The sequence below is a fragment of the Coregonus lavaretus genome (assembly GCF_964263955.1).
Source record: "Coregonus lavaretus genome assembly, chromosome: 14".
Lineage (NCBI taxonomy): Eukaryota > Metazoa > Chordata > Actinopteri > Salmoniformes > Salmonidae > Coregonus > Coregonus lavaretus.
In genome coordinates, this window is record NC_140001.1 from 44,480,326 (window position 1) to 44,552,414 (window position 72,089).

At 44.9% G+C, this 72,089-nt stretch overlaps 2 protein-coding genes across 2 annotated transcripts; both read right to left on the reverse strand.

The window, feature by feature from the left end:
* Positions 1 to 2,368: 2,368 nt before the first annotated feature.
* On the reverse strand, positions 2,369 to 43,120 carry LOC311141147 (uncharacterized protein; the record flags this gene model as incomplete). Its single annotated transcript, XM_084176400.1, has 9 exons — positions 2,369 to 2,699; positions 3,124 to 3,280; positions 18,420 to 18,480; positions 22,222 to 22,377; positions 25,513 to 25,711; positions 32,410 to 33,854; positions 39,811 to 40,300; positions 40,598 to 40,979; positions 43,081 to 43,120. The coding sequence occupies 9 exons, from the start codon at positions 43,118 to 43,120 to the stop codon at positions 2,369 to 2,371; spliced, it is 3,261 nt and encodes a 1,086-aa protein (XP_084032526.1).
* Positions 43,121 to 56,521: 13,401 nt separating this feature from the next.
* LOC311141768 (interleukin-1 beta) lies at positions 56,522 to 58,949 on the reverse strand. Its single transcript, XM_084177212.1, has 6 exons — positions 58,903 to 58,949; positions 58,576 to 58,624; positions 58,201 to 58,402; positions 57,641 to 57,820; positions 57,213 to 57,349; positions 56,522 to 56,776 (listed from the first exon to the last, which is right to left on the reverse strand). Exons 2-6 carry the CDS (start codon positions 58,606 to 58,608, stop codon positions 56,546 to 56,548), a joined length of 783 nt encoding a protein of 260 aa, XP_084033338.1. The 5' UTR covers positions 58,609 to 58,624; positions 58,903 to 58,949; the 3' UTR covers positions 56,522 to 56,545.
* Positions 58,950 to 72,089: the final 13,140 nt, after the last annotated feature.

Consider the following 72,089-nt stretch of genomic DNA (forward strand, 5'->3'; position numbering starts at 1 on the left):
GAACTCTTTGGCCTGAATGCCAAGCGTCACATCTGGAGGAAACCTGGCACCATCTCTATGGTGAAGCATGGTGGTGGCAGCATCATGCTGTGGGGATGTTTTTCAGCGGCAGGGACTGGGAGACTAGTCAGCATCGAGGGAAAGATGAACGGAGCAAAGTACAGAGAGATCTTTAATGAAAACCTGCCCCAGAGCTCTGAGGACCTCAGACTGGGCGAAGGTTCACCTTCCAACAGGACAACGACCCTAAGCACACAACCAAGACAACGCAGGAGTGGCTTCGGGACAAGTCTCTCAATGTCCATGAGTGACCCAGCCAGAGCCCGGACTTGAACCCGATCACACATCTCTGGAGAGACCTGAAAATAGTTGTGCAGCGACGCTCCCCATCCAACCTGACAGAGCTTGAGAGGATCCAAATACAGGTGTGCCAAGCTTGTAGCATCATACCCAAGAAGACTCAAGGCTGTAATCACTGCCAAAGGTGCTTCAAAAAAGTACTGAGTAAAGGGTCTGAATACTAATGTAAATATAATATTTCAGTTTATTTTTTGTATAAATTTGCAAAAAAATTCAAAAACCTGTTTTTGCTTTGTCATTATGGGGTATTGTGTATAGATTGATGAGGGGAAAAATCCATTTAATCCATTTTAGAATAAGACTAACATAACAAAATGTGAAAAAGTCAAGTCAAGGGGTCTGAATACTTTCCGAATGCACTGTGTGTGTGTGTGTATATATATATATATATATATATATATACATATACATATACATATATATATATATATATATATATATATATATATATATATATATATATATATATATACACACATACACATGCAATTATAACAACACATAGGTTGTAATATGACTTTTTTTTCTGGCTTCCCCAGTGATTTTACCCATCCACTGCTACTGATGAATACGACCCTGCAGTGTTTTAGTCCTAGAGACCAATCTCTGTCTCAAAACCACATATTGTGTGTCTTGGTCGTGTACATTTTTACTCGGCCTTGACTCGGTCTCGGACAATGAGGACTCCTCATTTCTTCTGGAGACCAGTGGAGTAAAAACCTTAATTATCAGCTCCCATTCAATCAGTCGTAAAACCGCTTTGCTTGGCCAAATATCCACACTCCTTTCATGACACAATATCTTATTGAAACCTGGCCTTCCTACTTTACTCGTAACATTAGGGTCCTTTACTTTCCTTGGAAAATATCCTCAACATTTTGTCTTTATCTATTATAGACCCATTTGGGTTAGGGATCATTGTAGTGGCTCTTTATTTGCCCTCTACATGCATTTTTTCCACCATTCTGAATGTCTAAAGCAGCTCCCGAGTGGCGCAGCGGTCTAAGGCACTGCATCTCGGTGCTTGAGGTGTCACTACAGACCCCCTGGTTCGATTCCAGGCTGTATCACAACCGGCCGTGATTGGGAGTCCCATAGGGCGGCGCACAATTGGCCCAGCGTTGTCCGGGTTTGGCCAGTGTAGGCCGTCATTGTAAATAAGAATTTGTTCTTAACTGACTTGCCTAGTTAAATAAAGGTAAAATGTATTTATAAAAAAAAAAAAAAAAAATCTTAAAGTATGTTAAAAAAATAATTTGTAACTCAGTCATGGCATAATAAATTAGCTTTAAAACGGCAAAGATTTCTCTCCACCCAATGGCAAAATGGGTAGAATTGCAGAAATGTGCTTTAAAATGTCGATTTTTTTTATCTCTGTCCCATGGCAAAATGAGTAGAATTGCATGAAATTCGTTATAAATTTTTAACATTTTCTCAGCCCCATGGCAAAATGTCTAGACTTGTAAAAACATTTGCTGTAAAACTGGAGCATTTTCTCTCCTCATTTGCAAAATTTGTAGAATTGCAGGAAATTAAGTTTAAAACTTCAATTTCTCTCAGCAGTCAAGAGGGGGCCCCCAAACCAAATCTCGCTTAGGACCCCCAAAAGGGGGCATGTTTTCAAGAGCTTGGGTCCCAGGAAAACAATGAATTTCTCATTTGGGTCCAAGCCTGAAAACGTTTACGAACCCCTGGTCTTCTGAAATATTGAACATTTTGAACTCTTATTATGGTGGCGATTTGACACAATTACAATCGTGGTCTTGAATTGGACTCGCATTGATCTGGTCTCGGTCTTGAATCAGTCTCGCTTTAGGTGGCCTCAAACACAACACTGTGACCCTGCACTGAAGGCAAACAACTGGACAGTTGAAAGCTACATTCCTAGAGGGTGAATGGGCATCATCCACCACCACCCTTTCACCTATTCCTGTACTATTAGATCAGGATTGATAGGCTAAGAGGAAACCAGGAGAGGAAGCCACATCAGAGTATTAGGATATAGCCCTTAGTCGTCTTCTTCAGCGTAGACCAGCTGGATGTTGACTTTGTCTCTCAGTGCCTCGTTCTCTCTGTACACGTACAGATGGCCATTCGGGGTGGGCCCGGAGCTGCCATCATCCTCTCCGTCTCCCTCCCTCTCTCCTTCCCGCTCCTCCTCCTGGGCCATCAGGTCATTGAAGGAGGCAACACAGATGTCGTGCTCCTGGAGGGAGGCGGGGTAGCGGAGCGCAGACTTCTCGATCCTCACAGAGCGCCTGACGGGGGTGAAGAACCTCAGCTCCTGTCCGTCCACCACGCGGGCCACCGCCAGCTCCCTCTGCTGGCTCCTGAAGCCACTGCGGGTGGGAAAAATCAGAGAGAACAGGTTACAGTACATACAGATGGTGATGATTTGAAATAGCAACTCTGGTCAAAAGTAGTGCACTATATAGGGAATAGGATGCCAACTCGGACAAAGACATCGTGATGGATTTGAATACGGGACATGCACCAACCTGACTACTTGTTGTATGTACTGTATGTAGTGGCTGGGCACAAATATGTGGCATAAAATGAAGCCCTAGTCGGTGTATGTAAACTCCAGGCAGGGCCCAGAAAGGCCAGAGATACAGATACAAGTCTGTGCTTAGGTTAAATTGGCTGTACATCAAAACAAGTTTTAACCTTTAAAATGGCTGACAGGATCATAGAGAGGTCAATCAGGACAACGTCAAACGAGACAGTGAGGCCAGAGGTCATACAGTGAGAGTTCAAACGTACCCTGTAGTGGCGGTGATCTTGTACTTGACCACAGATGATCCTCCTCTGTCACCACGGATCAGGGCTTTGACAGTTGTGGGTGTGGCCGTGGGGTCTGGTGTAGAGTCAGTCTCTTCATCCTTCTTCTCAGCCCCATCTGACGCTACAGGAGACTTACCTGGAAGTAATAGGAATAATAATAATAATAAAGTTGCAGTCAACTCCTGAGAAGTATGCATGCACTCTACTGTAAGTCGCTTTAGATAAAAGTGTCTGCTAAATGGTTCAAGTGCATTGCAGTTTACTAGTCCCAATTCAAATATACTGTAGCCATCCATTGACTTTTTCTGGATATCTGTATGTCCTGACACCCATTGAAAAAGCATTGGCTCCATTCAAAATTCTTGGACAGAAAATCCCAGTGTCCCGACAGCCTTACTGGTAATATGTGTCGCCACTATAATAGGGTTGAATGGCGGGAACATGGTTATCGAGATTTTCAGGCCAAAACCGCTCCCTTTTCGCAGGATAAATAACTGCGAGAAACCAGTAAATTATAATAAATTATTTATATGAACAGCATGGCGTGAAATGGAACTTTTAAATTACATGCAATGTCTAAATCTGGCTTCTCTATGGCCTCTTCATGATGAATCAACGCTTAGGGTGAGGACAGACCCATGTCAGTATGGAGCACAGTTCACAATGCATGTAGACCTATCATCTCATCATGGTTACCTTTTTTTTTGTGACAGGTAGGCCTACATTTGCTGCAGCATAGACTATGCTACAGTAATATAAAGACCGAATGCGCGTCTAATTCACCCAGCTCCATCTGGCTAACTGGGGTCACCTTATTCTTTTTATTGTAAATATTTAAAATATATATATAATTGCAGCTACAGAGTTTTAAAACAGCCTATCACTCGAATATTGTTCCTTTAAAATCAGTGCACTTTCTGTCTTTCTCTCTCCATCAACTCCATTCAAATTGCATCCAAAATAGATAATCCTGTTCTAGATCGATATACAGTATGTATGTGATAGAATAATTATTAATGACTAATTATTACACCCTGAAACTGTGTGAAATGTGTTAGAATGTGAGAGTGTAGGACCAGTAAAGACTATGACATTGAGCTCTATTTAGCAATGGGAGTAAGAGTTACACCAGACAACAAAGGACAAGGAGAACTGTCTACAGACAACTGAGAAACCAAGATAAAGAGGCCTCCCAATTTAGGGAGGAGAGAAACGGTTAGGGTTTTTAAGGAGTATGAGGACAGCGATAACTAAGGAATGCATGTGTGTGTATGTACAGTGGGGAGAACAAGTATTTGATAACCTGCAAAATCGGCAGTGTTTCCGACTTACAAAGCATGTAGAGGTCTGTACTTTTTATCATAGGCACACTTCAACTGTGAGAGACGGAATCTAAAACAAAAATCCAGAAAATAACATTGTATGATTTTTAAGTAATTAATTTGCATTTTATTGCATGACATAAGTATTTGATACATCAGAAAAGCAGAACTTAATATTTGGTACAGAAACCTTTCTTTGCAATTACAAAGATCATACGTTTCCTGTAGGTCTTGACCAGGTTTGCACACACTGCAGCAGGGATTTTGGCCCACTCCTCCATACAGACCTTCTCCAGATCCTTCAGGTTTCGGGGCTGTCGCTGGGCAATACGGACTTTCAGCTCCCTCCAAAGATTTTCTATTGGGTTCAGGTCTGGAGACTGGCTAGGCCACTCCAGGACCTTGAGATGCTTCTTACGGAGCCACTCCTTAGTTGCCCTGGCTGTGTGTTTCGGGTCGTTGTCATGCTGGAAGACCCAGCCACGACCCATCTTCAATGCTCTTACTGAGGGAAGGAGGTTGTTGGCCAAGATCTCGCGATACAAGGCCCCATCCATCCTCCCCTCAATACGGTGCAGTCGTCCTGTCCCCTTTGCAGAAAAGAATCCCCAAAGAATGATGTTTCCACCTCCATGCTTCACGGTTGGGATGGTGTTCTTGGGGTTGTACTCATCCTTCTTCTTCCTCCAAACACGGCGAGTGGAGTTTAGACCAAAAAGCTATATTTTTGTCTCATCAGACCACATGACCTTCTCCCATTCCTCCTCTGGATCATCCAGATGGTCATTGGCAAACTTCAGACGGGCCTGGACATGCGCTGGCTTGAGCAGGGGGACCTTGCGTGCGCTGCAGGATTTTAATCCATGACGGCGTAGTGTGTTACTAATGGTTTTCTTTGAGACTGTGGTCCCAGCTCTCTTCAAGTCATTGACCAGGTCCTGCCGTGTAGTTCTGGGCTGATCCCTCACCTTCCTCATGATCATTGATGCCCCACGAGGTGAGATCTTGCATGGAGCCCCAGACCGAGTGTGATTGACCGTCATCTTGAACTTCTTCCATTTTCTAATAATTGCGCCAACAGTTGTTGCCTTCTCACCAAGCTGCTTGCCTATTGTCCTGTAGCCCATCCCAGCCTTGTGCAGGTCTACAATTTTATCCCTGATGTCCTTACACAGCTCTCTGGTCTTGGCCATTGTGGAGAGGTTGGAGTCTGTTTGATTGAGTGTGTGGACAGGTGTCTTTTATACAGGTAACGAGTTCAAACAGGTGCAGTTAATACAGGTAATGAGTGGAGAACAGGAGGGCTTCTTAAAGAAAAACTAACAGGTCTGTGAGAGCCAGAATTCTTACTGGTTGGTTGGTGATCAAATACTTATGTCATGCAATAAAATGCAAATTAATGACTTAAAAATCATACAATGTGATTTTCTGGATTTTTGTTTTAGATTCTGTCTCTCACAGTTGAAGTGTACCTATGATAAAAATTACAGACCTCTACATGCTTTGTAAGTAGGAAAACCTGCAAAATTGGCAGTGTATCAAATACTTGTTCTCCCCACTGTATGTGTGTGTGTATGCATGCATGTGTGTGTGTGTGTGTGTATGTGTGAATTGATGGTCAGGAGAGCAGTTTTAAAGTGGAAAACTACAGCCCGCCTAAAGAGGGGAGGGATTTTTGTATGACGTGTGAGTATAAAAGATGGATTCTGAAATTGTGATGGCAGAATTCTCAATGAATAAATCTCTGACTATGCAGACCGGGACTCTGTCCGTTTCTTAAATCCAAAAGACGCACAGAGACACTGAAATAGTTTGTTAAATAATTCACGTAACAGCTTGGTCCTTCTGAGCCGGAATCCAATACCTGCCTCTGTCATTCCAGGTAACTCTGAAAACCGTTGACGGGCGAATGATACATTCGTAAATAAAAAGTCCTGCCCTTTGACATTAAGGGTTAAGACAGGCCAGAGGACACCTGATTAATGACAGAGACGGTGACGGAATCCAAACCTACATTGAATCTCGGCTGCAAGGATAAGGTCAGTAGTCTTTATTCATTAATTGGCGCAGTCTGGGATTGCTTAGGGTGGGTCCGTAACGATTCATGGTAATAGGCCATTACCAAAAGAAACTACCCTGCATTCAGAGAACCTGTAGTAGATTATAGAACAGTAAATGTTCAACAAATAATCGGGGATAAAGAAATACAGGGAGGGGTGTGAAGTGAAGAGAGGGTTAATATAATTGAGTAAATTTGGACGGTTAAGATCACTAGGAGAGGGAGAACCCATTTCTGTTGTATGAGACTGACGGAATTGTCAACATTACATTTGAGGGGATAAATTCCTCCGTAACGGTATGAGATAATTCTGGGGGACTAGTCAAGACTACATATACAGGAAGGGGTGATTCCAATTGTTGTGTGAAACTGTTTTGAATAACTTGTTATATAGAAGAGGTGGCTAAGGGATTTTTAACAGTACCAGCCATGGGAGGCAAATCCTCACAAGAGGTCCCAGAATTTACTGGGGACGAGAAATACATGGAAATTGGAGACAAACGAAATGTGTATTATGGACCTAATTGGAAAAAAGAAAAAAAAGAAAATGGCTTTACTGGGCGACGATGTAATTAAACTGGAATCCATGATTAAACAAATGCATGTAAATTGTGGTAATGATCTAAATTAAACAGAAAAGAGAGTAATTAAACTAGAGTCCATGATTAAACAAATGCATGTAAATTGTGGTAATGATCTAAAGAAACAGAAAAGAGAGGAACAGGAGGATTCAGAGCTAAGCTCAGGAGGGAGTCCGTATGAGTCAGGAGATGAGAGAGTAGGAGGGGGCCAGTACCCACTGATAGCCTTACCTAATCTATTGGCAGGGGATGAAGGGGCCCCAGCAACCTTAGATGTTAGAGGGCAGTGGTTAAAAATACTTTGATAGGGTGGAGAATGGCACAGCAACACTGATTGAGGTTTAAAAAGTATGCAGTTTACCAAGAGCAGATTGGGAGAGAAAAAGAGGAGTAAGAGAGACCTTAAGGGAGTGCCAACTCTCGGGGAGATATTGAGGCCAGAAACAAAGGGGCAGTGTCCTGGAAATCAGTCTGTTTTTTTTTTTTTTTTTTTTGTTCAGTTCTGCTGGGAGTATATTTGATGATGGGGATTTGTGTTGAATGAGAGGCTAGAGACTTCATAAAATAATAATTGGAATAATAATTATATATTAACTTGCTCACCCAAACGTAGACATACGTCATGGGTGAGACATAATTCATATAATGTTGTACAAAGCCAATTTAGGGTTTCCATTAAGGAACGTCAATCACTACATTGGATATTAATAATACGGAGATAAATTCAATATATGCTGGTCAACTACGGCATGTGTTTGGTGTTATTTGTAGCCTACTTAGAAAGGACAGTTACCTATATCTGCTGTATTCTAAACAATGACAGATTGGGGGTTTCATAAGAGGTGGCTATAATTTTAGTTGAACAGAGGTAATTAGATTTGAGAAATGTTGAAAAGTAATGTTAGATGGAAAGTCAGCAATAGAGGATAGAGATTGTACAGGGTTTCCTGTGTGAAAAAAAAAGTAATAGAAATTGGGTGATGAGAAATGTTGAATTGCATTGTTTAAGCAAGAATGGCATTAAATTCATGCTTTCTAGTTATGTGTATGCAAATATGTTATTTGTTTTTGGTGGTGTGTGGATAGAATTTACAAATGCCAGGATTTAGTAAACGAAGCAGAGAGATGTAGTGAGAGCAGTGGAAGGGATACCCCACCCTAAGACGGGGGTACACCAGTTCAGAAGAGATATGGAAGGGCTGACCACAAGCTTTAAGCTGAATACAGGGGAACTAGAGAGGGCAGTCAGACAGATAGTGTTAAATGACTGGGCGGCAGTGAGAGGAAACTGGGTTCCCGGAGATGGGAATGCGCCGGTTCTAGAGTGGGCAGCAGGAGGGGCTTATGGAGATAAATTGGCACAACTCTGTGATAATCTGAGAGTATATTGTCACAGACATGCCGACTTCTCCAAAGTCCACGAGTGTAAGCAGGGAGACAGTGAGACTATTAGTCAATACCTAGAGAGACTGAGAGATGTGTTCAATGCAAACAGTGGATTTATTAAACAATAGGTTTATATTTTAATAAATTAATGCAACAGGTTTAAATCATTAGATTAATAGAAAGGGGTTATAGGTTTATATTAGAAGATGTAGTGAACTTAATGAAACGTGGTATTATATAGTGTCTTCCAGGATTGATGGAAGTCTCCTATAGCATTATGTTAAGGGGATGCCTGGGATAAAATATAATGTCTTACTTACACGGAGTATGTGATTGTATTGGCTAATGAATGAAATATGACATTTACAGGGGCGACAGGAACAATAGAAGGGGAAACAGATTTTCCTAAGGTGTTGATCAAATAAACGATAATGGATCATTTGATATGGGATCACAGAGCAGATTTAGGGGTTCAATAATCATTGTGAGATTTAAAGAGGATATGATCTGAATGGTAATCAATTAAACATAATGATTGTATACTCAAGGAATTTTGAGTGGTTTTATGGATTAGTTATGAGGAATTAGATTGATACAAACGATTATTGATGAGTTAGGACTGGGGATATCTGTATCATGTTTTGTGTGTACTTACCATCTTTAGATTACTAATGGTAATTGAAGGTTAACAAAATGAATAATTTCTCTTCCAGGAGAAAGAGATTTGCTTATCTCATTGGAATGTTGCCCAGGGATAGGGGGAGAAGTTTAGTGGAGTTAGGCAGTATTTAGGTCGTAAAAGTGAGCTACCAAATTAAGTGGGGCCTGGCTATTTTTGGTTGCTGTTTTTCAATTGGGGTTTTCAAATAAAAAACAACACACCTAGTATGATGTTTATAAAGGGTTGTTATTTTGAAGGAGCACACACAGTGAATTTTATGGAGTTTTTCGGTTTTTACTGAGTTTATGGTATACATGATTTCTTATGAGAATAAATGTCATGAGGACTTAATGAACACTTGGGATAAGTAACATTTATGAAATATTTAGGATGATGGTAATGTTTAGTATACTATGGGATGGAACAGTTTGTTGAATGATTTCAATGGCCTCTGAACTCTGTTTTGACAGGAGGACTTTAAGATGGTTTATTTTACCAAGTTGAGGGTAATTTATAGTACTGTGAAAAGTGTGAAGAAATTTATAATTTAGTAATAATATATATGATTCGAACCATAAAATAACAGAAGAGAGAGCTTTCCCTGAATGAGGGATACCTGTTGCTAGTCAATTGTACTAATCTTGGATTACTTTTAAGGGATAGAAGTAAGTTGAGGTATTATCAAAATGTTGTCAGCAGGGTCGAAACACTTCTCTGGTTCCAGTCAGCTGTCAAAAGAGGAAGTTTCGATAGACAGAGTCTACCGAATCTACTTATAGAGAGCTACAGTAGGACCCCAATTAAGGAAGTTCACAGATGGGTGAAGCAAGGCACAGTAAATAAGGAAGGAATATGGGTCAAAGACAGTTTACCAATTCTCCGGAAATTACTGTTTAGATATGCTGCAATATTGACACACGGGCTGAGCCATGTGTCAACGGGAGGGATGGATGGTAGAGCAGATTAGACAACATTTTGTTGCATATGGGATGACTAATTATTTTTAAAAAAGAAGAAAAAAAAGAATATATATATATATATATATATATATATATAGTTCAAGATGTGTTATCTGTGCTCAAAATAATCACCAGGGCAGACAAAGGGCACCTCAGGGTGAGTATCCTCCGGCTAAGTACCCCTTCCAGCAATTGGAAATTGATTTTATAGAGTTATCACGGAGTGAAGGGAAGAAATTTAGAGTAACCCCAGAAAAAGATGGGTTATCCCCCTTTGAGAAAGTGTTTGGAAGACCTTACAGAATGCCACAGTTGGCAGGACCAGAACAGGCAGACATAGAACTAGAGAATACACTAGCAGAACACATGAGAAAATTGTTTGTTAACCATACCCATATGTCTAAGAATGTGTCCTACAGGAGAATTAAAGGAGAAGGTGATTCATAGTATTTAACCTGGAGACGGTGTGGATCCAATCGTTGAGGAAAAAGGATTGAAAGCAGTCACGCTGGGAGGGACCATACCAAGTCCTATTGGTAACTGCCTTCGCTATAAGAATAGCTGAGAGAGCCACTTGGGTCCACGTTACCCACTGCAAAAAGGTAGGCCCACATGCCAACACCGTTGAACACACACAGAGTTAAAAAGAGAAGAACTGCACCACTAGGGTTCGGGGGTAAACTCTGTTAATGAAGAAACCCAACCCCGACCTTTCATCACTGTGGGGTGTTTATAGAGGTGTGGGTATGGGGAAGTACCAGGCAGGTGGGTCAGGGACAGGATTGGGTTGGCGGTTTTGGGGATTTTGGGGGACTCTGAGCTGCATCATCATGTTAACCATATTATGGATTAATCCAGGTCAACCTAAACAGGGAAATGATGCACTGATTCGATCTCGTAGAAATACTGAAACCAAGAAAGACTATTGGGGGAATGATTATTTTAATAGTTAAAGTTAGTTTAGGACAAGATGGGGGATTCAAGATACCATTCAACTTCTCCCATGAAGAGATAGGAGGTTTTGGGGGCTTTAGTAAGAAGGGGGCGTGTACAAGAAAGCTAGGTCCTAGAAGGTATGGTAAATAAATTTGCACTGGGGAACGCTCATGTCCTTGGGCAAGGGTATTTAAACATACCTGGGGAACATACTATGAGAATGGAATGGACGCAGTACACCGATGGGGAATTAAACAAACCCATGATAAATGTAAAAACGGAACTGGTGATAACGGTAAAGTCAATTATGCAAGATGACATAGCAAGGAACTATTGGGCCTGTGTTGATGATTTCGGGGCAGATATATGTTTGAGGTTCATTTTTCAGGAGATAAATTAATCTTCCACCTCCGAGACAGATCAGCAGGTAGATCCAATGTTATCACCAGAGGTATCAACAAATAGACTAAAACCCCTTCGAAGGCCCTCAGAAGGAATCCTAAATAGCACTAAACCACCAAGGGTAGAAGATTTCCTCTTGCAGGAAATGAACCAAGGAGAAGTAGAAGGAATTTCAAATGAGAACTTCTGGGTAAGGTGGATGAACTACACAGCTAGGGCATTGGATCAAACTAATTGTTTTGCCTGTTCAACAGGTAGGCCAACCCTTGTAACTGCACCTATGCCTCAGACCATGTTCTCTTGTGTGATAGATTTGGGATCAAACCAAACCTCACCTAATTGTTCTGATATTAAAATAACCACTCTTAAAAAGGATAATACTAAGGCACCACAATTCACCATGAACCCCAGAGATTATCAATGTTATAGACACCAAAGTAATGCGAATCACAGATCAAATTGGAGAAGGGTTTACAACAACGTTTTTCTGGTGGGTTACAATTGATAAAAATGTTGACTGGATTAATTACATCTACAAAGGTTTGTTAATTAGACAAGGGATGCATTGAAGAGAATCTCAGGCCAACTATCCGCCACCTCACTCATGACCTGCAGAATAGTTTGGTTCTCGAAATGCTTTTAGCAGAGAAGGGCGGATTTACAAGATGGTGGGAGGTCATTGTTGTATGTTTATCCCCAACAATACAGCCCCAGATGGTACAGTAACTAGAGCACTGGCAGGTCTCACTGCATTAAGTAAAGAATGGGTTGAGAACTGGGGGGTGAATACATCAATGACTGGTTGGTTTGATAACATGTTTGGTAAATGGAAAACTATTGTTGTAACTATTTTAGGTGCGGCAATCGCGTCTATGGGTATGCTTGTTCTTTGTGGATGTTGTCTTATTCCCTGTGTCCGAGGGTTGGTGAGCAAGGCGTTGGAGAATGCAGTTTCCCAACAGATGGTGAGATACGGCCCAATCCCGGACTCCGACCTAAGGAATGAAGAATATGACCCACCAGGCTTGGTGGAGGACGACGACGATTCAGATCTATAAATCTCTAGTTTAAAAGTTATTGTAATGATATTTTGTGTATTAAAGTCTTGTTTTAAGTATGATGTACTAGTTAACCGATGTTGCAGGCTTTAATGTTTTTATATGCAAATCAGCTTATATGCTTCAATGTGTGTGATTCATTTCTATAACAACATATATTTTGTAGGCATGTGTGTAATATTTCATCAAAGGAAATTGATAGAATAATTATTAATGACTAATTATTACACCCTGAAACTGTGTGAAATGTGTTAGAATGTGTGAGTGTAGGACCAGTAAAGACTATGACATTGAGCTACTATTTAGCAATGGGAGTAAGAGTTAAGACCAGACAACAAGGACAAGGAGAACTGTCTACAGACAACTGAGAAACCAAGATAAAGAGGCCTCCCAATTTACAGTTGACAGTGCATGTCAAAGCAAAAACCAAGCCATGAGGTCGAAGGAATTGTCCGTAGAGCTCCGAGACAGGATTATGTCGAGGCACAGATCTGGGGAAGGTCCCCAAGAACACAGTGGCCTCCATCATTCTTAAATGGAAGAAGTTTGGAACCACCAATACTCTTCCTAGAGCTGGCCCCCCGGCCAAACTGAGCAATCAGGGGAGAAGGGCCTTGGTCATGGAGGTGACCAAGAACCCGATGGTCACTCTGGCAGAGCTCTAGAGTTCCTCTGTGGAGATGGGAGAACCTTCCAGAAGGACAGCCATCTCTGCAGCACTCCACCAATCAGGCCTTTATGGTAGAGTGGCCAGACAGAAGCCACTCCTCAGTAAAACTTCGCTTGGAGTTTGCAAAAGGCACCTAAAGACTCTCAGACCATGAGAAACAAGATTCTCTGGTCTGATGAAACCAAGATTGAACTCTTTGGCCTGAATGCCAAGCGTCCCGTCTGGAAGAAACCTGGCACCATCCTTACGGTGAAGCATGGTGGTGGCAGCATTATGCTGTGGGGATGTTTTTCAGCGGCAGGGACTGGGAGACTAGTCGGGATCGAGGCAAAGATGAACGGAGCAAGACAACGCAGGAGTGGCTTCGGGACAAGTCTCTGAATGATCTTGAGTGGCCCAGCCAGAGCCCGGACTTGAACCCGATCGAACATCTCTGGAGAGACCTGAAAATAACTGTGCAGCAACGCTCCCCATCCAACCTGACAGAGCTTGAGAGGATCTGCAGAGAAGAATGGGAGACACTCCCCAAATACAGGTGTGCCAAGCTTGCTGCGTCATACCCAAGACGACTCGAGGCCGTAATCGCTGCCAAAGGTGCTTCAACAAAGTACTGAGTAAAGGGTCTGAATACTTATGTAAATGTAATATTTCATTTTTTGAGCAAAAATGTCTAAAAACCTGTTTTTACTTTGTAATTATGGGGTATTGTGTGTAGATTGATGAGGGGGAAAAAAACTATTTAATTAATTTTAGAATAAGGCTGTAACGTAACAAAATGTGTAAAAAGTCAAGGGGTCTGAATACTTTCCGAAGGCACTGTAATTATGCGTCAGCCTACTAATTATACAATTAGGCCCTATTATAATATATAATCTAATTTGCTAGCCTATACTTGTAACATTGTAGGCCGCATGTGCTGCACCAGAATCACATGTTCTCTTCTGCTTTATCATGGTTTGAACGATGTGCGTAATTCCAGTCCATATAATAAAGTATAATACAATACATTTACATTTTAGTCATTTAGCAGACGCTCTTATCCAGAGCGACTTACAGTTAGTGAGTGCATACATTATTTATTTTTATTTTTTTGTATATATATATATATATATATATATATATAATAAAAATCATACTGGCCCCCCGTGGGAATAGAACCCACAACTCTGGCATTGCAAACGCCATGGTTTACCAACTGAGCTACATCCCTGCCGGCCATTCCCTCCCCTACCCTGGACGACGCTGGGCCAATTGTGCGCCGCCCCATGGGTCTCCCGGTCGCGGCCGGCTACGACAGAGCCTGGATTCGAACCAGGATCTCTAGTGGCACAGCTAGCACTGCGATGCAGTGCCTTAGACCACTGCGCCACTCGTACAGTAATACAGTACAGTAATACAGTTGACACTCAGAAGATTAGCCTACTGGAGCTAGTTTCATTTATTTACCCAAGAGAGCATACAGCTAGCTACATCTATGGGCTTTTATGTTTTTCTGTCATGCGTAATGTGCAGTAGCCTGTATCACATATGTCTTGGATAACAGCACAATAATCAGAATTGGCCTCATTAAATGTCGTTAAATGTAGGGCTCATAAATTCTATTTAATATATGTCTCCTCAGGCTCAGGTAGCATCAGGTTTGAATTTTAATACTGATCAAAGCCCTAATCAAATCTAGGCATATTTATATGCTTTATAATGCTTTTGAATGACACTTCCAGTTTTGGCAGGAAATACCGGGTTACCCGGGAGAAAAGTGATTTATTCTCGGGATGGAACATTTGTAAAATACAGGGAAAATATTCAACCCTACACTATAACAATACCCAAGGGATAGTAGTCAGCAGTCAAATGCCATGACGAAACAACTTAGTTAAAGCATGCTCTTTTTCAGAAGCAAAATTATCTGAACTTTTTAAATGTTCAAGCAGCTCAGCCCTGGTAGGGTCAAAACAGAAAGAGAAAACCCTGTGCACAGCAGTGTGTCCAGATCCAGGTGCTGGTTTTGGCAGGAACAACCATGGCCAGGATTCAATTCAATGCGCATTATACAGTAGGGAGAACAAGTATTTGATACACTGCCGATTTTGCAGGTTTTCCTACTTACAAAGCATGTAGAGGTCTGTAATTTTTATCATAGGTACACTTCAACTGTGAGAGACGGAATCTAAAACAAAAATCCAGAAAATCACATTGTATGATTTTTAAGTAATTCATTTGCATTTTATTGCATGACATAAGTATTTGATCCATCAGAAAAGCAGAACTTAATATTTGGTACAAAAACCTTTGTTTGCAATTACAGAGATCATACGTTTCCTGAAGGTCTTGACCAGGTTTGCACACACTGCAGCAGGGATTTTGGCCCACTCCTCCATACAGACCTTCTCCAGATCCTTCAGGTTTCGGGGCTGTCGCTGGGCAATACGGACTTTCAGCTTCCTCCAAAGATTTTCTATTGGGTTCAGGTCTGGAGACTGGCTAGGCCACTCAAGGACCTTGAGATGCTTCATACGGAGCCACTCCTTAGTTGCCCTGGTTGTGTGTTTCGGGTCGTTGTCATCCTGGAAGACCCAGCCACAACCCATCTTCAATGCTCTTACTGAGGGAAGGAGGTTGTTGGCCAAGATCTCGCGATACATGGCCCCATCCATCCTCCCCTCAATACGGTGCAGTCGTCCTGTCCCCTTTGCAGAAAAGCATCCCCAAAGAATTATGTTTCCACCTCCATGCTTCACGGTTGGGATGGTGTTCTTGGGGTTGTACTCATCCTTCTTCTTCCTCCAAACACGGCGAATGGAGTTTAGACCAAAAAGCTCTATTTTTGTCTCATCAGACCACATGACCTTCTCCCATTCCTCCTCTGGATCATCCAGATGGTCATTGGCAAACTTCAGACGGGCCTGGACATGCGCTGGCTTGAGCAGGGGGACCTTGCATGCGCTGCAGTATTTTAATCCATGACGGCGTAGTGTGTTACTAATGGTTTTCTTTGAGACTGTGGTCCCAGCTCTCTTCAGGTCATTGACCAGGTCCTGCTGTGTAGTTCTGGGCTGATCCATCACCTTCCTCATGATCATTGATGCCCCACGAGGTGAGATCTTGCATGGAGCCCCAGACCGAGGGTGATTGACCGTCATCTTGAACTTCTTCCATTTTCTAATAATTGCGCCAACAGTTGTTGCCTTCTCACCAAGCTGCTTGCCTATTGTCCTGTAGCCCATCCCAGCCTTGTGCAGGTCTACAATTTTATCTCTGATGTCCTTACACAGCTCTCTGGTCTTGGCCATTGTGGAGAGGTTGGAGTCTGTTTGATTGAGTGTGTGGACAAGTGTCTTTTATACAGGTAACGAGTTCAAACAGGTGCAGTTAATACAGGTAATGAGTGGAGAACAGGAGGGCTTCTTAAAGAAAAACTAACAGGTCTGTGAGAGCCGGAATTCTTACTGGTTGGTAGGTGATCAAATACTTATGTCATGCAATAAAATGCAAATTAATTACTTAAAAATCATACAATGTGATTTTCTGGATTTTTGTTTTAGATTCCGTCTCTCACAGTTGAAGTGTACCTATGATAAAAATGACAAACCTCTACATGCTTTGTAAGTAGGAAAACCTGCAAAATCGGCAGTGTATCAAATACTTGTTCTCCCCACTGTAGCTCAACATACTAGAAGACTTTTAAAGGTAATTTACGCTTGAGCCGACATGTACAGCATTTACTACCACCAATGCGATTTCTGCGAACGTAGGGGAAAATGCCTTTAAAAAGTCACATTGTCTGCTGTAGGGGAGTTGAGACACAAATATTTAGGAAAAGGTATCATTTAAATGGATTCTAAAGGAAGAAACAGGCTACTGTTGAGTGTGATAACATGTTTGTGTGTCAAGAACTGCAACGCTGCTGGGTTTTTCACCCTCAACAGTTTTCCGTGTGTATCAACAATGGTCCACCACCCAAAGGACATCCAGCCAACTTGACAAAACTGTGGGAAGCATTGGAGTCAACATGGGCCAGCATCCCTGTGGAACGCTTTCAACACCTTGTAGAGTCCATGCCCTGACAAATTGAGTCTGTTCTGAGGGCAAAAGGAGGGGGGGGGGGGGGGTGCAACTCAATATTAGGAAGGTGTCCTTAATGTTTTGTACAATCAGTGTATGGGTACACTCGTAAAAACCTAAGCATTACGAAGCGTCTAGTCGATCAAATAAGCCACACGTAGCAAAAAATACAATTACATTTTTTGTTAACCAAATTCAACACACTCAAGTTAGGCCCAAAAAAACACATTTTCACAAAGTCAAATAAATCTATTGTGTTATAGGTTTCTAAACCAAAGTAGATCGTTTTAAGATTGTTTTATACATCCGTTGGGGTCTCTATAAGCAACAATGTGAGGTCCTAAACCGAGCATGAAAGTGCATCCTTTAGCTGTGTGGGCTAATATAGTAAAAATGGTTGCTTTGGGGTAAATGGTGCCATTTAGCCAGGGGTAAGTTTAGCCAATGGCTAATCAATATACCCCATACAAATTATTACATTTGTTCAGTTTTATGCATAATATGCATAGTAGTTTGAAGACACCTTGCATTCGTGAAGTACAAATGAGGAAAAATGCCTTCCTCATTTGGGTTTGCCCCCTCTAGGCCACAATTGAAGTGTTTTCTTCCCAGGCTTAATGCAAGGCATTATCACTGGGATATGATGTTACACCAGGGCCTGAGCCTATGTTAAACGTGTTTTAAATGTGTCCCTCTGCTTACCCTGTCCCTATGCTCAATTTACCCCATAAACGGGGTAAGTTGTGCTAAGAGACCACTTTTTTGGGACAAGCTTTGTTTTCAAAACTGTTATGTTTACATTAATTCTGATTATTTCCAGGGATACACAACATCCCGAAATAAATGTAGATATCTTTGTTAGAAAGAATACTATATTTCCCTTGACGTATTGATGCTTAATGTATCTAAAACAAGTGTAAAATGGCACACCAGTGAGCTGAACCTTTTAGGGGTATACAGTTCAGATGGGGAATCAACCTCAGAGCTCAGACAGAACACTGGTTCGAACCTCTATCTCAAATAATAATTCCTCGCATCCTTCTCAAACGTATTGGAGGAGAAGATCCACTGTCCCTACCCTCAGACCTTCTCCAACACGTTTTGAGACTGAGGCGAGAGGACGCGAGGAAAGATTCAGATAGTCATTGTTAATAGGGATGTTGCGGCCTTAATCATTACCTTGTGTCTCTTCCTTCTTTTTTAACATCTCAAACACAACAGTCCGCAGCTCATCCACTGGCTGAAGGAGAAAATGGGGAGAGGAAATAGATAAGAAAGATACCAAGGAAGGCAATAATTTTTCTTTTGATTTGATAATGTTGAAAGAAATCTTCAGAAACAGACTAATGCCAGAAAGAGATTGATGATTGACATAACTAGACACCCAGCCATGTAGTTTAATAGCGATATAGAAGAGAGGGAGTGGGGAGTATGGGAAGGAGAGAATGTTTCAACTGTGGTATCACTTGTACTGCCTCCTCAAACAGGGGAGAAAGGCAAAGAGAAAGCCAGAGAGGGAGAGTCGTAAGGAGGGATAGAGGAAATAATAATGAATGAATTCTTGGAAAGTATTCAGACCCCTTGACTTTTTCCACATTGTGTTACGTTACAGCCTTATTCTAAAATGGATTAAATTGTTTTTTCCCCTCATCAATCTACACACACTACCCCATAATGACAAAGCAAAACAGATTTGTAGAAATGTTAGCAAAAAATATATGAAATAACACATTTACATAAGTATTCAGACCCTTTACTCAGTACTTTGTTGAAGCACCTTTGGCAGCGATTACAGCCTTGAGTCTTCTTGGATATGACGCTACAAGCTTGGCACACCTATATTTGTGGAGTTTCTCTCATTCTTCTCAAGCTCTGTCAGGTTGGATGGGGAGCGTCGCTGCACAGCTATTTTCAGGTCTCTCCAGAGATGTTTGATCGGGTTCAAGTCCGGGCTCTGGCTGGGCCACTCAAGGACATTCAGAGACTTGTCCCGAAGCCACTCCTGCGTTGTCTTGGCTGTGTGCTTAGGGTTGTTGTCCTGTTGGAAGTTGAACCAAAGCCCCAGTCTGAGGTCCTGAGCGCTCTGGAGCAGGATTTCATCAAGGATCTCTCGGTGCTTTGCTCCGTTCATCTTTCCCTCGATCCTGACTAGTCTCCCAGGCAGTGATGCAACCAGTCAGGATGCTCTCGATGGTGCAGCTGTAGAACATTTTGAGGATCTGAGGACCCATGCCAAATCTTTTCAGTCTCCTGAGGGGGAATAGGCTTTGTCGTGCCCTCTTCACGACTGTCTTGGTGTGTTTGGACCATGATAGTTTGTTGGTGATGTGGACATCAAGGAACTTGAAGCTCTCAACCTGTTCCACTACAGCCCTGTCGATGAGAATGGGGGCGTGCTCAGTCCTCTTTTTTTTCCCTGTAGTCCACAATCATCTCCTTTGTCTTGATCAAGTTGAGGGAGAGGTTGTTATCCTGGCACCACACGGCCAGGTCTCTGACCTCCTGCCTATAGGCTGTCTCATCGTTGGTGTTGGAGTCGTGCCTGGCCATGCAGTCATGGGTGAACAGGGAGTACAGGAGGGGACTGAGCACGCACCCCTCAGGGGCCCCAGTGTTGAGGATCAGCGTGGCAGATGTGTTGTTACCTACCCTTACCACATGGTTGCAGCCCGTCAGGAAGTCCAGGATCCAGTTGCAGAGGGAGGTGTTTAGTCTCAGGGTCCTTAGCTTAGTGATGAGCTTTGAGGGCAATATGGTGTTGAACGCTGAGCTGTAGTCAATGAATAGCATTCTCACGTAGGTGTTCCTCTTGTCCAGGTGGGAAAGGGCAGTGTGGAGTGCAATAAAGATTGCATCATCTGTGGATCTGTTGGGGCGGTATGCATATTGGAGTGGGTCTAGGGTTTCTGGGATAATGGTGTTGATGTGAGCCATGACCAGCCTTTCAAAGCACTTCATGGCTACAGACATGAGTGCTATGGGTCAGTAGTCATTTAGGCAGGTTATCTTAGTGTTCTTGGGCACAAGGACTATGGTGGTCTGCTTGAAACATGTTGGTATTACAGACTCAGTCAGGGACATGTTGACACTTGCCAGTTGGTCAGCGCATGCTCGGAGTACATGTCCTGGTAATCCGTCTGGCCCTGCGGCCTTGTGAATGTTGACCTGCTTAAAAGTCTTACTCACATCGGCTACGGAGAGCATGATCACATAGTCATCCGGAACAGCTGATGCTCTCATGCATGCTTCAGTGTTGCTTGCCTCGAAGCGAGCATAGAAGTGATTTAGCTCGTCTGGTAGGCTCGTGTCACTGGGCAGCTCGCGGCTGTGCTTCCCTTTGTAGTCTGTAATAGTTTGCAAGCCCTGCTACATCTGCCGAGCGTCGGAGCCGATGCAGTACGACTCAATCTTAGTCCTGTATTGACTCTTTGCCTGTTTGATGGTTCGTCGGCGGGCATGGCGGGATGTTATAAACGTCCGGGTTAAAGTCCTGCTCCTTGAAAGTGGCAGCTCTACCCTTTAGCTCAATGTTGCCTGTAATCCATGGCTTCTGGTTGGGGTATGTACGTATGGTCACTGTGGGAACGACGTCATCGATGCACTTATTGATGAAGCCAGCGACTGATGTAGTGTACTCCTCTATGCCATTGGAAGAATCCTGTAACATATTCCAGTCTGTGCTAGCAAAACAGTCCTGTAGTTCAGCATCTGCATCATCTGACGACTTCCTTATTAACCGAGTCACTGGTGCTTCCTGCTTTAGTTTTAGCTTATAAGCAGGAATCAGGAGGATAGAATTATGGTCAGATTTGCCAAATGGAGGGCGAGGGAGAGCTTTGTATGCGTCTCTGTGTGTGGAGTAAAGGTGGTCTAGAGTTTATTTTCCCTCTGGCTGCACATTTAACATGCTGGTAGAAATGAGGTAGAACGGATGTAAGTTTCCCTGCATTAAAGTCCGCGGCCACTAGGAGCGCTGCCTCTGGATGAGCGTTTTCCTGTTTGCTTATGGCCTTATACAGCTCATTGAGTGCAATCTTAGTGACAGTATCGGTTTGTGGTGGTAAATAGACAGCTACGAAATATATAGAAGAAACCTCTCTTGGTAAATAGTGTGGTCTACAGCTTATCATGAGATACTCTACCTCAGGCGAGCAAAACCTTGAGAATTACATTTTGTGCACCAGCTGTTTAATAATAATAATAATAATAATAATAATAATATATACACAGACCGCCACCCCTTGTCTTACCGGAGTCAGCCGTTCTATCCTGCCGATGTAGCGTATATCCCGCCAGCTGTATGTTATCCATGTCGCCGTTCAGCCACGACTCGGTGAAACATAAGATATTACAGTTTTTAATGTCCTGTTGGTAGGATATCGTTGATCTTAGGTCGTCCATTTTGTTTTCCAATGATTGTACGTTGGCTAATAGGATTGATGGAAGAGGCAGATTACTCGCTCGCCGTCGGATCCTTACAAGGCACCCCGACCTACGTCCACAATATCTCCGTCTCTTTCTCATGCGAATGACGGGGATTTGGGCCTTGTCGGGTGTCTATAGAATATCCTTCACGTCCGACTCGTTGAAGAAAGAATATTCGTCCAATACGAGGTGAGTAATCGCTGTCCTGATATCCAGAAGCTCTTTTTGGTCATAAGAGAAGGTGGCAGAAACATTATGTACAGAATAAAATAATGCGAAAAAACACACATAATAGCACAATTGGTTAGGGGGCTGTAAAAATTGGTATTCTTATCACTAGTCACCCAAAGTGCTTTACATAGCAAGGGGGAAGAGGGCGATAGGGATTAGGTAAAGGGTGTATGCTATACCTCTAACACCACCCAACCCGTACTGCCTCTTCAAACAGGGGCAGGACCTCAAAAGGTTAAAAAAAAAGTGGTATGGAGGGCGGTAGAAAGAGAGAGAGGGAGGAAGAGAGTCATAGGTAGGGATGAGAGAAGGGAGTATGTTATACCTCTAGCACCACGCGTACTGCCTCCTCAAACAGGGGCAGCACCTCCAGATTGCCCTGGCGCTCCATCAGGCGAGCCTGGCAGATCCAGTACTTAGAGAACTTCTCCGCCAAGGGCACCCTGGACAACATCTCCTGCACCTGGGTGGACAGGCAGCCCTGTAGGGGGTAGATGTTGACACACAGTCAGAGACACATACACACAGTCAGAGATACACGTACACACACTCTTTACCAAATCTTTATGAGGCTGTTACAAATTACACAAATATTATGTTAATCAACTGTGTTGGATTTGCCTACAGCAAATTACCAGATGTGCTATTCAGTAAAGGGGTCCGCCAGCCAGCCAGGCCACGCTGGAAAGATATGAAGGTTCAACGGACTTGGTTGTTTGGTCTCAAGGTTTATGATGTGTGTAAGAACTGATCAAACCCCAAAAGAAGGGATGTTGAACATCTCTGCTATGTTGCAATTATATCTCCATCCTCCCAAAGTCTACGATTGTTCACTTCCCTTCACTGATATAAAAGGAAATGACTGGGGTTTAGAAATATGGTGCTCCCACTGTCCTATGCCTCCACCAATCCAATGCTTTTGGATTGGTGGGAAGTAGTGAACGAGACCCTTCCCCACCACAGGGTCATAGAGACCGGACAACAGAGAAGAGGGGTGGGAACCGTGAACAACAATCTCGTCCTTATAAGATTGCTACAGGACATTATAATTACTGTTGCGACCACGTGAACTTCATAACAAAACACAGGTAGCTAAATATAATAAGATGCAATCATTTGCCGTTAGCGAGAAGAGTGAAAATCTATATATTTTATCTTTGCATTCTAAAATAATTAGAAATAGGCATCTATTACTGATTTCAAACGATCTGTTTACAGGTCCACAACAATTTGCAATTGTTTTTGTCTTTCAGAAACAGTCAGATACAGCAAAAGAAAACACTGCCAACACCTCCAAAGATATTTGATCAAGTTCGCCATTTCTATTTCCTTTAGATACTGCCTTGGCCTAATTCCAATACTTCCAAAGTATACAGCAAATAAGGGCATTATTGTCACCATAAAAGGTGAATGATGGCCGTTTTTCAGGCGGAGTTATAATGCTTGTTCACGCACGCACAGTTTTATGATAGGTCTGATTTATAATGGGAAACATGCGTATGTACGGCGTGCGCCAAGTTGATAAATATCTATATTTTTGTGCGTGCAGATATTTAGTGTAAAATGTACTCAACGGTTATATATTAGGCCCCAGGACTCCATTCCTCCAAATGTCTTGCTCTTGTAGTGAAGGCAGAGGCTGCATCACAAATGGCCCCCTATCCCCTATATCAGTGGTTCTCAAACCTCGGGAATCCCCAGTCGTTCCATGCATTTGATCTATTCCAGAGCTAGCACACCTTCAACTAATCATCAAGCCCTTGACTAGGTCAATCAGGTGAGCTATTTCAGGGCTACGACAAAATTGTGAAACAACTGGGGGTCCCCAAGGAGAGGTTGGAGAACCACTGCCCTACACAGTGCACTACTTTTGACCAAAGCCATGACCGTTTTATTAGGCCAGCATAATTCCACAAGTAATATAATTAGTTTATTTTTTTTTACTTTTACCCCCTTTTCATGGTATCCAATTGGTAGTTACAGTCTTGTCTCATCGCTGCAACTCACCTACGGACTCGGGAGAGGCGAAGGTCGAGAGCCATGCGTCCTCCTAAACACGACCCTGCCAAGCCGCACTGCTTCTTGACACACTGCTCGCTTAACCCGGAAGCCAGCCGCACCAACGTGTTGGAGAAAACACAGTCCGAAGTCAGCTTGCAGGCGCCCAGCCTGCCACAAGCAATCACTAGAGCACGATGAGACAAGGGAATCCCGGCCGGCCGGCCCCTCCCCTAAACAAGACGACGCTGGACCAATTGTGCGCAGCCTCATGGATCTCCGGTCACGGCCGGCTCTGACACAGCCTGGGATCGAACCCGAGGCTGTATTGACGCCTCAGCACTGCGATGCAGTGCCTTAGACCGCTGCGTCACTCGGGAGGCTCCACAAGTAATATTAGCTACATGAATCACTTCACCACGTGTTGGATTAATAGCTGTGTTGGATGGATTAATGGCTTCTGGCAAATCACACACGACACACAAAGCAACCGGCCAAGGAACCCCAAATCACATTGTGCATGAACATCTAGGCCTACATTCAGCTGCTGTAGTGTAGTCACCATACTGTAGGCCTATCTTCCAATGAATCAGAGGAAATTCAACCACACGATATGGATGATACAGCCTACGTCACAGTCAGTGATCCAGTTGATCTAGACGAGAAATTAGGCTAGTCCTCTGTGGCTCAGTTGGTACTTGGTAGAGCATGGAGCTTGTGTTGGGGGCGATTCCACCTGGAACCACTAATACAAAAATGTATGCACGTATGACTAAAGCCGAAATCACACAGATGAGACGTCCGTCAACAATGTGAAATTTGTGTGCGAGAGTAGCGAGCGTTAATTCGCATAGGCCATGTAGCCTATGCCAGTGTAATTGTCATGAAAAGCCATAAACAGTTGTATTATCGCTTGAAATCGGAGTAGCCTATTTCATTCCTCAAGTTTTCCATTTGTAGCCACCCAGGCTATATGCCTATGATCGAAATCAACACAGATAGGCTATTGTTTATAAATAGGTAGCCTATTTGTCAGATAGGCTCGCCTCCAGCACACATGCACATACACCGCAGACTTTGGAATGATCAGAAAAACGTATACTAAATCGGCTGTAAACTACAACGGTGATAGCCTACTGTCAAAAAAATGACATTGACAAGGTGATATATGATTTTTAAACAATCCAGTTGATAAATGTATAGAATGTCGTTGCATTCATGCATTGCTAGTGCTACGCCTTTTATCATAAAGCACAATGTTGGCACTGGCAGTTAAGGTTATCAGTACGAAATAGACACCTTTTAACTACACATTTCACAATTTCCGAGTTAATAATGCAGTCTATTTTCTGTCAATTTATCAGGTTACTTTACCAGCATTGCTCCATGTAGACACAAGAAAAACAGACTTGCGTCATAATTTGATGCACTATATGCACGTGAAGGCGTTGACATTTACAGCGTGAGCACGCTGGTTTGGTCTTAGATCATTTTGGATAAAAGTGTCTGCTAAATGGCATGTATTATATACGTCCTACAGGGGCAGTTAGTCTAGACTAGAGGTTAGACTGATGGACCCAGTTACTGGAAGTTGGTCTGCTACCCTCCTCCTCCATACCTCATCCAGCAGTTTGATGCAGTCAGCCAGGCAGCGGTCCACCGCTCCAACCAGAGACTTGGCCTCCAGGTACTCGTCCTCAATACCATCCCAGTAGGGCTGAGGGAGGGCCACAGTGCGCCGCGCCTGAGGCCTCACCGGCATGGGGGGACGCTTGTAGGAGATGCCCCTGTTCTCACGCCATTCCTGGAGCTTCTTACTGGAGACACACACAGAGTGGAATATAAGGTTGTTCAGTTAAAGGTTTGGGTAAAGGAGATTTTTGTAGTCAAAGTCTACCACACACTATATTTAATGAGGTGCTGAATGGAAAGAATATGGAAAAGAGCCAGCACAATCATATGCTAGTGCTACACTATTTTAATGAAGTGAAATGATAACATCTTGACAAATGTTGTTTTGTTACTTCAATAAACAAAACAGAAGTATTTATGTGCACTGTATAAGCCAAATCGAAGCCAAGTGTAAGCCAAGGCCTTATTCAACCAGTCTAGAGTTGAAAATGTTGTTTAGGCTCTAAAATCGCTCTGGATAAAAGTGTCTGCTAAATCCCAAAAATATAGTATCTATACTGAACAAAAAGATAAAATGCAACATGCAACGATTTCAAAGATTTTACTGAGTTACAGTTCATAAAAGAAAATCAGTCAATTGAAATTAATTAATTAGGCCCTAATCTATGGATTTCACGACTGGGAATACAGATATGCATCTGTTGGTCACAGATATCATTTTTTTTTTGTAATGGCGTAGAGCAGTAAACCAGTCAGTATCTGGTGTGACCACCATTTGCCTAATGCAGTGCGACACATCTCCTTCGCATAGAGTTGATCAGGCTGTTGATTGTGGCCTGTGGAATGTTGTCCCACTCCTCTTCAATGGCTGTGCAAAGTTGCTGGATATTGGCAGGAACTGGAAAACGCTGTTGTACACGTTGATCCAGAGCATCCCAAACATGCCCAATAGGTAGGGCTGTTGCGTTGACTGTATTACCACCACTCGAGTCAAAACAAAACTGATTTAAGATGTCTTCGGTACATAATTGGTCTAGCCTATACTCAAAAATTAAACACATTTGAGTTATACCTTTGAGTATGGACTGTATTATGTATACTGAAAGGACTGGTTACCTTATGCTACACTTTAAAATGTGTATCCACGAGTCTGGGAGAGAACGTATTATAGCCCTAGGTGATGCTGTTGGTTCATTGATTGTGCAGGGTGGCTTACAGTTAGCCTACAATTATAGTGAATTTGCATTTAATTGAATAGCCTAGTAATAGGGATTTATTTATTTATTCATAATTAATTGGGTGACATTACCTTTAGCTACACAGAATCTCACCACCATGCTTTTCCATCTCCTCCTCTCTCTCTCCTTTATTCCTTTCTCAAGTGCGCAGAGGGGCTGTCAACAGTTTAGTGAAATACACTACATGACCAAAGGTATGTGGACACCTGCTAGTCGAACATCTCATTCCAAAATAATGGGAATTAATATGGAGTTGGTCCCCCCTTTGCTTCTATAACAACTTCCACTCTTCTGGGAAGGCTTTCACTCAGTGTATAAGGATTATGAAACTGTAAGACTGACATATTTCTCAACATGCTTACAAACTGCCATAGGACACAAATTATTTTCAAAAATTGTGCATGGCAAGTTAAAGTCAAATACTCTATGGAAAATTATATTTATATATCTACTATTCTTTCTATTCAGAACTTCAAAAATAACAGTTTTGAAATTTGTATCTTATATTTTTTTGCTATTGGATTAAATGGTAGTTAAAATGACTAAATGGTGAGCCTATCATTATCTGATGTATTGGTGACTATACAGTGCATTCGGAAAGTATTCAGACCCCTTGACTTTTTCCAAATGTTGTTACGTTACAGCCTTATTCTAAAATTGATTTGATTGTTTATTTCCCTCATCTACACACAATACCCAATAATGACAAAGCAAAAACATGTTTTTTGAAATTGCAAATTAATAACAAATAAAGTGAAATATTACATTTAGATAAGTATTCAGACCCTTTACTCAGTACTTTGTTGAAGCACCTTTGGCAGCCATTACAGCCTCAAGTCTTCTTGGGTATGACGCTACAAGCTTGGCACACCTGTATTTGGGGAATTTCTCCCATTCTTCTCTGCAGATCATCTCAAGCTCTGTCAGGTTGGATGGGGAGCATCGCTGCACAGCTATTTTCAGGTCTCTCCAGAGATGTTCAAATCGGGTTCAAGTCCGGGCTCTGGCTTGGCCACTCAAGGACATTGAGACTTGTCCCGAAGCCACTCCCTCGTTTTCTTGGCTGTGTGCTTAGGGTCGTTGTCTTGTCTGAGGATCTGAGCGCTCAGGAGCAGGTTTTCATCAAGGATCTCTCTGTACTTTGCTCCGTTAATCTTTCCCTAGATCCTGACTAGTCTCCCAGTCCCTGTCACTGAAAAACATCCCCACAGCCTGATGCTGCCACCACCATGCTTCACCGTAGGGATGGTGCCAGGTTTCTTCCAGACGTGACGCTTGGCATTCAGGCCAAAGAGTTCAATCTTGGTTTCATCAGACCAGAGAATCTTGTTTCTCATGATCTGAGAGTCCTTGAGGTGCCTTTTGCCAAACTCCAAGCAGGCTGTCATGTGCCTTTTAATGAGTAGTGGCTTCCGTCAGGCCACTCTACCATAAAGGCCTGATTGGTGGAGAGCTGCAGAGATGGTTGTCCTTCTGGAAGGTTCTCCCATCTCCACAGAGGGACTATGGAGCTTTGCCAGAGTGACCATCGGGATCTTGGTCACCTCCCTGACCAAGGCCCTTCTCCCCAGATTGCTAAATTTGGCCGGGCGGCCAGTTCTATGAAGAGTCTTGGTGGTTCCAAACTTATTCCATTTAAGAATGATGGAGGCCACTTTGTTCTTGGGGACCTTCAATGCTGCATAAATTTTTTTGGTACCCTTCCCCAGATCTGTGCCTTGACACAATCCTGACTCTGAGCTCTACGGACAATTCCTTTAACCTCATGGCTTGGTTTTTGCTCTGACATGCACTGTCAACTGTGGGACCTTATATAAACAGGTGTGTGCCTTTCCAAATAATGTCCAATCAATTGAATTTACCACAGGTGGACTCCAATCAAGTTGTAGAAACATCTCAAGGATGATCAATGGAAACAGGATGCACCGGAGCTCAATTTCAAGTCTCATAGCAAAGGGTCTGAAAACTTATGTAAATAAGGTATGTTTTTATTTGTAATAAATTTGCAAAAATGTCTAAAACCCTGTTTTCACTTTTTCATTATGGGTTATTGTGTGTAGATTGATGAGGATTTTTTATTTATTTAATCAATTTTAGAAAAAAGGCTTTAACGTAACAAAATGTGGAAAAAGGGAAGGGGTCTGAATACTTTCCGAATGCACTGCATTTACTTTCAGCTGCTCATATTAAGCACATGCTCAGTTCTAAAAACCAAAGTAGCCTACCCGGCATCACTGAAAAACAGACCGGCAGGAAAGCGCGTGGCCTCCATTCGCTATTCGAGTGCATACAGAAGACGTCTTTTTTCCCCCTGCCCATTTGATAAATGGGTCATTCTAAATCGAAACTAAATTGTATAAAAAGTGTTGGTTTCATGAACTGAAATAAAATATCTCAGAAATGTTCCATATGCACAAAAGGTTTATTTCTCTCAAATGTTGGGCACAAATTTGTTTACATCCCTTTTAGTCAGCATTTCTCCTTTGCCAAGATAATCCATCCAGCTGACAGGTGGCATATCAAGAAGCTGATTAAAGAGCATGATCATTACACAGGTGCACCTTGTGCTGGGGACAATTAAAGGCCACTCTAAAATGTGCCGCTTTGTCACACAACCAATGCCACAGTTGTCTCAAGTTGAGGGAGTGTGCAATTGATATGCTGACTGCAGGAATGTCCACCAGAGCTGTTGCCAGAGAATTGAATGTTCAGCTCTCTACAGTAAGCCACCTCCAACTGCATGTTTTTTTTTTTTTAGCAAATGGATATATATATATATCTCAGTAAACTAATCCATTGCGGAGGCCTAGACTAAAAGCCAATTTATGCTTGATCCGAAAATGTGGTCGGAGCTCCATATGGAGGGTGTGACGCAATTACGGATCCTCCGGAGGCATGCAGAGGCCAAATCGAGCTCCGTAGCGCATTGCCATGCGCCTCCCAAATGTTGTAACAATGCGGAGGGCTCTGTATAGCTCCGCATTGACATGATTGGTTGACGGTAGGTGGGTGCGGTACATCCTGTATAAACACACTCACTTCCTTGACAACAGCTCTGCACTGCTTCGCCAAGCCAAGAAGTGAATGCTGCATGGCCAATGCAGACGTCGCATTGACCATGCAGCACCCAGATGCACAATGTACTTCTCTCTCCAGAATGCGCTCTCTCCCACCAATTTGTGCACATTCACTGTTTCCTAACTTTGTATGAATTGTTTGCGTTTGATTGTTAGTGTATATCACAACCCCATTACATATACTGTATCACCAGTAGTACATTTACCATTAATTCCTATAATTTCTAATCTACAATGTTTGTTTGGTTATGGTAATTTCTGTTAATGCATTCAATTCATTACTATTTCAGTCTTACCGTTTTCATTGTCGGCGTAGACACATTGTTTGCAGAGCGCACAACCTATGCTACACTTGTGAGAAACAAGTTTTGGTTTATTTCATTCCATTTACGACCACAATTTAGTCATCGTCTTTTGTTTGGCGCGCTCCTGTCAATGTTGAGTAAGGACGCGCACCTGATAAGTAAGGACAACACCATAGTGCCCTCAAAGCTCATCACTAAGCTAAGGATCCTGGGACTAAACACCTCCCTCTGCAACTGGATCCTGGACTTCCTGACGGGCCGCCCCCAGGTGGTAAGGGTAGGTAACAACACGTCTGCCACGCTGATCCTCAACACGGGGGCCCCTCCTGTACTCCCTGTTCACCCATGACTGCATGGCCAGGCACGACTCCAACACCATCATTAAGTTTGCCGACGACACAACAGTGGTAGGACTGATCACCGACAACGATGAGACAGCCTATAGGGAGGTGGTCAGAGACCTGGCCGTGTGGTGCCAGGATAACAACCTCTCCCTCAACATGATCAAGACAAAGGAGATGATTGTGGACTACAGGAAAAAGAAGAGGACTGAGCACGCCCCCATTCTCATTGACGGGGCTGTAGTGGAACAGGTTGAGAGCTTCAAGTTCCTTGGTGTCCACATCACCAACGAACTATCATGGTCCAAACACACCAAGACAGTTGTGAAGAGGGCATGACAAAACCTATTCCTCCTCAGGATACTGAAAAGATTTGGCATGTGTCCTCAGATCCTCAAAAAGTTATACAGCTACACCATCGAGAGCATCCTGACTGGTTGCATCACCGCCTGGTATGGCAACTGCTCGGCCTCTGACCGCAAGGCACTACAGAGGGTAGTGCGTACGGCCCAGTACATCACTGGGGCCAAGCTTCCTGCCATCCAGGACCTCTATACCAGGCGGTGTCAGAGGAAGGCCCTAAAAATTGTCAAAGACTCAAGCCACCCTAGTCATAGACTGTTCTCTCTGCTACCGCACGGCAAGCGGTACTGGAGCGCCAAGTCTAGGTCCAAAAGGCTTCTTAACAGCTTCTACCCCCAAGCCATAAGACTCCTGAACAGCTAATCATGGCTACCCGGACTATTTGCACTATAAGCAATTCACTGTAATGTCTACACCTGTTTTATTCGGCCCATGTGGCAAATAAAATTTGAAGTATATAGGCCTATAGGCTATCTGGCCTGCGCGCAAATGTAGGCATATAAGGTGCCCATTTGGGGATCTGATAGTATTTCTGATTGGCTTAACGCACCACCACTAATGAGCTGTGGAGCTTCTCAAAGTAATATTTTCTTCACCTCAAACAGCAAGCAAATGAAGTCTGTTTTTACATCCGTTGAGAATGACAATAGTTCCTCAATGTATTTGAAAAATCTTTCCAGCTCTCTCCTTTTCGATAACCACTCAGAGTGAAAGGGAAAAATGTCATGCTCTGACCCAGTGGAAATGTCATAAAATAGGCCTACCACATTTTAAATTTAGATTAGGATAGTATTTTGGTTAACCACATGACAATGATTTTGAGATATGAAGATGTTAGATGTTCTTATAAATTAAATTAACCTGTTATACGAAAATGTGCATATGAAAACTATAGCTGGCACGCAGATCGGTGGAAATGGTAAGATACATTTGTATTTCACATGAGAAAGGTTGCGGACTCCTTGTTGTAGGCTATTACCGGCAACTTCAGGAGAGTAATGACAGAATCTGCGAAGCCAGCAGGAGCGGGAGGAGAATGGTTACTTTTTTTTCCTTCTGGTTATCTAGCTCATTATTGAGTAATTTGTGTTTATTTCATCAAACAGTAAGCTTAAAGCATCAGACAAGCTTAATGCATATAGTTGATTTTAAAACGCATAGGGTATGTTTATATATGGAAAAACACACGTTTAAACATGTAAATCAATTGATTGGTCGAAAGAACAGACAACTTTCGGTCGACCAAGATTTTCTGTAGTCGGGGACAGCCCTAGTGATGATCATGCCGTTTAATCAGCTTCTTGATATGCCACACCTGTCAGGTGGATGGATTATCTTGGCAAAGGAGAAATGCTCACTAATAGGGAGGTAAACAAATGTATGCACAAAATGAGAGAAATAAGCTTTTTGTGCATATGGAAAATGTCTGGGATATTTTAAATCAGCTCATGAATCATGGGACCAACACTTTACATGTTGCGTTTATATTTTTGTTCAGTGTAGAATAGATCCTCTCTACTTCTTATCTAATATACAATAAAATAACTAAACCAACTCACATCCTTTCCTCCTGAGCTGCGGTCATATTCTTCCTGCCCTCTGTCTGTGGCATGATCCTGGCCTGGTCTCTGGGTGTCTTCAGGCCAACACCAGCCGCCCACCCCACCTCCACCTGGCTGTGGCTGAACTCTCTGGCAGAGCGAGGAACTGTCTGGGGGATCCACACACCATTCACTGTGCTCCTGTTAGGCCAACACGCTGGTGTAGGAACGTTTATGGACATTGAAGGAACGTTTGTGTCAGTCGCGGTCTCTCGGTTCTCCTCTCTGCTGCCTTTCTGTCCCATCTTAGCCACAGCTGCATGCATGGCCCTACTCAGAGCCTTGGCCTGCCATCGGTTCCCTGTTATCCCGGTGGAGGCTTGAGAGTCAGGCTTACATGTCCGAGTGGTGGCCCCTCCTGCTCCTCTAGCCTCGGCCCTGTGCTGTGGTGGAGCCCTCTTCACAGGCTCAACCACTTGGATCGAAACTCTGGCTGCGTTTTTCCCTTTCTCCCCTGGCTTCATAGCTGCAGTCTTGGATCCAGGTAGACCAGTAGGGCTTTGGATGGTCGGTTTAGGCCCAGCGGCAGGTTGCCTCAGCCCTGCTGATTTACTGATTCTCCCTGGAAGTGGTTTAGAGTCAATTCTGCTCAGAGCTTGGCTCCTCCTTTGCCCATTGTCCACAGCCGAGGCACCCGTCCTCTGGTTAGTTTTACTCATGGTAGTGACGGGATTCGTTCTCCTCTGAGTAGTAACTAGTCTCTGAGTCACAGCTGGAACTGGGATGGTGCTTGGGCACGCTCTGTTCAGGACAAAGGAGGTGGTGGGGGCTGCAGCAGGGGCAGGGATGGTGGCTCTGGGGTGTGTGTTTCTAGGCTGCACCTGAGCACACATGAGGCCTGTCTTGGTTTTAGCCGCTGTACTAAGACTCATTCTCGCAATGCTAGATGTGCTGGGGCGGGTGCTGGCTGTATTGGGGCGTGTGTTGGTGGGTTTCCCAGTAGTGTTTGGCTGTGGTCTGGTTGTGTTGGCCGAATATGTTCTACCAGTGTTGGCCAGTGGTTTGGCGGAGTTGGGGCATGTATTGCTGCCTTTAACAGCTGGGTTGGGCTTGGTTCTGGGATGGTTGGTGGTGCCTGGGCATGTTTTTGTAGGGACAGTAGAGTGTGGTCTGGCTGGAACAATTTTCAGGTGGGCAGGGTGACCTGGGGCAACCGCAGAAGGCTTTATTGCACCTTTGATCGCTTTGAGACGTGTAGTAATCGATACTGCAGACAGGGGACGCAGAGTGCTGCTGCTGGTGGTGAAACACTGTTTGTTGGTGGTACTGTGCAAGGTACCAGTGATTTGGGAAAATGCTTTGACTGTCAGATGTTTAACCTTCACAGCTTCCTTTTTCATCTTGAGGGCATCTGGACCCTGGTTCTCTTTCCCCATGGCCTGGTTCTCTTTCCCATTGGCCAGCTGTAATAACAAGTGAAAAGCATGAGCTGGGGCATACACAAAAAAGTTGGTAGAGGTGCTGACTAACGGCAAGTAAACTGTAGGCTATGAAAATAAAGAGTTGCACACTGAGTGTACAAAACATTAGGAACACGTGCTCTTTCCATGCCATAGACTGACTAAGTGCATCCAGATGAAAGCTATGATCCCTTATTGAAGTCACCTGTTAAATCCACTTCAATCAGTGTAGATGAAGGGGAGAAGACAGGTTAAAGAAGGAGTTTTAAGCCTTGAGACATGGATTATGTATGTGTGCCATTCAGAGGGTGAATGGGCAAGACAAAATAATTACGTGCCTTTGAACAGGGTATGGTAGTAGGTGCCAGGCGCAACAGTTTGAGTTTGTCAAGAACTGCAACGCTGCTGGGTTTTTCACATTTAACAGTTTCCTGTGTGTATCAAGAATGGTCCACCACCCAAAGGACATCCAGCCAACTTGACATAACTGTGGGAAGTCAACATGGGCCAGTATCCCTGTGGAACACTTTCGACACCTTGTAGAGCCCATGCCCCAACGAATTGAGGCTGTTCTGAGGGCAAAACGGTGTGCAACTCAATATTAGGAAGGTTTTGTACACTCAGTGTATAAGCTCCCAGTAATTTAGGGAGCTTATACGTATCAGCATCACTGTGCCTTCTTCAGGGTAATATCATGAATGCTTGAACGATTAGTTACCGGAATGTAACTCCAGTTCTATGAGTGGAGCGGAGCCCCATAGGGGAGCTCTGCTCCTAGTGGTTTACCCTCTGCCCTAAGGCAGCAACAGCCTGAAGCAAAATTATGCACACACCTGCAGCCAATGGGAGCACAGGTGTCCCTATAAGAGGGGACGCTTCCCCTCAATCAGCCTCCCGAGATATTATCTTCAGTGAGACTAGAGAGGGTCGGCAGGGCCTTAAGTCCTATGGGGCTCCGCTCCACTCATAGAACTGGAGTTACACTCCGGTAACTAATCGTTCTATATCGTGGAGCTCCGCCCCATAGGGGAGCTCTGCTCCTAGTGGTTTAAGGCGGAGCGTAGCGCTCCAAAATGTACTCCCTGCCGAGCCTAACACTTCCCATTAAAAAATGAAAAGGTCAAGCCTAGCAATGGCCGCAACCAATTCCCGCAGTACTGCAACTAAAAACCCCTCCGGGCGTCACAATATACCGCGTCATCGGTTAAAGACCCGCCCCACCTAGTTCAATGGCAATGCTAATGACTAGTGGGCAGATCACCAGAATAGAAGCTACACTAATCTGTACTAGCAGATAGATGTGCCTCAATATCCTGTGAAAACACTACCGACCACTAATGGAATGACACCAAGTGTCACTCTACATTATGTACACAGTAGACCACCTCACTCACTCAATGGAATCCCAGAGATTAGTAGGCAGGAACAAAATATAAGTCATACTAAACTGAACACTCAGATAGATGACCTCACATTCTGTCAATTCAATACATGTCTCTACTATACTGACCCTGTCAGTCAAGAGACATGCCACAAGATATGCTTTCCATCCAAAGCGGACCTGATAGAAACCTGTGTCCATCGTCCTGCTCTTCTCTCTTCTAGCTCAAGATTCCCCTTCAGCTATGCTGAGTACAATCGAGCCATAGAGATAGAAAGCCTATCTATCAAAAAACATGTTTTCCTAACCAAAGCGGACCTGATGGGAACCTGCCCATAGTCCTGCTTTATCCTCTCTTCCTGGCTCAAAATCCCCTTTCAGCTTTGCTGAGTACAGACCGAGCCAAAGAGTTAGAAAACATATCTGTCCAGAATATGTCTTCCTAACCAAAGCGGACCTGATGAACACCCATGTCCACAGTCCTGCTTTTTTCCTCTCTTTCTTGCTCAAGATCTCCTTTCAGCCACGCTGAGTACAGATCGAGCCAAAGAGTTAGAAGGCATATCTCATAGATAGAAACAGAATATGTCTTCCTGACCAAAGCGGACCTGATGGACACCCATGTCCACAGTCCTGCTTTTTTTCCTCTCTTTCTTGCTCAAGATCTCCCTTCAGCCACGCTGAGTACAGATCGAGCCAGAGTTAGAAGACATATCTAATAGATAGAAACTGATAAATGGAGACGGTGTCGACCATGACGCTGCTCTACAAATATCCTCTACCCCTGTTCCTCTGAAGAGGGCAGTAGAAGCTGCTACTCCACGAGTGGAGTGAGCTCTGATACACTGAGGCAGTTGTCGCCCCGCTGCCTCGTAAGCGGTCTCAATACCTTCACAAAGCCAATGAGACAATCGCTGTTTTGAAAGTGGTCTACCTAATGCAGCCGCACCGTGACACACAAACAGCTGAGGCGATGACCTAATCGCTGCTGTGCGCTCAACGTAACACGCCAAAGCGCGCACTGGGCACAGACAATGAAGCTTTTCCTCACTCCTCTCCCCATGAGGAGGGGGAGAAAAAGCCCACAACTCCACGGTCTGTGATCTATATGCACTGTTAATAACCTTCGGCACAAACGCCGGGTTAGGACGTAACACCGCTCTGCTCAGATCGCCATTAATGGCAAGGCAGTCGGGTCTCGTCGACAGGGCACACAAATCACTGACACGCTTAGCGGTAGTCAAGGCGAGCAACAGCGGCGTCTTGATAGACAGCATCTTGAGGGGTATTTGATTCAATGGCTCGAACGGCGACTTACATAGCGCTTCGAGTACCAAGGCTAAATCCCACTGGGGCAGCGTGGCTCTAGGCATTGGCCTAAGCCGCCGCGTTCCCAATAAGAAACGTTTCACTAAAGGATGGCTGAACACGTTCGTTCCGCCAAACCCCTCATGACCAGCTGAAATTGCCGCTGCAAACACTTTAATGGTGGAGGGCGATTTCTGCTTATCAAACATAAACTGCAGAAAAGAGAGCACACTCTCAACCTGACAGTTCATGGGGTCCACACCTTGTGTGTCACACCATCGTGAAAAAACGTTCCATCTGCTGGTATACATCCTAGAAGTGGAACCGGCTCGTGCACCTTGTATGGTTCTGATCACTGCATCAGATAACCCACGGCGCCTCAACCTGTCCCATTCAGGAACCAAGCCTTCAGTGGTTGGCCGATTATGGGCCACTGCCCTATCGAGCCTCCCGCCTGGGTCAACGCGTCCCGTCGATGTGGAATTGGCCAAGGTGGCGCAATCAACATCTGACTCATCTCCGCAAACCACGGAGCCAGTATCACTGACAGCCCCTCTGACCTCACCCTGGCTAGCAGTGGGAGAATGCAAGACAGCGGAGGGAATGCATACAGGAGAACTTTCGGCCATGGGTAGTGCGCGAATGCGTCTCTTCCCAGTGGTGGCTCGTCCTGTTCCCTCAGAGAAAACCATAGGGGACATTGCGCGTTCACGCGTGACGCGAACGGCTCTCCCGAACTGTTCCCAAATTTGGAGAACAATGTCCGGATGCAGACACCACTCGTCGTCTCGAGGACCCCCTCTTGACATGAGGTCTGCTCCTACGTTCAAGTAGCCCGGAATGTGTGCTGCTCTCAACGAGCGAAGGTGCTTGTGAGCCCACAACCACAATTCCTCTGCCGCCCTGTGGAGGGCAGGTGACCTGACCCCCCCCTGGCGATTTATGTGAGCTACTGTGGTCCGGTTGTCTGACCAGACCAGCACATCGCGACCCCGAAGGGTAGGCGCGAAGTGGGTCAGAACCAGTCGAACCGTTTCCAACTCCAGGAGGTTTATGTGACGACCTGATTGAGGCCATGCACCTCCTATCGCTTGAGTCTGACATGTCCCTCCCCATCCAGTCAGTGAAGCATCTGTAAATACTGGAATGTAGGATGACACCTTGCCCATCGGGACTCCGTGCGTGAGAACGCTCGGATTCCTCCAATAGTCCAGGTCTGCTCTTAGCGAGAGAGGAACCACCACCAACCGATGACGTTGACGCACTGGGTCTAGTCTTAGTTGGGCTAACCATCGCTGTATTCTGCGCATGTGCAGAAGTCCCAGCGGGACCACAGAGTGGGCTGACGACATGAGACCCAAAAGTGACATGATCGACAGCGCCGTCACTGTGTGATTCGGACGACACTTCCTCAGGGCTAGCAACAATGCTACCCTTCGAGGGTCCGAAATTCGAGCCCTCATCATTACAGTGTCTAGCTGTAGCCCCAGGTAGACAATCTGATGACTGGGCCAGGGTGCGCTCTTTTTCCAATTCACAGCAAACCCCAGACGCGTGAGATGAATCACTGTCTGTGTTGTGTGAGTGAACGCCAGCTCTGCTGACGGGGCGAGAATCAGCAGGTCGTCTAGGTAGGCTAATAGCCTTATCCCTTGACGACGCAGCGGCTCCAATGCCGCCTCCACACATTTGGAAAACGTTCGAGGTGCCAGGGCGTACCCGAATGGCATCCTCGTGAACTCGTACGCCACCCCTTGAAAGGCGAACCGCAGAAACTTCCTGTGACGCGATTGTATCGGCACATGGAAGTACGCGTCCTTTAGGTCTATGCTTGTACAAAAGTCTCCTTTCTGGACACATTCCAGTAGACGTTTTGTCGTCAGCATTCGGAAGGGTCGTTTGGTTATGCTCTCGTTGAGAGTGCGTGAATCCAAAATCGGCCTCACTCCCCCCGTCTTTTTGGGCACTAGGAAATAAGGCGAATATAGCCCTTTGTTCCTTTGCTCCCGGGGAACTACTGTGACCGCCTCCTTCGCCAAAAGTTCCGTAATCTCTGACATCAGAGCGGCCACTTTGTCTGGCGTTTTCATCACCGTCTCCACCACTCCCCTGAACGGGGGTGGGGTTCGATGGAATTGGAGGGCATAACCCTTCTGCAACGTCTGTTCTAGCCAGCGTGAGAGGGTACAGCTTCGTTGCCACTGCCAGCAATGCAGAGAAAGCGGGCGCGCACGAAGCTGTGGTGCATCCAGTAGGAAGGACCTGTATTCCTCTATGGCCCTCGCCGCCGCTATTCCCCAGCACTGGGTTGGTGGAATAGCCCAAGGCGGGCCCCCCTCGAAAGGGAGAGGAAACATCAGCTCGTTCTGAGAGAATCGGAGGCCTTGATACGTCAGTTACGTCTGTAACTCTAGTATTCCGGCCCTCCGTGAACGCAGCACGGTTTTGAGCTGCACTGACTGAGGTATTAACCTGAGACAGAGCGCCCTCCCCGGATAGCAATTGCGTCATCATGTCATTGTCTGACTGAGACTGCTGCTTGCCATGAGATCCGTCCACTGCAGTACTCAACAGAGTCTGGAAAGTGTGGTCTCTAACTGGTACCACAAGGTGGCGCCACAATACCTCTTTTTTACTGGTCTCATGAGGCTGCTCAACAGCACACTCTAGGTGTGGTGAGCTGCACTCATAGTGGGCATTGTTACGTTCTGAATTAACCGGGGGCGCCCATACATTGGTTACACCTGTAACTCTAGTATTCCGGCCCTCCGTGAACGTCGCACGGGTCTGAACTGCGCTGGCTGAGGCGTTAGCCTGAAGCAAGGCGTCATTCCCAGTTAGCGGCTGCGTCTTCATGTCATATTTAGACTGAGACAGCTGCCTGCTATGTGAGACCTTTACTACAGAGCTCCTAGGAGTCTGTAGTAAAATATATTTATTAGGTGAGCTAAGGCTACGCCTTGCTACCTTTTTCTCCTTCCTCTCCTGAGTGTATTCAACTACGCACCCTTGGTGGGTTAAGCTACACTCAAGATGGTGAGAGAAATTCATAGGACGTGAAGTACTCTGCAATGTGTCATGGAAGACAGGCCCTTTTGTGACAATGTCAGTGAGAGCCAGCTCTTTATTCACACAACAACAATAAACATTTCCCTCCATGCCCTGAACAGTAGGGTGGGGGGGAACAGTGGGCTCTGTCGCGTCTTGCGCCGAGCCGTCATCCGTCCTCTCCCCCTCGTCCCGTCATTGACGCCGTCGTTTCTGGCTGACCTTCTGGTGTTGCCAGGACGGTTTTGTGACGACCTCTCTCGCCGGCGGAATCGTCGCCACCACCGTCGTCGCTGGAGGGGCCGAGCCCGCTCGCCTGCTGTCGGTGGTAGGCGCCTGTCGCCTGGCCCGTCGCCTCCCTGTAGTTCTACTGGGGGCGTTGGAGGTTGACGGGTTAGTTGAGGCCCTGCTAAACTTGCCTGCCAATGGCAGGTGTTTAGCCAGGTGCTTTCTCTCCTCGTCCAGCTTACCAAAGCGTTCCGTCGCCTCCTTAACGGCGACCCCAAAGAGGCCCTCGCTAGAGACGGGAGCGTTTAGTAGCGAGGCTCTGTCCGTCTCCTTCATGGCTGTCATTGACAGCCAGAGGTGACGTTCCATGACCACCGAGGTGGCCATGGACCGGCCTGCGCATATCGCTGACGCCTGTGTCAAATGAAGAATAGCGCCAGAAATCCTGGACGCCTCTTCAATCTCCTCGCTGGTCAACTCAGACCTACCCGTTGTTAGACGGGATAGGGAGGCCGCGAGGAGGGCAATGTTGTTAGCCGCTGACACAGCCTGGGCTCCCAGCGTAAAAGACTTCTCAGCCAGCTGTGCTGTGAGTCTGTCTTTTTGTGCTGGCAAGGTGGCTTTCTTGGAGGCCGCCCAGGGACTCGAACCCGGCACTAGATACGCTGCCATGGCGCTCTCGAGCCTAGGGATTCCCTTAGCAGCCCACTCACGTCCAGCCACTCTCGTGAATGGGGTGTACACCTTGGCCGGCGAACGCGCCGCCAGGGGTGTATCCCACGAGCCCTCGACATATTTCCCGAGGGAAGGCATAGCAGGAGCCATCGGCTCAGCTGCCTTCCTCGGTCTAGAGTAGGGGCCGCCCTCCATCATGTCGACCTCCACGGGGGGGGGAGCAGGGGGCAGCGCTATCTCTAGTCGGTTGGCGGCTCTCTCAATGAGTTCGGGGAAGTCCGAACGCAGAGAGGCCGCTGCGAAGGACAGGGCTGCTGACGTAACAGAGCCTGTGTCGTCATCGCACAAGGAGCCTTCAGATCTCACACTCCCCATAGGGAAGGGGGTCTTGAAGGTTGGCGCCAGAGGGTCGGATTGTTCCATTGGAACATCCAACTCTGCGTCTCTCTCCTTGTCCTCCCCTGAGTCAGCACTGTCCGTCGACGCCTCTGAAGCAGAGGCGAGAAGAGACAGTACATCCTCTAGGGGGATATCCTCCCTAAAAAACGCCCAACGCTGCTTCCTCTCCTTCATAGGAAGGAGGGCGCAGGAGGCGCAATTAGGGGGATTGCCGGTCCCTTCCTTGGCATGCTGCGGCCCCAAACACACGAAACAAAGGTCGTGGGGGTCCGCAGATGCCATGGAGGAGCATCGGCACTGAGCCCTGAAAAGGGCTTTTGGGGGTGGAAAATTTCCTGGCGTGCTCATTTTAGAAGACGTCGATGGCTGGCTCATCGACGGCGATTTCTTCCTGAGTCTTCTTACTTCTTGGCTTCTTCAGTCTAGTCGTCCAGTCGCTGAAGATAATGGGAGGCTGATTGAGGGGAAGCGTCCCCTCTTATAGGGACACCTGTGCTCCCATTGGCTGCAGGTGTGTGCATAATTTTGCTTCAGGCTGTTGCTGCCTTAGGGCAGAGGGTAAACCACTAGGAGCAGAGCTCCCCTATGGGGTGGAGCTCCACGATATAGAACCAGGTTACTATGACACACCCCTCACTATTGTCATTGGTTGCACTAATTGTCTACATAACCTGATTCACGCATTCATGATATTGAAGAAACTTAGTAAGTTCTTGAAATGTTCCGTATTGACTGACCTTCATGTCTTAAAAGTAATGATGGACTGTTTCTCTTTGCTTATTTGAGCTGTTCTTGCCATAATATGGACTTGGTCTTTTACCAAATAGGGCTATCTTCTGTATTCCCCCCCACCCACCACCTTGTCACTGACCACCTTCCGGAGACACTTGAAACCCTACCTCTTTAAGGAATACCTGGAATAGTATAACAGTAATCCTTCTACACCCCCCCCCAGTGGTGGTTGTCCCACTGGCTATCCTAAGTTGAATGCACCAATTTGTAAGTCGCTCTGGATAAGAGCGTCTGCTAAATGACTTAAATGTAAATGTACCTTGAAGGCGGCACAGTGATGTCGAAACGTTGGTGGTTTACCCAATAAATTACTGGGAGCTTATATATAGTGTGCGACTATTTTTATAATTGTAATAACAAAACAACATCAGTTAATATAGCTAACTAACTTAGGAACTTTCCTGCTTTGCATCAACAGTGGGCCTACTTCTCAACATGTCAGTTAATTATAATTGATAGTGTGCAAACTGCCAAGCTTGCTTCGAGAGAGTGAGTGTCAAGGAGGAGAGAAAAGGGAGGATTACTTACATCATCCTTCACTGTAGACATGCTGGTACTCTTTGCTTTAAAGTCATCTCGAAGATAAGGTCTGAAATACGTAATGTGTGATAAGACATTATTTACACAAGTCTATGGATAAGTCATGTCAAACTGAAATATTGCCATTAATGCCAGTTAGTTATTTCATACTGGCCATAGATACTGTAGCTGTCAAGCCAGGCTGATTTCTTACTTTGGGTTGGGGGGCTTCAATCTTCCCTTGGCTGCTAAGTACTCCATCAACTTCTGCTTGCGCAATTCTGTGAAAGAAAGAAGCAACGTCAATGGTCAAAAATCAATTTTTATTGTAATATTACTTAATGTTTTTAAACATTCAATCTCCAATAGCTCTTACACAAAGTATGTCATGACTATAAACATTATATATTCTGAATCAGGGGAAGATGGACAAAAATCCACAGCTTTTGAAGATTGAAGGCAAAAAAACTTTTAAAAAAAACATTTCTACAACAAATTAAGCGGTGAAAATACATTTAGTTTATTTAGTAAATATTTTCTTAACTATTTCTTTAACTGCATTGTTGGTTAAGGGTTTGTAAGTAAGGATTTCACGGTTAGGTCTAAGTTACACCTGTTGAATTCGGCGCATGTGACAAATAACATTTAATTTTAACGTTAAGTAGTTTGCTAGCTTACATAACCAAATACTATATAATGGCATCATAACTAACGAAACTATAACGTTAGCTAGCTGCTTGCAAGTTAACGAGGCATGATAACAAGCTAATTAAGCAAATACAGTTGATATGGCGTAGTTGACGTTACTATTTATATAGATAACGTTCAGTTAGTTAGCTAGCTAACATTGCTAGCTAGTTAGCGAACGGTCCACCTTACCTTTTCTGTTGATTTTAGTCACAATTTCTTCCGCCTCCATTGCTGTTTCTACGAAATCTAGTCACTTGAGAAACGTTCTATTAGTGTAAATTACTCCCTATTTTAGTGGAATAAAAGCTACGGTTCGCTATTAGCTAGCTACATATACAAACCGAGTTCGTGGTCTTGTTCGAAATTGCCGGGGTAACGCTCCTCCCATTGGTTCGAATATTTGAAAAAGCCCACAGACGGCTACGCGCAAGATGATAGGAGGAGTGGTATTTGTAAACATAGGTCGTCGTCAATAAAAAGTCACAGTGCAGAGCGGAGCATTCGATTTGCCTGCTGGTTGGTAAGGAGACCGCGGGTTCTTATCCAGAGCGACTGACAGTTAGGGAACATCTTTTTTTTCTTCTTCTCCATACATCATCAGAGTCATACATCAAGTAACTACATGCGTTTCATAATCAGTAAACATTAATTTCAGGTGAGGGTAGCCTCACGATATTTCTCAATATTGGCCACCATTAATTTGATATTTGATGGATATACAATAAAACTGAACTATACACAAGCGAAGTTTCAGGCGATAAACTAAATGGCTATATCCAGATATTGTTTGATTTGATGGCCATCTATAGTGGTGATGACAGTAGTCCGACCGACTGACAACTTTACCAGGACGAGGACTTGCCGATGTCAAGCTCTTTCCAAAAGCATAATCTATGATGAAGTAAGGTAATTTACACGTTTGCTAAGCTAGCTAGCTACTACATGCCAAATGGATAGGCTACCCTCACGTATCTGAAAATACATGATCAGTTGATGTTTGCTGATCATGAAAAGCATGCAGCTACTTGCTGTATAACTCTGATAATAGAGCTAAATGTGGAATAATCGGAAATGTGTAGTAATGACTTGAAGAGGCGATGATATTAAAACCAAATAGTTAGCTATAGTCAGACCCGTCGCCAGACCTCCGTCTTAAGGGGGGCATAGGAAATGCATGGGAGGGCAGGGCACAATTATTATTAGCCTACAGTACGTATATTTAATAATAAATTCCCTCAAGTGGGGGAGAGGCACAAGCATTTTTGGGGGCGGGCCCGGCCCCCTATGGCCCACCCATAGCGACGGGTGTGGCCAGGGACGGCCTGTTCAATAGGGCGATATGGGCGACGCACTGCCAAACGGGAAAAGGAAGGGATTTTTTTTCTAATCAATTATATCACGGCAACAGTAGTTATCAGTGTTGTAATCTGATCTGACTGCCACTAAATGTCAAATCAGGCTAAAGTCGTGCTTCAAATGGCCCCGCCCGTTTTTGGGGCGATTTCAGTCAAGTTGAAAATCGCCCAGAAGTCTCTCATAGCCTGTCATGTAAAATCTATTTTTTTCAAATTTCAAAGCTTTCAATACAATCTCTATGGGCTTCTGTGGGCTTGCACTTACGCGCTTTCGTCATACGTGACGTAACCATGAACGTAACTAAGAAAATAGCGGCTAGCAGCGTCTCTGTTGCGACCTGCAGTGTGTGGCGTTATTTTATGTTTTTAATTTGTACACTTAGTTTACAAACATTCTGCCAACCATGGATTTCCAGTGGTGGGTTTTGGACTGATCTTGTTGATCGTGTACATACCCGCTACGAACGGACTAAATAATGAAAACGCTGCTGGCAGCGGAATCCAATACAGCTGGGAGACTTGGCTGGATGACAGAGTCCCGGAGAAGTGGAGCCGGCCGGCTTCACCCTGGTCAGAGCGGACCGCGATCTGACAGTCACAGATCGATCCTGGTAAGAGAGCGACTCTGTACCCCGACATTGAACTGCTTTCTGTGTCACTGCGACCTTACTATCTGCCCCGTGAGTTCCCCCAATTGTTTGTTACCGTTGTGTACTGTTGATAATCACAAGTTTACTGGAGAACTGAGACCAAGTAGAGACTTTGGACAGGGTGAATATGGTATAATAAAGGCAGTTTATTCAGAGGTAAAGATATCTGGAATCGCGTGCACGGACTCGTTCGTCAAACTCTTAGGGAGCTATCTGAAGAGAGCCCCGAAAACATTGTGCAGACATTTTATACAATAAATGATGTAGGTTGAATCTAGTAGTTCTGATCTTCTGATTGGTCCTGATGAGTTGGGCGAGGTCCCCTCCACTGTTGCATTGGCTCTGAGTCGGGTTCTCTGTCTTCAAATGTTCAGCCTAAAGATAGGGGATTTTTGTGTGTGTGTGTGTGTGTGTGTTTAACAGTGATGATGTGTGTGTGTGTGTGTGTGTTATCAGTGATGATGTGTGTGTGTGTGTGTGTGTGTGTGTGTGTGTGTCCTCAGAGCAAGAACTCGTGAGTTGGAAGAACTGAGAGACCTATGGCGTGGGTGTTGTCCTTGGCCACCTGCTGACAAGGCTGACGAGATAGGACTCTTTTGTCCATTGTTATAGGATAGGAACAGCATTGATTGAAAACAAACGCCCAACACAAAATGGGTCATGCACAAGATTTTAGTCAGACCAAGCTATAACATTATATATTTACTACGACAGTACATTCAACCAAAAGCTAATATAACAAAGGCATCAGAGATTATTTATAATCTGTCACAGAAACTGGAATCCATCTCCCCAGATCAGTCAATAAATGCTTCTGGTATTGACTTATATGCTGCCCCTGTCTTCATGTTGTTGCTGGACATATCTTTTTTAAAATGTGTGTAGGTCACCTAAATCATCAGAAAAATTGCCCCTCCTGAGAATTTTTTCAGGAGCCGCCACTGGGTGTGGCTATAGTATAACATTTATTTAACGATCCCTTGAAAACGGCACGTAGTTGTCAATGGTTTTAGTGGAGCTGGGGCTCTCCTTGCCCCTCAGAAGCCAAATCGAATGCTGTGCACCATATTGTGACGTTTATTGATAACGCGTTCCAGCGCTTATGGTGCTTTCAAGACAACTGGGAACTCTGAAAAAACGAGGTAAAATCATGACGTCAGTGACCTTCAGGTCGGAGCTCTAGAGAGAGGCCGAGTTCCCGACTTGGAATTCCGAGTTGGATGACCGTTTAAAACGATTTTTCCCAGTAAGAGCACGTTTTTTTCCGAGTTCCCAGTTGTCTTGAAAGCACTGTATTCAGATATTTCCGAGTTCCCAGTTGTTTTGAACACTGGATGTTGGATAGGTATTTTAAGTATCATGCAAACCACATCCAGAGCCATGTATTTAAAGCAGTGGCGACCCGTCATTCAGGGCAGGTGGGTCAGCCTAGCTCAGTGCTTTCTGTGGTGGTGGGGCAGCCAGCAGAAAATATGGAGCCTAGGGGTTGGGAATGTTCTCTAGTTGCGCCGTGATTGGCTCAGTGTTCTGTCACTAATGGGGACACTACATCACTGCCAAATCTAAGGGTAGAGCTCGAAAATTCAAGCCGCTTGGGTGCTGCCATCGAGTTACATTAGAAGTGCCCATCCAAGAAGGCTCAAGGTCATTTGCCACAAATAATATGACGTCAAATCACTTTATATCTACAGTTGCTTTGATTGGACTGATCATGTCAACATCATACTTTCAAAATATTAGCTAGCAGTCATCATCATGAATCAAGTCGAAAATCTACTGGCAAATCCTTTTTAATCCTTGTCATATGAAGAGAAATAATGAAGAGACATTTTAGATAAAACATATCTGTGCTCATCGGCCATTGGACATAAACATTACACAACAAGTTGGAAATCACAAATTCAACAATGAGTGGTTTGGAAGGAATCAGTGGCTAACTGCAAGCATTGCAAAGCAATCACTAGCCTGCTATTCAGTGGAGTGGGTGTGTAGTTTCAAGTCTGTGTTTAAGGGTCTCTTTTCCAAGCTTAAAATGATAAACATTCAACATTGGCCATGCTGTCAATCCAGCATGATTTATGCCGCGCTCAAAACAAATGTTAACTCGGAACTGGTAAATCTGACTTCAGTGAGTTCAAGGCAACTGGGAACGCTGGGAAAAAACGAGCTCCGACTGGGAAAATAAGTTTTGAACGGTCATCCAACTCGGAATTGTAAGTTGGGAACTTGGGTCTCTTTCTAGATCTACGACCTGAAGATCACTGACATCATCATGATTCAACCTTTTTTTTTCAGAGTTCCCAGTTGTCTTGAAAACACCATAAATCCAGAGAATGGCAGACTTTGATGACAAAGTTTGATGACAAAATTTGCCCACGAAGGACCGCTGCGCCACCTTCCTGTTCAAGTGAGCACAGCACGACAAGGTGAGTCCAAAAATGTATTGTATGCTGCTGCATAAATTATGTAATATGCCAGGGAGATATGTATACTGTAGCTAAGAAAGTAATACTAAGTGTATGTTGTGTAGTAAGCTGTTATTAGCCCATGTGCCTCACCCTAATAATTGTGTCTATTTCCCCCTCGTAATTGATTCTACTGTTCTGACTTGGTGGTGCACATGTAGCCTATAACCTGTTTTAGAGAAATGTAATCATCGAATATTGTAAGAGCTTTCATTGTCTGCTTATATGCCCCCTTTATTTATGCTACGGTTCTAATTTGGTGTACAGGGAGAACACTAGTGGCCCGTGTTCTGAATTCTGTCGCTGTACATTTCAAAAGTGCTGAACAAATAGTTATATTGACTACGTCCGTTCTAGCTCGCTCATTAATGTCTTAATCGAAATTACGGATTGCCTCTTATCCGCTTGTCGGCCCATTATACCATAGTTTGTACATCTCAATTGTCAGTAGAAACCACATTTGTTTAAGCAAGTCAGCCATATCAGCTGTTTTTTTTTAAAGGCAGTAAATGAGGCTGAATTAACTGTTTCGCTGCCAGTCAAGGCTCCACTTATAGCCAGGTGTAGCAGTGGTAAGGTGTTGGGACTGGTGTTGTGACTCTGCTGTTGGGACAGCTTTAGGCCCTAACAGTTTGTGGGCACCGTTTTTTTGGTTTGCCCCACCAAGATTTACATGCTAAAATCGCAACTGATTTAGAGAGTTAGAGGCCAATGCAGTTTCTGCATTATGATGCATTTACATGACACTTCAATATTCTATGGCAGCCATGGTAGCTCCCCATTAACATTACATGGGGAATATTTAAAAAATACTATACAACTGAATGTCTAGAATGAGCATTATGATGCATTTATACTTGAGGCCCCGTGTAGCTCAGTTGGTAGAGCATGGCGCTTGCAGCGCCAGGGTTGTGGGTTCGTTTTCCACGGGGGGCCAGTATGAAAAAAAAAAAAAATGTATGCACTCACTAACTGTAAAGTCGCTCTGGATAAGAGTGTCTGCTAAATGACTCAAATGTAAATGTAAATACACAGAGGAAGAGGCGGAGAGAGAGGTTTCACTCTCGCCAAAATCTGTCCAAAATATGACCAATGTGTTTCTATGGGCTTATTTTGGACCTAAGCTTGGGTGCATCCGTAAATTCACTCTGGCTATCTACTCCAATTGCAGAGCACACTCGTCACACAGTTACAGTGAGGGAAAAAAGTATTTGATCCCCTGCTGATTTTGTACGTTTGCCCACTGACAAAGACATGATCAGTCTAACATTTTAATGGTAGGTTTATTTGAACAGTGAGAGACAGAATAACAACAAAAAAATCCAGAAGAACGCATGTCAAAAATGTTATAAATTGATTTGCATTTTAATGAGGGAAATAAGTATTTGACCCCTCTGCAAAACATGACTTAGTACTTGGTGGCAAAACCCTTATTGGCAATCACAGAGGTCAGACGTTTCTTGTAGTTGGCCACCAGGTTTGCACACATCTCAGGAGGGATTTTGTTCCACTCCTCTTTGCAGATCTTCTCCAAGTCATTAAGGTTTCGAGGCTGACGTTTAGCAACTTGAACCTTCAGCTCCCTTCACAGATTTTCTATGGGATTATGGTCTGGAGACTGGCTAGGCCACTCCAGGACCTTAATGTGCTTCTTCTTGAGCCACCCCTTTGTTGCCTTGGCCGTGTGTTTTGGGTCATTGTCATGCTGGAATACCCATCCACGACCCATTTTCAATGCCCTGGCTGAGGGAAGGAGGTTCTCACCCAAGATTTGATGGTACATGGCCCCGTCCATCGTCCCTTTGATGCGGTGAAGTTGTCCTGTCCCCTTAGCAGTTCTGGGCTGATTCCTCACCGTTCTCATGATCATTGCAACTCCACGAGGTGAGATCCTTGCATGGAGCCCCAGGCCGAGGGAGATTGACAGTTCTTTTGTGTTTCTTCCATTTGCGAATAATCGCACCAACTGTTGTCACCTTCTCACCAAGCTGCTTGGCGATGGTCTTGTAGCCCATTCCAGCCTTGTGTAGGTCTACAATCTTGTCCCTGACATCCTTGGATAGCTATTTGGTCTTGGCCATGGTGGAGAGTTTGGAATCTGATTGATTGATTGCTTCTGTGGACAGGTGTCTTTTATACAGGTAACAAGCTGAGATTAGGAGCACTACCTTTAAGAGTGTGCTCCTAATCTCAGCTCGTTACCACCTGTATAAAAGACACCTGGGAGCCAGAAATCTTTCTGATTGAGAGGGGGTCAAATACTTATTTCCCTCATTAAAATGCAAATCAATTTATAACATTTTTGACATGCGTTTTTCTGGATTTCTTTGTTGTTATTCTGTCGCTCACTGTTCAAATAAACCTACCATTAAAATTATAGACTGATAATTTATTTGTCAGTGGGCAAACGTACAAAATCAGCAGGTGATCAAATACTTATTTCCCTCACTGTACAGTCTCCAATGCTCTGGATATCATGAAAACAGCCTAATCAGATCTGCTAGGGCAAGTAAAATGGTCAGAGTGAGATGTTCTCTCATTTGTGTCTGGAAGTAGCTAGAAAGCTAGCCAACGCCTTTGGGACAATGACTCCCATTGTTAGGGCGGAGACATGAGCATCTCCTCATTATATACAGATCTCTGATTTACATGATGCTACAACATTCTATGTCAGCCATGTTAGCTCCCCATTAACATTTCATGGGGAATATTTAAACAATGCTATCTAACAGAATGTCTAGAATTAGAACAATATTAAACATTCTAAAAGTTGGCCAAATGCAGCATTCAAAACAACAGGAAACTCGGAAATCTCAGACTTTAGTGCGTTCAAGACAACTGGGAATTTGGAAAAAAACTAGCTAGCTCAGACTGGGAAAAATCGTTTTGAACGGTCATCCAACTCGGAATTCCAACTCGGGAACTCGGGCCTCTTTCTAGAAAGCACCATAACTGTAAATATATGGCTCTGACCACATCATTTGTTATAGTGCTTTCAAGACAACTGGGAAATCAGGAAAAAAACGAGGTCAAATCATGACATCAGTGATCTTCAGGTCGGAAAGTCAGAGCTCTAGAAAGATTGCTGAGTTTCCAACTTGGAATTCCAAGTTGGATGACCATTCAAAACTATTTTTCCCAGTTGGAGCTGATTTCTTTCAGAGTTCCCAATTGTCTTGAATGTCAAGGGTGCTGAAGGTGGGTGTGGTGCAGGAATCAAGCGCAGGACGCAGAAGCTTAGTCCAAAAGACTTTAGTGAGTTATTCACGTAGTACACGAGAACCATAAGCCCGGGGGCGAAATAAAGGCGCACACAGGCGACAAACAAAAGGCGCACTAACATGTGCGAAAACCTCTCCAAACAACGGAGGGAAGATACGTAGCTCAGAACACCAAACAGAGGAGCAATCACACACAACACCAAACACACACAACGAGAACTAAATAGGACACTAACGAGGACTAACTAGATACAGGTGTACAACATCAAGACAAAACCAAACGAACATGAAACATAGATCGGTGGCAGCTAGTACTCCGGGGACGACGACCGCCGAAACCTGCCCGAACAAGGAGGAGGAGCAGCCTCGGCCGAAACCGTGACAGTACCCCCCCCTTGACGCGCGGCTCCAGCCGTGCGCCGACCCCGGCCTCGGGGACGACCAGGAGGACGCGGAGCAGGGCGCGCGGGATGGTCCCGGTGGTACTCCGACAGGAGAGATGGGTCTAGGATGTCCCTCCGCGGCACCCAGCACCGCTCCTCCGGGCCGTACCCCTCCCACTCGGCGTCTTGAGTCCAAGATGGACCGAACGGTGTACGCCGGAGCCCCCTCGATGTCCAGTGGGGGCGGAGGAGTCTCTCCTATCTCACCTTCCTGGAGTGGACCAGCTACCACCGGCCTGAGAAGAGACACATGGAACGAGGGGTTAATATTCTTATATTCAACAGGCAGATGTAACCTATAACACACCTCGTTCAATCTTCTCAGGACTTTAAAAGGCCCCACAAACTGCTGACCCAGCTTCCGGCAGGGCAGGTGGAGGGGTAGGTTTCTGGTAGAGAGCCAGACTCGATCTCCGGGTGCGTACACCGGCCCCTCACTGCGGTGGAGATCGGCGCTCGCCTTGTGACGACGGATGGCCCGCTGCAGGTGGACGTGTGCAGCGTTCCACGTCTCCTCCGAGCGCCTCATTCAATCATCCACCGCAGGGGCCTCGATCTGGCTCTGCTGCCAAGGTGCCAGAACCGGCTGGTAACCTAACACACATTGGAAGGGGGTTAGGTTGGTAGAGGAGTGGCAGAGAATGTTCTGGGCCATCTCGGCCCAGCGAATGTACCGAGCCCACTCCTCAGGCCGGTCCTGGCAATACGACCTCAGAAACCTACCCACATCCTGGTTGACTCGTTCTACCTGCCCGTTACTCTCCGGGTGGTACCCTGAGGTAAGGCTCACCGAGACCCCCAAACGCTCCATGAACGCTCTCCATACTCGGGAGGTAAACTGGGGGCCTCGATCAGACACTATATCCTCGGGTACCCCGTAATGCCGGAAGACGTGGGTAAATAGGGCCTCTGCGGTTTGTAGGGCAGTAGGAAGACCCGACATAGGGAGAAGACGACAGGCCTTAGAGAACCGGTCCACAACGACCAGGATGGTGGTATTCCCCTGAGAGAGGGGAAGGTCTGTCACAAAATCCACCGAGAGGTGGGATCATGGTCGTTGTGGAACGGGCAGGGGTTGTAACTTACCCCTGGGCAGGTGTCTGGGCGCCTTACACTGGGCGCACACCGAGCAGGAGGAGACATAAACCCTCACATCCCTGGCTAACGTGGGCCACCAGTATTTAGTGCTAAGACAATGCACTGTCCGGCCAATACCCGGATGTCCAGAGGAGGGTGACGTGTGAGCCCAGTAAATGAGTCGATCCCGAATCTCGAGCGGAACGTACTTCCGACCCTCAGGACACTGTGGAGGGCTGGGGTCGGTACGCAACGCTCGCTCGATTTCGGCATCGACCTCCCACACCACCGGTGCCACAAGACAAGACTCCGGTAGTATGGGAGTAGGCTCAACGGACCTCTCCTCCGTGTCATACCGCCGCGACAGCGCATCTGCCTTACCATTCTGGGACCCAGGGATGTACGTGATTTTAAATACGAACCTGGTGAGAAACATACTCCATCGAGCCTGGCGAGGGTTCAGTCTCCTCGCTGCCCGGATGTACTCCAGGTTCCGATGGTCAGTCAAAATGAGGAAAGGGTGTTGAGCCCCCTCAAGCCAATGCCTCCACACCTTAAGGGCCTGAACTACAGCTAACAGCTCCCTGTCCCCGACGTCATAATTACGCTCCGCCGGGCTGAGCTTTTTAGAGTAAAAAGCACAGGGGCGGAGTTTAGGTGGCGTGCCGGACCGTTGAGAGAGAACGGCCCCTATACCGGCCTCAGACGTGTCCACCTCGACCTGAAAGGGTAATGCGGGGTCCGGATGCGCCAGCACCGGAGCCGACGTAAACAGGTCCTTCAGTCTCCTAAAGGCCCTGTCCGCATCAGCTGACCACTGCAGGCGCACCGGACCCCCTTTCAGAAGGGACGTGATGGGAGCTGCCACCTGTCCAAAACCCCGGATAAACCTCCGGTAGTAATTCGCAAAGCCCAAGAACTGCTGCACCTCTTTGACAGTGGTTGGGGTTTGCCAATTACGCACAGCGGACACACGATCCACCTCCATTCTCACCCCTGAAGCGGACAACCGATAACCCAAAAAGGAGACCGACTCCTGGAAAGACAGACATTTCTCTGCCTTGACATATAGGTCGTGCTCCAACAGCCTCCTCAATACACGACGCACCAGGGCTATATGCTCGGCTCGGGTAGACGAGTACACTAGAATGTCATCAATGTACACGACCACCCCTTTCCCCTGCATATCCCGGAAAATGTCATCTACGAAGGATTGGAAGACTGATGGAGCATTCATCAACCCATATGGCATGACGAGATACTCGAAATGACCTGACGTGGTACTAAACGCTGTTTTCCATTCGTCGCCCTCCCTAATGCGCACCAAGTTATACGCGCTACTGAGATCCAGTTTTGTGAAAAACCGCGCTCCATGCAATGACTCCGTCATGGTCGCAATCAGAGGGAGTGGATAACTGTATTTCACAGTAATCTGATTGAGACCACGGTAATCGATGCACGGGCGCAACCCTCCATCCTTTTTCTTCACAAAAAATAAGCTTGAGGAAGCGGGAGAAGTGGAGGGCCCTATGTATCCCTGTCTCAAAGATTCGGCTATGTAAGTTTCCATAGCTTTTCTCTCCTCTTGAGACAAAGGATACACGTGGCTCTGTGGGAGCGCTGCTCCTACCTGGAGATCAATCGCACAATCCCCCTGTCTATGAGGAGGCAACTGCGTCGCCCTAGCTTTACTAAACACGAGAGCTAAATCCCCATATTCAGGCGGAATGTGCAGTGCGGGCACTTGGTTTGGACTTTCCACCGAAGTCGCCCCTACGGAAACACCCAGACATCGCCCCTCACACTGAGCAGACCACCCATTGAGAGCCCTCTGTTGCCACGAAATAGCAGGGTTATGGGTGCTTAACCAGGGAATTCCCAGCACCACCGGGTACGCAGGAGAGTCGATCAGATACAACTGTATAGTCTCTTCATGACCCCCCTGCGCACACATCCTAAGTGGCGCTGTGACTTCCCTAATCAACCCCGACCCCAACGGGCGGCTATCTAAAGCATGAACGGGAAAAGGTTTGTCAACAGGTAGGAGAGGGATCCCTAAATCTAAACAAAACTTCCGATCAACAAAATTCCCAGCTGCGCCTGAATCTACTAGCGCCTTATGCTGGGAATGAGGTGCAACCTGTGGAAAACAAACAGGTATACAAAAGTGCGCAACAGAGAGCTCTGGGTAAGTGGGGCGTCTACTCACCTGGGAGGGCTCCCCAGTGCGTGGCCTGTTGTCTCCTCCCTCGGGGAACCCTCCCCAGCACCTGGCCGCAGTGTGCCCTCCACGACCGCACTTGGTGCAGTGGACAGGCCCCCTCGGGCTCCTCCTCCTCCTTTCTCTAGCGCCAGCACCCCCGAGCTCCATAGGGCTCGGCTCGGAGGTGCCGGAGGGTGGAATGGACGGACCCCACTCGGGACGTCCACGGGTAGCCAGCAGGGTGTCCAGACGGATGGACATATCGACCAACTGGTCGAAGGTGAAATTGGTATCCCTGCAGGCCAACTCACGTTGAACGTCCTCCCGTAGGCTACATCGAAAATGGTCGATGAGGGCCCGTTCATTCCACCCTGCGTCTACCGCTAGAGTCCGGAACTCCAGCGCGAACGCCTGTGCGCTCCTCCTCCCCTGTCTCAGGTGGACTAGACGCTCCCCCGCCGCTTTGCCCTCAGGTGGATGGTCGAACACGGCCTTGAAGCGACGGGAGAACTCGGCGTAGGAGATGGTGGTGGCGTCCATCCTCCTCCACTCGGCGTTGGCCCATTCTAACGCCTTGCCCGTGAGACAGGAGATGAGGGCGGAAACGCTCTCGTGTCCCGAGGGCACCGGGTGTACAGTGGCCAGGTAGAGCTCCACCTGCAGGAGGAACCCCTGACACCCGGCAGCTGTTCCGTCATACGCCCTCGGGAGCGAGAGCCGAATCCCACTGGGTTCCGGACCTGGGACTGGTGGACCGGCCGAAGGGGGTGGCAGGGTAGGTGGAGGTGTGGGTACCCCTCTGGACTCCCATCGGTGCAGGGTGTTGATGACGTCCTGTAGAGCGGTCCCCAGTTGTCGTATCTGGTCATCCTGGCCGCGGACATGCTCCACCAGCGACTCAGGCGTGACTGTTCCTCCTGCTGATTCCATTCATTAAGGTGTGTGATTATGTCAAGGGTGCTGAAGGTGGGTGTGGTGCAGGAATCAAGCGCAGGACGCAGAAGCTTAGTCCAAAAGACTTTAGTGAGTTATTCACGTAGTACACGAGAACCATAAGCCCGGGGGCGAAATAAAGGCGCACACAGGCGTCAAACAAAAGGCGCACTAACATGTGCGAAAACCTCTCCAAACAACGGAGGGAAGATACGTAGCTCAGAACACCAAACAGAGGAGCAATCACACACAACACCAAACACACACAACGAGAACTAAATAGGACACTAACGAGGACTAACTAGACACAGGTGTACAACATCAAGACAAAACCAAACGAACATGAAACATAGATCGGTGGCAGCTAGTACTCCGGGGACGACGACCGCCGAAACCTGCCCGAACAAGGAGGAGGAGCAGCCTCGGCCGAAACCGTGACATTGAATGCACTGAAGTCGGAAGTCATAGATTTCCCAGTTCCCAGTTGTTTTGAACGGACATTATAGCAATCTGTCAGTCGATGACATAGCACTCAACCATTCATTGGTTGTTGCGTCACATCGCCTTAGCTGTGGAAAACAGCCATAAGTAGGAATCTATATCTATGGGTACGCCCAGAGCCATATATAACATTTTCTTAATACATGGCTCTTGGTACTCCTACTAAAGTTATGAATTTATCGAAAATTCATGAACATAGTTTATCACTTCTATGATTTATGTACATTTCTCATCTTTTTTATTGGTGTGTTGTTGTGGTTCTGGTATTTGGTCTCCCAATGACTATGTTATTACAGTACCATGAGAGCAAAATATACATTTTCTATTTGAATATTTGTTTATTAAAAAGAGCACATAAGACAATTTAAATGTTTGCATGTGTCAATGAATAAGTGCAACATCAACAGATTCAAATAAATACATTGATAAATAAGTATAAGTTACTGAATTATAAATATATTAATAAATAGTAGAACAATAATATGATTTAGTTTTCTTTTTCAGCAATATTTTGATAATATCAGGGGCGCTTACCACAATCTGACACCCAACAGCGGCATCTTGTCGTAAACTTTGACTACGTCAATACACACCAATGGTAACATGCTGTACTCAGTACATACTCTCTAAACCTCATGAAGTTCTTGTGTCTTACAAGCAATACACTTAAATCTGTTGATGTGCGTGCACCCACAGTGGCAACCCAGTCCTGATCACAGAGGCCCCATAGAATCACATGAATTGTATAGGATCTCTATTGGAGGCCCTGGCCTGACTGGTGTTGTGTCACGGTGTTTGCAGCCATCTTAGTTGTGGCGCTGGATGGTAAAGGTGGTGAGGCGGCTGGGGGCTGCCTTCTGACACATGTCCACCGTCTTGGTGTTGTCCTGCTGCATGGCCGTGCTGATGAACCAGTTCCTGAACCTGGCAGACTCCAGGGTACTGATGTCAACCCCGGTGGTCCGTCTGTAGAACAGGAAACGCACCATGTCGCTCTGCTGGCTGATGGACTTCAGCTGCTCCTTGTCCACAACCTCCTGAGGAGAGAGAGAGGATCAGGGGTTAAACTCAAGATTAAAGGTCAAAGGTCACCACCAGGAGTGAATATAAATGTTTCTCTGGCTATTGGTTTGAGGATGTGGCTTTTGGAACAAAAGCCTGCCCACACTGTGGCTCCCCAGGACAGGGTTGGCCACCCCTGGCCTATCTATCGAGTCTTATTTATCAACACTGCAACTCAGTCTCCTACATTCCACATGGAGTAGTATGGGGTGCCATTTGTAAAGCTGAACGGTCTATTTTTGCAGGCACTTTTCCCAAAAATGTTGTTCTGTTTATTCACTCTGTAGCATTAACTCAGTAGTGTTTATCCAGTAGTAGTATTATTCATTATTATTATTCAGTAGTAGTATTATTAATTCAGTAGTAGTATTCATTCAGTAGTAGTATTCATTCAGTAGTAGTGTTATTTACCTCTAGGTGCAGGGTGGGCCTGCCTCCCGATGTGGAGCAGGACAGGTAAAGGTTGGATCCCTTTATGCCCAGGGCTACAGGTCTGGCTTCAGTCTCAATGGGGACGGGCGTGACGTACGTAGACAAGTTCAAATGCACTGTGGACAGAGGAGAGGAGAAGAGAGTCAGTCAGCATCATTCATCAGAACTCAACTGTGAATTAAAATCATCTTATTGAATTAGTTCATATATTTTACATGTGATAAGGCCACACAGAGGGCCAGAGATGATTACAGACACCTGTGATAATCTGAAGTACCCAAATGGGCCACTAGATGTCTTGTGATAGATGACATAAAATCCTTGAAAATGTCAAGGAGGATACCCTCCCTTTGCAACCCTAGTAGGGAATAATGCAATTTGGGACTTAGCCTCAGTTGTTAACATACCTTTGTGGTAGCTGCTGCCTCCCTGGAGCATCATGGAGTGCAGCTCCATTGCCTCCTTCATCAGGACCCAGCTCTTGTTCTCAGAGTCAGTGATGCTATACTCGTACTGTGATGTACTGCTGAACACTGCTGCCTTCCTGCTCGCTGGGGGTGCTGACTCCAACTCCAACACTATATGTTCTGGTGAGAAGAGAGAAAATGTAGGAGATGAATGAATGTTTGTATGAATACACTAGATTGAATCCCTACTGGTCCATGGGCTCTGTTAAGATATCCACAGTACAGTAGCATACCACTTTGAAGAAAGGAATGTGTTGGGCATGCATTTTAAGTGGTATTCTATAGTGTGAACATTGGAACATAGAACAGTGGTGATAGCTAATGGTATTTTAGTGGTACACATTGGAAATCCCCTTAGGGGTAGCCTGGTCCCAAATCTGTTTGTGCTGCCTTGCCAACTCATATGGTCATTGTCATACCAAACAGTACAAACAGATCTGGGATCAGGCTAGCCCCTTAGGGGGCTCCTCCAATCCATTGTCTTTGACCTTGCTCCCTACCTTCCACAGCACTCTCCAGCAAGAAGTTGAGCAGGTCCTTGTCCTTGAACTCGGTGCCCATGGTAACCCCCTTGCCACCCTTTAACCTCTCCATGGCGATGATGAGGTTGGCTATGTGGCGCATGGTGATGGGGTGACAGGATACCTCCAGATCCAGACCCTGAGGCAGCTTGGCGCTCCATGCTGCACTGTTGGCAGCGTTCTGCACAGGACACACACAGGGGAGGAGGAAATATTACATTGTATGTTGTATCAGTGTATAACTTTTGTATATATATTTTTCTGTTTTAACATTTACTGTATGATTACATTTGAATGTTTGTTATGTCCAAATGTTGTGGGTATGTCTTGTCCATATAGAAGCTGGGGACTCACCTTTATTAAACTGCAGTTTGACTCAAATTCCATGTCTGTGTAGTTAGATCTGGAAAATAAAAACATCTGTGTTTAAAGCTCTGTCCTGTCCATAATAGATTGGCATCATGCTTAGTCAGTTACTTAAAGATGCTCAAGAGTTGAAAGCTCATTCAGATCTGATGTAAACTGTCAATAGATATACAGTTCAGACTAAATAAACCTTTTAAATATGTGTTATTACTAACACTATATAGCAATAAATAATGCTACCACAATGACCAGTATAATACATGGACATCAATACAGTAGAAGTATTATTGCCAACAGAATATAAAGTTAATTTACCTAGATGAGTTGGTTTATAGTTTGTAGGTAGGTAGCAGTATCTTGTATTCAGTCCTTAGTCCTTGTGAATCCCAAGTTGTTCTCTGAACCAATGTTTTATGACTACATGTGGTGAGCTGTATGTCTTATATAACACCCTGGGCACACTTTAGGAATTTCCCTCTACACACATGAGGAAGTGGGATGGTTTTAACAGACCAGCTAGCACGTTGCTATTGTTTAAAGGGAAGATCTGCAGTTCAAACAATAAACAAAGCGTTTTACCCGCCCCCGTTTCAGTAAAAAGCTAAGGGATGGGGCTGGAGAAATGCAACCACTCTCAAATTCAGAGACAAAGCTTTATCTTCATCTGGTTGATGTCATGTGCCAGTTTGTCTGATACTGATGTGTTGAGGCTGCTGTCTTGATCCAGGTCTCTCAAATAAATCTGTTTTTTCAACTCAACGAGACTAACCTGGTTCAATAAAGGTTAAATCAAAATGTTTTCAAAACAGGACACTAATGCATTTGTCTTTTTTTTTCTTCCTGTTGATAGAGTATATTATAACAGTACCAATATACTTTATTCAATAACATTTATGTGTGTTTTCATGACTTTCTTGGCCAAGATTCCCTTAGAAATTATATTTCAGATCTCAATATAACTAAATTAATAGAAGATAAAACAATGCTCATGTCAACACTAAGTAAGATGAGTTCAGATTAAGCAACTTTACACCTGTCTTTATTATAATATAACTTATTATAATACTACCTTATATTATCATTTTACTTGTAAATTACTTTTCATACATTACGGTTAAAGTGCTGATAGCAGCTATTTCGAAGAACGGTCTATACATGAAATGACTGTGGTATCAGAGACCACAAACCCTGACTTTTTCCAACAAAAAAGCAAATGGCTTTCTGAGCGTTGGGTTTGACAGGAGTGGAAGTAGCAGATATAATGACTGACTGGATTTTGACTTTGAAGAGACCCTGTAAATGGGATAAAAATATTTAGACTATCTTAAAGTAACTGCTGTAGATTCCATTTTCCCTTTCAATGGAGGGAATTATTTTTAAATCGACATGTTAAGGGTGCCAATCTTTTTTTCTACAGTTAAAGAGGCGTAAGGGTTTGACATGGAGAACAAAAATACCAAACAGCCTTTTTCTGTTTTCATCAAGCGTTGCTCACATTGTCCATGGCTGGATGATTGAGAGATGTGGTAAAAGGCTTAACTGGCAGTGGTTTATTGCTTTACTTCAAGTTAATACAATATTCAATATTAATACACATTTTCTCCCACAGCGCTATGGGACGCATACAAAGTAATCTTTGCTATGTGCCCTATTACATAAAGCAGAACATGTCTAGAAGACAAAATACAGTACCAATGTGTTAAACAAAAAGATGCATTTGTATTTTTCTGAAAGCTTTTTTTTTTTTTTTTTTTTTGACCTATGTAGTTTGAGGTTGATGATATTAGAGGCTGGTGTAGCTTGAGGACCCTAATTGCTGTGACAGACAGTGGCATGTAATGTGAGCTTGAGTTGCAGTCCTTGATGGTGGAACACTTGGTAGTGAAAGTGCCTTCTGTTCTAATTCTCTGTCTTCCATTCTCTCTCTGTAGATCAGAGTCAGTTTGGATGCCTTGCCCCAATCAGATGCCAAGTGTTTGTGTATGAAACTAGAAATCTGAAATGGACCTTGCTATTGATTGCCTTAGAGCAATCACTCACTAACTGTAAGTCGCTCTGGATAAGAGCGTCTGCTAAATGACTAAAATGTAAATGTAAAAAATGTATCATATGTGGTTGTTTTTCCCTACTCAACTTAATTACATGCACTGACTGACTGTAAATAGCTCTGGATAAGTGCCTCTGCTAAATGACAAAAAATGTCATGTACACTACCGGTCAAAAGTTTTAGAACACCTACTCATTCAAGGGTTTTTCTTTATTTTACTATTTTCTACATTGTAGAATAATAGTGAAGACATCAAAACTATGAAATAACACATATGGAATCATGTAGTAACCAAAAAAGTGTTAAACATATATTTTATATTTGAGATTCTTCAAATTGCCACCCTTTGCCTTGATGACATCTTTGCACAATCTTGGCATTCTCCCAACCAGCTTCACCTGGAATGCTTTTCCAATAGTCTTGAAGGAGTTCCCACATATGCTGAGCACTTGTTGGCTGCTTTTCCTTCACTCTGCAGTCCGACTCATCCCAAACCATCTCAATTTGGTTGAGGTCGGGGGATTGTGGAGGCCAGGTCATCTGATGCAGCACTCCATCACTCTCCTTCTTGGTAAAATAGCCCTTACACAGCCTGGAGGTGTGTTGGGTCATTGTCCTGTTGAAAAACAAATGATAGTCCCACTAAGCCCAAACCAGATGGAATGGCGTATCGCTGCAGTATGCTGTGGTAGCCATGCTGGTTAAGTGTGCCTTGAATTCTAAATAAATCACAGACAGTGTCACCAGCAAAGCACCCCCACACCATAACACCACCTCCTCCATGCTTTACGGTGGGAAATACACATGCGGAGATCATCCGTTCACTCACACCGCGTCTCACAAAGACACGGCAGTTGGAACCAAAAATCTTCAATTTGGACTCCAGACTAAAGGACTCATTTCCACCGGTCTAATGTTTATTGCTCGTGTTTCTTGGCCCAAGCAAGTCTCTTCTTCTCATTGGTGTCCTTTAGTAGTGGTTTCTTTTCAGCAATTCGACCATGAAATTCCACAAATTAACTTTTAACAAGGCACACCTGTTAATTGAAATGCATTCCAGGTGACAACCTCATGAAGCTGGTTGAGAGAATGCCAAGAGTGTGCAAAGGTCTCATCAAGGCAAAGGGTGGCTATTTGAAGAATCTCAAATATAAAATATATTTTGATTTGTTTAACACTTTTTTGGTTACCACATGATTCCATAAGTGTTATTTCATAGTTTTGATGTCTTCACTATTATTCTACAATGTATAAAATAGTAAAAATAAAGGAAAACCCTTGAATGAGTAGGTGTTCTAAAACCTTTGACCGGTGGTGTATATGTAAATGCTAATACAATATTTACTGTATGTTTAAATCCATACGCGTCTTCCTAAAGGCCTAGGAAACTAAACTTCAAGCATTTCTAAAGATGTCTGAGGTCATAAAAATAAATAGAGAGTAGGCTTAATCATATTGTTCCCTCAGGTGAAATACTATAAGTTTTGGTTTGAAATTCTATCATTTCCTAATCTTGTCATTTCTGATTATGTCAAGCCTACTTAAATTTCATGAATTGTTAAATGTGTGTAAATTCCTTAATCCCGGTTGATCATATTGTGAAGTAACAAGGGACTTCCTTTATTATTTCCCCACTTCCTGAAATACTGTAGTTGTCATGAGAGGTTAGAACAGACTACAATCTGCCAGGACAACAGACAGACAGACTATTGGACTGTCCAACCACCTACTACCATATTATCCTTTCCTTGCCAGTCATTGATAGGACCCATTGGGGGAATCTCCCAAATTCACTAAAATATCAGGAATATTTCTATAATATCTGAACTCCCTATGGAAATATGCTCAATATGTTCAATAATATGCCACAAAACGAGTATTCTTCTAATATATTGTGTTTGGCTCACTAACGTTTCACCTGTACAGAATAACTATTACACAACAAAAAAGGTTGTGTGATAGTATACAAATCCTAATCACCCCTGTAGGCTGTATGAATCATATGGGATTAGAATGTTGACTAAATCACAGAACCCTACCAAGGTATAACTATCTGGTGTGTCTGAAATTACTCCTTATTCCCTTTATAGTAGACTACTTTTGACCAGGGCCTATAGTAAAATATGGACCCTGGTCTAAAGTAGTGCACTATATAGAGGATTGGGTGCCTTTTTAGACGCAGATGGGTCTTTGCGGTTATGAATCTCACAAAACCGGTTTACCAATGGTTTTCCCAGTGATTCAACATGCTGTCAAGGATTTCTCAAGATGATACTTGAAACCCCCAACTTCCGCTCTTAAAATCTTTTAATTTCACTTCCAGATACCACGCTCATGGGATAGGTTTAGGCCTACACCATTTCTGACCACAGAAACTAACATACCACAATTTGTCACCTCATTTATGTTTGAAATAAAATAGAAGGAATATTTTTTTTTGACTGGCTGTATGTGCTTATGTCAAAACCAGTGTTCTATGATACCACAGCAAACACCCACAGAGGCAGGCCAAAGTATAATTGTCACACCCTGGCTCTGGGACTCTATATGTTGAGCCAGGGTGTGTTCATTCTATGTGTTCTGTTTCTATGTTGGGTGTTCTAGGTTGTGTTTTTCTATGTTTGCCTGTGTGACTCCCAATCAGAGGCAACGAGTGTCAGCTGTAGGCTGGTTGTCTCTGATTGGGAGCCATATTTAAACTGTCTGTTTTTCACTTTGTGTTTGTGGGTTTTTGTTCCGTGTTCGGTCAGTGTTACCGTGGACTTCACGAGTCGTTTATTGTTTTGTATTGAGTTTTGTGCTTTAACTAATTAAAGTAAACATGTTCGTTCAACACGCTGCGCATTGGTCTACTTCGCTTCAAGACGATCGTGACAGAAAAACCCACCATACTAGGACCAAGCAGCGTGTCCAGGAGCAGGCAGACTGGACATGAGAGGATCGCCGGCCATGGAGTGAGACTGACGAGAGGCAACCCCAAAGAATTTTTAGGGGGGGGCACACGGCATGGACGACGGGGCTGACGGAGGCAAAAGAGGGGCGGATTCTGGAGGCCACCAGGTTACGGATACACCGCCCTGTACGTCCTGTGCGGATGCCTCACACAGAGTGTGTGAGGGTAGGCATTCAGCCAGGACGGGTTGTGGCCGCTCTTCACTCCAGGGCTCCTATCCGTCTCCACAGCCCGGTTCGGCCTGTCCCTGCTCCACGCACCAAGCCTACGGTGTGCGTCGCCAGCCCAGTTCGGCCTGTCCCTGCTCCACGCACCAAGCCTACGGTGTGCGTCGCCAGCCCAGTCCGGCCTGTCCCTGCTCCACGCACCAAGCCTACGGTGTGCGTCGCCAGCCCAGCCCGGCCTGTCCCTGCTCCACGCACCAAGCCTACGGGGTGCGTCGCCAGCCCAGCCCGGCCTGTCCCTGCTCCACGCACCAAGCCTACGGGGTGCGTCGCCAGCCCGGCCCGGCCTGTTCCTGCTCCACGCACCAAGTCTAAGGTGCGCGTCGCCAGCCCGGCCCGGCCTGTTCCTGCCACTCGCACCAAGTCTACGGTGCGCGTCGCCAGCCCGGCCTGGCCTGTTCCTGCCACTCGCACCAAGTATACGGTGCGCGTCGCCAGCCCGGCCCGGCCTGTTCCTGCCACTCGCACCAAGTATACGGTGCGCGTCGCCAGCCCGGCCCGGCCTGTTCCTGCCACTCGCACCAAGCCAGGGGTGCGAGTCGCCAGCCCGGCCCGGCCTGTTCCTGCCACTCGCACCAAGCCAGGGGTGCGAGTCGTCAGCCTGGTCCAGAACGTTCCTGCTACTCGCACCAAGCCAGGGGTGCGAGTCATCAGCCTGGTCCAGCCCGTTCCTGCTACTCGCACCAAGCCAGGGGTGCGAGTCGTCAGCCTGGTCCAGCCCGTTCCTGCTACTCGCACCAAGCCAGGGGTGCGAGTCGTCAGTCCGGTGAGGCCCGTTCCTGCTACTCGCACCAAGCCAGGGGTGCGAGTCGTTAGTCCGGTGAGGCCCGTTCCGGCTCCACGCACCAAGCCAGGGGTGCGAGTCGTCAGTCCGGTGAGGCCCGTTCCGGCTCCACGCACCAAGCTAGGGGTGCGCATCGTCAGCCCGGTCCGGCCCGTTGCTGCTCCACGCACCAAGCCAGGGGTGCGCATCGTCAGCCCGGTCCGGTCAGTTCCTGCCTCACGCACCAAGCCAGGGAGGCGCGTCGTCAGTCCGGCACAACCCATGCCTGGGTCATCGGTGCCAAATCAGGTACCGCTCAACTGCTCCACAACGGAGCTGAAGCTAGCCGCTCCTGCTACGTCCAGGTCAGCTCCAGCCAGCGGGGCCAGACCGGACCAGGGGCGCTATGGGGGGTTTATTGGAGGGTGGTGGGCAAGGCCGGAGCCAGAACCGCCGCCGAGGAGGTATGCCCACCCAGCCCTCCCCTGTTTTGCTCTTATTGAGGCGCGGTCGCAGTCCGCGCCTTTAGGGGGGGGTACTGTCACACCCTGGCTCTGGGACTCTATATGTTGAGCCAGGGTGTGTTCATTCTATGTGTTCTGTTTCTATGTTGGGTGTTCTAGGTTGTGTTTTTCTATGTTTGCCTGTGTGACTCCCAATCAGAGGCAACGAGTGTCAGCTGTAGGCTGGTTGTCTCTGATTGGGAGCCATATTTAAACTGTCTGTTTTTCACTTTGTGTTTGTGGGTTTTTGTTCCGTGTTCGGTCAGTGTTACCGTGGACTTCACGAGTCGTTTATTGTTTTGTATTGAGTTTTGTGCTTTAACTAATTAAAGTAAACATGTTCGTTCAACACGCTGCGCATTGGTCTACTTCGCTTCAAGACGATCGTGACAATAATCAAAGGTTCTTTATTATAAATGTAGCTTTTACAACAATGAAAATACACAATATTAATATGGCCCGATTAGAAAGCATAAAAGGGCTAGGATTTAGGGCTATAGGCCAACTATGAGCACCGGGGCAAACTAACACAGGAGTTGATTCACTCACGGAGCGGTGGTCAATGTTCGTTCGTTGCGCTCTACCCAGCAGGAGTCGTTAGTCAATGGCTGGTTCGGTTGTCAATGGCAGGTTCGGTAGTCGAAGGCAGGTCGCCAGCTGTTCCTCGCTCCGCACCTGCCCGGATGTGTGGTAGTGTTGGGTGTAGCCTCTTGTAGCTGTGTCGGGCGTGACCCCCGTGACCCCCGTGTCTGTGGTCGTGGGGGACACAAAACAAACAATTGGAGTCACACTCACACGTTCGAAACAAGTACTTTCCTTTAATAGTGCTACAGAGAGGGTTGTGGTTTGTGTCATTTTCCCACAGCAGGCGAACAGCAAAGAGGTGGACATCTGCGTCTCGAGAGGCCCCTGGTCCGAATGGCACCTGAAGATAAGTTCTAGAGTGTGTTTAGCAATTAGTTTGGGGAGGAAGGAGGTGATAGGGAATTGGCAACAGCTGTCTCAATGCCACTTCATTCCATGCCAATCTGTGGAATCACAGCACACGATACAAGCAAGCAAAATAGTCCATGCAATTCAATTCGATTTCACACGTGAGAATGTAAGAAATTAAGTGAAAGGCAATCGTTGTTAACACACATGATTAAAAGGCACTCATAAATATGCATGATATCAAATAATAAGTAATGCTGATACGTAATATGAAAAGAATGGCAGTCTAATTTAGTAAGAGTCAGTTTCACTTATGCCTGGATCAGACCGACAGCATCATTGCGAACCATTTTTCGTAGCTACGCAACTATACTGAACACATGTACTGTATCTAACATCTACCATACAATTTGATGCATACATTGGATATATCCAACGTATGCACAACACAGAACACGCTGCAACTGCTTCTGCAAGGCAATGATGCTGTCGGTCTGATTGAGGCAGACAGTGAATGGACATTCCTTTAGCCCATGTCACATACTATAGACGCCTTTCTGTGTTTGCAAATATTGCCACAGGAGGGCGATGCGAGCCATATTGGTTGCAGAACACGGGGAGTTCTCATAGACTGACAGCAAAAAAAGCCTCCATTTACATGTTGCTTATGAGTGCATTTCATACTACTTTGGACTATAATTGGATTGTAAGGCTCGTATGAATGTCCTGATTAATATGACGTTTGTGTCATTATCGCAAATCTACTGCATTATACTTAAAAAACACTTAAACTTCAACCAGTAAAATTGCTATTTTGGCTAGCTCAATAAACTTTAGCATTCTAGCTAACAATTGCGGCATCCAAAATAGGTAGGCTATTTTACAAAGATCACAACCAAATATAATCTTATCGACTGTTCAAGCAACAATCAAAACAACATTGTAAGCACATGAGAACCCCAAAAAGTGTTTTTGTTTAGAATTAATAACTACATAAATCTAGGCTATTTTGAATTGGTGTAGATGGCGATGGGGTTCTTTCTACCTCCAAGAATAGCCCGCATCCGTGCCTGATGTCAGTGTGTCGTGTACTGGAAAGGGGACTATACATGCAAACTCATGACATCATTCCTTATCAAGTCATCCCAGTCACAGCTCTTCTCTGTCCTGGCACCCCAATGGTGGAATGAGTCCCTGCCCATTAATCCTACAGCACATTTTACATTTACATTTCAGTCGTTTAGCAGACGCTCTTATCCAGAGCGACTTACAGTTAGTGAGTGCATACATTTGTCATACCCCCTGCAAAATAAATAAATATAACTAACACCCTTGCTTTTCTTAAACTAACACTCACACTTGGCTTTTCTTACTAGCACTGACTTTGCTGATAGCTTCTTTATTGAGGAAAAGTTTACTTACTGTAACTGTGATATGGTTGTCCCACCTAGCTATCTTAAGATGAATGCACTAATTGTAAGTCGCTCTGTATAAGAACGTCTACTAAATTACTAAAATGTCAATCTAAATCATATGGGGTTAAACATTTATTTAATCAAAGGGTAAAATGCCTTTATAGGGGCTTATAAGTATGCTATTACACACCATCCATAACAAAGATTATGATGCAGTAATAATGTACTGCTTATTGACAAAGACGTTAGAAATGCATCACACTGATGCTCATTATAATGCTGTATGATCCTTGAGGAAAAAGTGACCAGCAATTATGAAGCACTATGTTGCTTTACATTATAAGTAATTATGATTGTTCTTATAATGCTTTAGGAGTATTGGTATACGGAATTATTAGTCTATGCGAGTGTGATGAGTGTGATGGAAGGAGTCAGGCGCAGGAGGGTAATCACCGAATACAGAGTTTATTCCTTCGTTACACATAATACGCTGGAATAGCGACAAACGAAACAGGCACAGGGGAAACTATCTACCCTGGCAATACACTGTAACGGTATCTCCATACAATACATAGGCACAGGGGAAATATCTACCCTGGCAACAAAATGGTACGAGTAGCTCCACCGAGCTCCACTACTCTCACAAACAACAATCACCCACAAGGACAAGGGGGCAGAGGGAACACTTATACACAGACTCTTGAGGGGATATGAACCAGGTGTGTGTAATTGACAAGACAAGACAAATGGAATGATGATATATGGAGCGGCAGTGGCTAGTAAGCTGGTGACGACGAACGCCGAAGCCTGCCCGAACAAGGAGGGGAGGCAGCCTCGGCGGAAGTCGTGATAGCGAGTCTTTGTATGTGTCTATAACTATGCTTATACTGCATTATTACTCTATCATAGTGCATTATGGGTACATGTACATGTATAATACATTATGCATATGTGCTTCATAGAAAGTGTTACCGCAAAGGTGTCACACTTTTGATAACAACTGAACAGAAATCAGGAGCAAAAAGGTCAAAAGTTTCAAAAGAGAAATATATCTCAGGTTTATTCATAACTTTTTTCGTCTTCAAAACGTGTTAAAACAGTAATTTTAAAACAGTATGTACACATTATTATTTAAGTTAGAGCACAGAAAATAGAGGACTTGTTTTATAGCCTGGCCTCAGATCTGTTTGTGCTATCATGTCAACTCCTTGTCATACCAAACATTGGCAGGAGAAGGAGTTGACATGATAACAGAAACAGATCTGGGACCAGGCTACATGTTTTACCCAATTCAAAAGTCACACCATCAGCTCTCTGAACAATAAAAAAACGATTGTTTTCCCATGATTACTGACACAGTGTTCTGAGGTACAAAAATAACAGTCCAGAGACTGAACCCAAACCCTGTGAACTTTAGGGTGGGGTGGAGGAGGCGTCGGGGAGGACACGACACGACTTTGTAACTCAACATGGACAGAAACAAGAGTCTAGAGGACCCATAGCTTGCGTCCCGAATGGCACCCTATTCCCTACATAGTGCACTATATAGGGAATAGGGTGCCATTTGGGACATATAACATTCTCTGCAGAACCAGATAGATAACTAAAACAACGACAAAAACAAAACAATCCACTGTTAATCTGCTTTCTGAAGGGAGAGGGGAGGATCTGTCTGCATCCCAAATGGCACCCTATTCCCTATGTAGTGCAGTACTTTTGACCAGGGTCCATAGGAATTTGGGTGTCATTTTGGGATGCAGCCTGTGTAAAGAGCTGGAATGAAAATAATACAGTATTTACAGTCATGGCTGATAACAGCCTTACAACATGCATACTAGACAGAGAAACTGATGTTGGTGGCAACATTGGCAATTGGTTAACAAACCAGGAATACTTCCTTCCATTCTAAAGTGCTTTTGTTCATGATAGTACAGTAGTCAAACATCAGTTCCAATATCCACACTAGCAATGTATAGCGCATGCACACTACTGTAAGTGGTACAGATGTAGGATGTTAATTGGATCACCCTGTTGCAGGAGCACTTTCCTGCAATGCAGGACAACTTTCCTGCAATGCAGGACATTATATACTTGTAGTGTACAGTATTTGTGGTATAAAAAGGCTTCTGAAGTTTGTAATTTCCACTTTGAAATTTCAGACTTGATTTTCCCTTACAAAAATGTATCAACCCCTACAAAAATGCACATTAATTATAATCCACATTTCCTGTTGCTGCAGGATAATTTTCCTGCTGTAGCAAACTGGCTCAAATTAAAATCCTACATCTGTATGCTAGAATTGATTTTGGAACTAAGCCTATCTGTAGTAGTATATAGTTTGGGCCCATCAAAATGTAGAAAGGGCAACTCAATCTCCAAATAAAACGCCACCCCTCATCGTAACTGCAGCAATAGAATTACGACATGGCTTGCCATTTTAATTACGCCATGTGGTCAAACTGCGCAAAAGTGAAGTTCAGTCATTAATTCAGAGCGGTTTAAGTTAGGGTTAATTAGGGACAGGGTTAAACTTAAGTTTAGGCATTCATTCCAAATGGTTAAGGTAAGGATGAAGATTTGAGATAGGGTAAAAGCAAACAAAACAAAAATGAGTGCCTAGCACTGGGATTTAACCTGCGATCCTCAGAGCCGTAGCTCCTTAATTACAGTGGGGGAAAAAAGTATTTAGTCAGCCACCAATTGTGCATGTTCTCCCACTTAAAAAGATGAGAGAGGCCTGTAATTTTTATCATAGGTACACGTCAACTATGACAGACAAATTGAGAAAAAAAAATCCAGAAAATCACATTGTAGGATTTTTTATGAATTTATTTGCAAATTATGGTGGAAAATAAGTATTTGGTCACCTACAAACAAGCAAGATTTCTGGCTCTCACAGACCTGTAACTTCTTCTTTAAGAGGCTCCTCTGTCCTCCACTCGTTACCTGTATTAATGGCACATGTTTGAACTTGTTATCAGTATAAAAGACACCTGTCCACAACCTCAAACAGTCACACTCCAAACTCCACTATGGCCAAGACCAAAGAGCTGTCAAAGGACACCAGAAACAAAAACGCCGCCAGGGACTCAAATCCTGCAGTGTCAGACGTTCCCCCTGCTTAAGCCAGTACATGTCCAGGCCCGTCTGAAGTTTGCTAGAGTGCATTTGGATGATCCAGAAGAGGATTGGGAGAATGTCATTTGGTCAGATGAAACCAAAATGTAACTTTTTGGTAAAAACTCAACTCATCGTGTTTGGAGGACAAAGAATGCTGAGTTGCATCCAAAGAACACCATACCTACTGTGAAGCATGGAGGTGGAAACATCATGCTTTGGGGCTGTTTTTCTGCAAAGGGACCAGGACGACTGATCCGTGTAAAGGAAAGAATGAATGGGGCCATGTATCGTGAGATTTTGAGTGAAAACCTCCTTCCATCAGCAAGGGCATTGAAGATGAAACGTGGCTGGGTCTTTCAGCATGACAATGATCCCAAACACACCGCCCGGGCAACGAAGGAGTGGCTTCGTAAGAAGCATTTCAAGGTCCTGGAGTGGCCTAGCCAGTCTCCAGATCTCAACCCCATAGAAAATCTTTGGAGGGAGTTGAAAGTCCGTGTTGCCCAGCGACAGCCCCAAAACATCACTGCTCTAGAGGAGATCTGCATGGAGGAATGGGCCAAAATACCAGCAACAGTGTGTGAAAACCTTGTGAAGACTTACAGAAAACGTTTGACCTGTGTCATTGCCAACAAAGGGTATATAACAAAGTATTGAGAAACTTTTGTTATTGACCAAATACTTATTTTCCACCATAATTTGCAAATAAATTCATTAAAAATCCTACAATGTGATTTTCTGGAGAAAAAAAATTCTCATTTTGTCTGTCATAGTTGACGTGTACCTATGATGAAAATTACAAGCCTCTCTCATCATTTTAAGTGGGACAACTTGCACAATTGGTGGCTGACTAAATACTTTTTTCCCCCACTGTATGTCCAATTGTCAAGTAGGCCATGTTCCAATTCTCCACCCTTCTCCCAAAGTGTGCATTTGCGCATTCCCTTGCATGGATTTAGTAATGGTGGCAGCTCCCTTTTGCCAACGCTTACACCAATCCTATGCTTTTGGCCTATATCCGTGATGAGCGTGCAAAAATCCAAAATAATCTGGAAGTAGCCTTAGTCATGCATTAATTTGAAGTTAGGATTCACCTCTTATTTCTATAGTTCCCTGTGTCTGGCTAGACTTCTCAGCCTCAGATTTGCTCTGAACAGTTCAACATGACGTATTAACCCTGAATCATTCCAATTTATTTAAAAAAGGGAAGTATAGACAGAATTCATCACTACACCACATCCCATCAAAAAAAAGAATAATGAAGTCAGGAAAGCTACACTGAGTCTACAAAACATTAGGAACACCTTCCTAATATTGAGTTGCACCACCTTTTACCCTCAGAACAGCCTCAATTCGTCGGAGCATGGACTACAAGGTGTCGAAAGTGTTCCACAGGGATGCTGGCCCATGGTGACATCAATGCTTTCCACAGTTGTGTCAAGTTGGCTGGATGTCCTTTGGGTGGTGGACCATTCTTGATACACACGGGAAACTGTTGAGCGTGAAAAACCCAGCAGCGTTGCAGTTCTTGACACCCTTTAAAC

Excerpts from the sequence above, each read along its gene's own strand:
- LOC311141768 (XM_084177212.1), bottom strand. The coding sequence starts at position 58,608 with ATGGAATTTGAGTCAAACTGCAGTTTAATAAAG. Across the intron at positions 57,821-58,200 it reads GCTGGAGAGTGCTGTGGAAG|AACATATAGTGTTGGAGTTG; the intron begins GTAGGGAGCAAG and ends TCTTCTCACCAG. Across the intron at positions 56,777-57,212 it reads GGCCCACCCTGCACCTAGAG|GAGGTTGTGGACAAGGAGCA; the intron begins GTAAATAACACT and ends CTCTCTCCTCAG.